Genomic DNA, 71,610 nt, shown 5'->3' with positions numbered 1-71,610 from the left:
GGGAAATAATTATATTGCTAATTTGACTAGTTAGATTTTTGTTTGATTAGTTGTTTATAACCAAATAATATACAAGTTTGAGTTTAATAACTAAACAAATTTTTGTTTAGATTTCTAGTGGGTTTTTTAGTCTGGACAATAGTGATTCCATTGGAAAATGATAACAAGGAGTCATCTCCAATACAAAAGAAATTATTCCAAATTTGTGTATTATTTTGTTTCATTTTTATCTTGCAGCTGCTTTGGATCCTAGGTAGAGAGGGTCTACAAGGCTTGGGCTCACTTTTTTTTTTTTGATATAAAATGTGCTCTAGGAGAAAGTTTGGTAGTCTTAGAATGAAAGCCAGTTTGAAGCCCACTTCCCATTATTACTCCACTCCTTGTCCCAAAATTTATTAGGGTTAGTTTCAACTTTCAAATTACCATCAAATGGGAAGAGAGAAAATTGACCCAATGACCGACAAGTAACCAACCATATCAATCTAATCATTCAAGTAAAGTCATTCAGGCTTTATAGAGTATATAAACATATTGCTAAATGAAAAACTGAGACCTTCAAAAAAAAAAAAAAAATGAAAGACTCGGACTTGTAATCACTATATAGATTTGACAATACTACTTGTCCCGGTAAATATGTTCTGAAAGGACTCGATAAAACAAAATTTGTACGTGGTGTCAGCATGGTGTCAACAATTTCTACGTAGTAATACCATTTCTATCAGGCGAAGTAACATTTTCATTATACCTACACCACCACCGTACCTCCACCGCCACAATGCCTACATCACATTATCTCCAAGACTCCAACAATACTACCATGACCACCATCACGACTACTACCACTTTTGCCAAGTCACTCATCATTAAAATTATAATGAAAAAAATCAAGCATCTCTATAGGAAAATAAAAATAAAAATATGAAAGTAAATTAATTATGAAAAAAGTACACTCAGCCCGCCTCTTGGGACTCTCAATTGAACCGCTTCTCTCCTGTCACATGTTGAGTCACGTGGAGAGAGAATCCCTTATTTATCTCACAGGTGGTTTAAGTGGGAGTCCCAAAAGGCGGGTTGTGTAGTCTTGTTGTTAATTATGTAATCAAACTACCTTTTTGATTGTTTTTATTTATAAACGACAATTTTGTCAATTATAATTCATAGTTTATTTTATTAAATCAAAAGTACTTCTACTACAACAGTACTTAACCAACTAGTACATTTGACTACAACGTTTTATACACCCTAATACCATACAGCTTCCAAAACGGACAGCTCTGACACACGAATGTAAACTCATGATTATTACAAATAACACCGTCATAGTGTGATTTATGATGATCCCATTAGTTTATTGTTTGAGTTCAGTTTAAAATAAGATTAGTAGAGATTGATTTTGTCCTTTTAATTATCTGATAGACAACAACAAGAAAAAGATATCACAAAATCACCCATCTCCTAACTTCGATATTCTTCCCTATGAGAAAATTATATCATATTGGACCTAATACGTTACTGCGTAGACAATATCGTTACAAAATACGATTTCTAATAATCTAATTCTATTCATGCACACCAACTTGGCCTACAAGTACTGTAATAGTTGAATGAGTGGACAGTGTACTAAATGAAACAGTGGTGAGAGAATTTTGCATACATAGTGGTGGGTGTGTAGAGAGAGAGAGAGAGGTACACATATAATATTTGGGCTTGCCTGTTTAAGGGAGAAATTAGCAGAGAAAGATTGTCCTTTCTATTTTATCATCATCATCAGATGATCCTTGCGGTTTGTAAAGATTCCCCGTCTCTCACGGTGTCGACGTGTCACTGGACCCCATTAACAGAAATGTGGGTCCCACTAAAAACTCAAACTCGTGAGAGGAATCCTTGCCGGCTAATTAGAACAAAGAACACCACCCCATGCCATCATCCTCTTATCCTTTCTTTTTCTCAAGAATAAATTTATTATTATTTTATTACCCAAAAATTAATTATCTCCTCTCTATTTTATTCTTTTATTCTCTTTCATTAATTTTATGTTTTTCATATTTTTCAAAATAATATCACTTTGGTGTACCTAACACATTTCTAAAATAATTTTTCTTTAAATTATTTGCATCGCACTTTTCCGAAAAGAAACTATAGAATTTTGTAAACACAACATATACTATCTGTATAACTTCTTAGGGGCGTATACAACATCTCTTCTAACTAAAGACTTCTAAATACATGTATGCCTTAGATGAACTCGAAGTAATTGGAATACGGAATAGGTGTTAGTTCCAACTATTCCTATAATATGACCAACTAAAACATTTAACTTTTACCTTTTTTTGTCCTTTTAGAAAATTGGCCTCCAAAATCACCTTTTTGATCACAATTTGGCCACAAAATATAATTTCCAACTTCTTATTCCCTTTTCTTACAAAAATATTTTTCTCTCACCAATCAAAATTTCATGTCTTCTTTGGGCTTTATCACAGAACCCATCTTTTCTCTCTCCGGTAAATCCTGATTTCATCAAACCCTCCCTCTTAATTTCATCGAATCAATAGCGATTAGCACCTAAACTTATAGGATTTTCTTTACACAAACCTTCATCCTGAATTTCATATAAAAATGGGGTTAGATGATTAACATGAATGCATGTGGTTGCCTGTATATTGCATGTGAGAGATGGCGACCGGAGACCAAATACATTTAGCTTAGGGCATTCATTGGTGGGAGCCACCATTGATACTTTTCTTGGAAGGATGCCTAGAGACTGTCTCTCTTTGATAGAGAAGTTTATAGTAAAACAGGTCATGAGTAACAGAAAAACCTTCTTTTCCATGCTTCAATTTCTATAAAAGGGAGGTAATTCATGTAGAGTAGTTAATTGGTGTTGGATTTATAAAAGCAGAAAAACCCTCATGGAGTTCACGGGCTAAACTATTTACTCATATCATTACAACCAAAAAAAAGATTCCTTTTTCGAACTCTTTCAAATAGAAAATATTAAGGAAAATGTTATCCGGTCTGATTTTCGTGTGAAAGATATAGCCTCAAAATGACGTGGTATGTCATATCATTACACACTACTTTATTGTATTTGGGAATGAAATTTAATTGTATTATTTATCAAGACATAACTACTTTATTGTATTTGGGAATGAAATTAACTTGTATGGTAAGAGGTTTACAAGGGTCAAGGGTCTAAGGCCTACTAGCAATTCTAAAAAGAAAGAAATTGTTTGTACTATTATCCTTGTACCGATTATCAACAAAGTTTCTTATTTTGAGATGAAGGACTTGTAAAAGTCGTTAGTAATGGTTAGGGAGCTCATCTAGTACATAGCATGCACCACCACAATCTAAACAGTTGGATTGAAATAGTTCTTTGTATTTCTTAAATGTTGGATTTTGATAAAATTGAAATCGCTATAAATGTTAGAGTCCAACAATTTTTTTTTTTTTTGTTGAACTAGTTAGAGTCGAACAACTAGTATTCAAATCTTTATAGGCAGAGATATTGATGAGAATAGGATTCTTTGTTATTTTTAAATGTATAATGTTGTATAGGACGGAAAATGAGATGGAGAGAAAAAAGCCTGCTAGAAGGTCTAGATATATGTTGATGTACCTCTTATGAGTCATGTCATCTCTCCTCTATAAAGGGTTGATGTAACAAATATCAATCATTCACCAACATGAATGACACACTAACTGTTAGCTTTCAAACGCACTCTTTTGTCCTTTCAACATGACATATATCTCAAAACTTTCTCATTAACATCTAGTAAGTCTTTAAGTTTTACATATCTTTTGAGTTATTTTACATAAGAGGGGTTGGGCAAAAGGCCCAAAATCAGCCCAACAATATGTATCAGGCCTACTGCAGATAAAGAATGAGGGGCAGGTCCAAAAAAGTCAGGCTAGGAGTGGAATTTCCGAAACACCTTTCTTCTTTTTGAAATTTACGAAACGACCATCGAAAAATTCCCGGGAAACTCGAAAATTTCTGACAAATAATCTGACACGCCTCCCATCAGACTGTGTACTTTCCATAAATTCACAAAATTGCCACCAAAAAATTCCCGGGAAATGCGAATTTTTTTGAAAAATAGTCTGACGCACCTGACATTAAACCTTGTACTTTCCACGAATTTACAGAATTGCCATTACAAAATTTACCAACTTGCCATTTTCGTTCTTTTTTCCAGATTTATTTCTTATTTCTTTTTTATTTTCTCCCACACATATTTCTCTCTCCAATCTCAACAAATTTCGTTATTTGTTTCCAGATTTATTTTTGATCTCTTTCCAATGTCAACAAATTTCTTCATTTTTGGTAGTATTTCATTGATTTGTATAAAGAAATTTTCTTGTGTACCGGGAACTATTTAGTGTAATGGTCATTTTTTAGATATGTACTACACATTTTTGTACTGGGAATTTTCTTGTGTACCGGGAATTGTTATGTGTACAAGCCATTTGGTTATGTACTAGAAATTTTTGTAGTGAGAATTTTCTTGTGTACCGGGAATTGTTCTGTGTACTCGCCAATTAGTTATGTACTAGACATTTTTGTACTGGGGATTTTTCTTGTGCACCGGGAATTGTTCTATGTACTGGCCATTTGGTTTAGTACTGGACACTTTTGAACTGGGAATTTTCTCCTGTACCGGAAATGGTTCTGTGCACTGGACATTTGGTTATGTACGTTGATGTTTTTAGAGATGAAGAAGATAAAATATGAAACAAATAAGAGTGATGAAGAAGAAAAATAAGAACATAAAACTTTTAGAGAGAGAAAGACAGAAAATTTTAATGTTTTTAGAGATGGAAAGAGATGAAGAAGATAAAATGTGAAACAAAATAAGAATGATGAACACCAAAAAATGAGAACATAAAACTTTTAGAGAGAGTAAGAACAGAAAATTGATGTTTTTAGAGATTGAAAGAGCTGAAGAAAATAAAATGTGAAACAAAAAAGAATGATGAACATCCAAAAATAAGAAAATAAAACTTTTAGAGAGAGAAAGAAAAGAAAATTATGTTTTTAGAGATTGAAAGAGATGAAGAAGATAAAATGTGAAAAACAAAATAAGAATGATGAAGAAGATTTTTGGATGTATAAATAAGAAGAAAGAAGGAGTTGAAACAAAATATAATGGGAGGGATCCAAAAAAATTGGCTGAAATTTCGTCAAAAAATGGCGCCATTTTTGAATTTTCGGAAAATCTGAATGTTTCTCTGACATGACGTCATGTACGGGGAATTAATTGCTTCGCTGTCGTCCGTCAGATTGTTAGAAAACACAGAACTTTCCCGATGAGGGGTAAAAGAGGGATAAATAAAATAAAAACCAGAAAACTGTGAGCTGTCCTGACAATTTGGACTGGGTTCTAATTTTTTTTTTTGGGCTGGGGATAATGCTTATTTACCCTCCATTTTTTGGGCCTCTCACTCAAAAATCCTTTACATAACCCAAACAAGAGCAAGGTTTAGGACCTATTTGGATGAGGAGTGACCCAAACAATAGGTCGAGTGATTATTTTATTTTGACAAATTCGTGATAAATTGGAATTTGGAGGACTAACCCAAACAAGAGGTTTCAGTGCTGCCGTATAAGAAGCTATATATGGATCGAAAAAGTTATTCCCGGAAAGGTTTTCCTTTTTTGTAAGGTATGCAGTTTCATCACAAAACTCCGGCCATAGACACTTTTAGTGGAGGGTCGTCTACGTGCATTCTTTTAACTCGTGGGCCTCCCTTTCCCTTAGCACCCCAAGGATTGGGGATGTCCGGGGCCCGAGGGTATTCAGACTGTGCATGATCTATGATGGGCTTGAACAATACGTATATGGTTCAGTCCGGGTGCCCTCGTACTGCCCCATTTTGTGGGCCTCAAACTACTCTGTATGAGGCCCGTGGAGAGTGTCAAGAGAGAAATGGGCTGCGAGCAAAAGGACAAGGTGCCTTCAGAGGCACCCTTTAGCGGAACGTGGTCTCTTGTTAGTCAATAAGTGCAACATTTGCAAGAGAGTGGACGAAATGACAGAGAATTCACTTGTTCAATGTTCAGTTGTGACCGCTTTTTGGAGTTATTTGTCCCACTTTTTGCTGGGGATTGAGAATCATTTCAGTTATTCAACTTTTATGTTCGATCAAGATTAATCAGTCGGAGTTTATGAGAGAATTTCGCTCAATGACTTTGCCTTTCGCAATTTAGTGGACAAATAAAAGGAAGTGAAATAGCTTTACATTCGGAGTGGTGGAACTTAACCAGTTTGAGACAACGTATCACTTGGGTCAAATTCTTTTTTTATATGTACCGGGTGCTTCGTTGTCTTATTTTATAGGGGCTAGGTGAGAGTCGTAAGGTTTCACTTGAGAAACTATAGTCTAAAATATACAATTTGAGTCATTTCTGCACTTCCTGTTTAATAAAGTTGGTCATCTGTTGGTAGAAATGATACAATAGGATCAATGCAATGATAGGACATTTTAGATTTGCTGTTAATAAAGGCTGTTGCATTGGATACCACATCCATGGAAGAAAGAGAGATTTTCTGTATTCTGTCTTTTGGAAATCAGCTTTTCTTTCCATGTTTTATTGCATGTGACTTAGGGATGTGTTTGGAGACACAAAATCATCCCACACGATTTGAAGTTTCATATCAATCTCTCTCCTGTCAGCAGGTCCACTACTAAAAAAACTCCCAAAAATGTGACTTTAAATAAGGTATGTTCAACCTTTTACATGCTTTAACCATAAATCAAACCCGAACTCCGACCCAACAATCCTTAGTTGAAGTGATAAGAGGTTCAATCTTCTACTATAGAAGTCAAGGATTCGAAACATGCTGACAGTTCAAAAAAAAAAATATCCGAACTGAAATACGTGTCAATTGTCTTGACGTCGTCCTTGCTTTTCTCAGACTTATCATCAGCAGTCTGTTCAGAGTTCCAAACTCAATTGAAATAAGTTCCTTTATTGAACGAAAAGATACTCGTCATTAGAAATGGAAAGAATAAGAAATGGAGGAAGGGAAAGAAGAATGAATCGGCCACCATCAAAATGAGAAGACAAACTAATCTAGGTTGATATGTAGAGGGTATTTTTTGAACAAAAACAAATTCAAAATGACCTGAATGATAATTAAAGACAACTCTTTACATAAGTCAAAACTATACATGATTTGTTTTCCAAAGAGACACCAGCCTTTGTGCGTCATGTGTCTAATATTTTGATGAATAATATATTTATGGTGTGTTTGGTTGCAGGATTCTTAAGTAGGATTCTTAAGTAGGATTCTTATCAAAAGTGAAATTTGGTATGAATTATGAATCCTTGGTCTGTTTGGCTACCAAGAATCCTAGGACTCTTGAATCGTAAGGATTCCTAATTCCAAAACTTGTATTGGATCAAAATTCCACCCTACCTCCTAGGATTTGCAAGGATTTTGGATTAATGAACCTAAATTTCAAACTTAAAATCAACAAAAAATTATTTCCTTCTACAAAATCATTATTTTTTTTCAAAATTATTGTTTTTTTTCAAAAATCATATTTTTTCTAAAGACGTTTAAAAATACTCAAATAATAATAAATCATAGGATTCTTAGTTGCCAAACAAGCCAAAAAATATTACTTGGATTCATGAATCCAAATGACTCATGAATTCGCGGATTCATAATTCCGCCATCCAAACACACCATTAGTTAGCTTATAAACGATTCCACCTCGACGTATTTATTAGTCTATTTTGCTAACTCATGTTTCAACAATCAGCTAGTTTACCATCTTCGGCCAAGGAAGTATTCGAAACATTGTATTACCTACGGGATTTAATCTTATATGGTCCATACGGCAAGCCCAAATGCTCCAAGGTGTAACAAAATGGGAAATCTATACACACCTCCAACTTGGCTACGCGCCCTAGAGTCGGCCATCTCTGAAGTAACTGGGTGAAATGGTCTCGGCAACCAAGGCTTTAGGGTGCCAATGGTACCCTTTTGCATTAAAGGTAGACGAACGCTTATAAAAATGCCTCCTAATACATAAAACGGTTCAGATATGTTCTACAATCACCCATGAATTCATCTTTATATTCAGAATAAATTTGCATCTGAAAGAATGCCATTTTCAGGTGTAAATCAAAATAGTCACCAGAAACTAGAAGAAACAACTAGTCAGAATTTAATAACCATTCCTCAATTTTGATTAGAAGTGCCTTACTAGAATTGATCAAATACAAATATTTCATTCATACAGAACAATTTAACCCCTTTGAGGTACCAATATTGTACTATAAACTAAAATCTATTGACGAAAACACAAGTCCCTACTGCTACTCCTAATAGTTTATCGCATCGACTAATCCAATGATACGAATTCAGACTCCAGTATAATAGTAAAACAATGTGAGAATTACAGCAACAATTGCACATGCTAGGAGCCTAAGATTACTTTGGTATCTCTACCTGTCTATCTTTAACATACCACTGTCTTTCCTTCCTGCTTTCACTTGATCTTTCTACCATCTTAGAAATCAGTTCTTTGAAAATTCATATTTTAAAAAATTTGAACCACGAATGAGTATTATGTATGGTCAAATATACTTATCGATCTTTCGAAGCATAAAGTATCTTTACCGTAGCAAGATCGCTGAAAGTATCTCTCCCATAGTCTTCTCAGGCATGTCTATTTCATTATCCATTTCCACGCCAGACTCAAGGACTGCAGCATCAAGAACCAGTTTTCTCTTTGCTATCTCATAAATGTTCTCATCTACGGTTTCCTTCGTCACAAGTCTGAAAATTACATTTACACGATAAAACTTGAGTTCTAAATGGCTTATGAGAATAAGTAATATGGATATTGTAAGTGCCGTTTCGGAATTACGACTGTGATTGGTATTTACATGCAAGGCTAGTATATTTGATTTTATTTTGGAAGGTCAAAGAATATTCTTATGTTTACAGTAGCTAACAATTTCTATGTCTAAATCGAATACCGACTTCGAAACTTACAAATACAAGTCCAGCGTGAATAAAAGTAGGACCTAAGATGTAGACATTCTGCAACTATGAAAGCAATATCTGTTTTGGAGAGGAAGAGTTTATATACCTGTATATGGTGACAGGTTTCGTTTGCCCAATACGATGGCAACGATCTTCGGCCTGTCGATCCATTTGTGGGTTGAAGTCCATGTCATGTATAACCACAGTATCTGCTCCTGTTAAATTCAATCCTTGACCACCAGCCCTTGTTGATAACAAGCATGCAAATATAGAAGTGTCATTGTTGAAATCGTCCACTATATTTTGCCTTTCTGAAACCTGAGTACTGCCATAAGAGAGTGATTTAGAGATATTCCCGAGAAACAACATATGTAGTATAGAAAAATGAAACCCTGAATATTCCCCGTAAATCAGTCAATATGACGTGGCTGTAGAATGTTTTGTTTGGGAACTTATACGCCACTTGTTCTGACACCCGGTCAACATGTACCTTAGAACCACTCATCGGTATTCATGGAGATAATGATAATCCACATGGCTGATTCTTATCTGACTATAACAACTCAAAATACAGAGTTCTGATAAAAAATAAATCACAATCATTTAAGACTTCGGACCATAAAGCTGACTTAGTTGGACCACTTCTTATTTGCTGTTACCTTTAACATACTTCAAATGAGGTTAAAAGTTTTAGAACAATTTAACATGGTTTGAGAATGACCTACATGGCATCGATATCATCATTACAAATATCGACCTTGGACTATTCTAACACAGTCACATAACATAAGAATAAATGGTAATAGCGCTGCCGAAGATAGATATGTTGTTAGAAAGGTTCTCCCTCTTTTACTCAAAACAACACATTAAGAAAGTGAGAAAAGCTTAGAATCAGAAATACAAGAGATCATGGAAAACTTATCTAAGAAATTTTTGAGAAAAATAATTGGTTTCATTATCCTGTTGGGTAGTGTATGAACTAAAGGGAAAGCCAAAATCGTAGCAGAAGAGGAGCAGACCAGTCAATGTCTGATATAACTTCATATATGTTATACTAATAAGAAATGAAGAGTAAAACATGAAGAAAGGAAACACATTCAAACTTTCATCAGTTTTTAAAGAAAGTTTAAAGTTCCACTTAGCACTCAAAACAAGCTCAAGGTTCCAACAGTTTCACCAACCCTTGGAAAGAGAACGATACAAAACCATGCAAGTTGGAAGTCATGTTTCAAGATCTATACAGTTCTGAAATCATATATACGATAATGAAGACACCTGAATCGTAAATAACAAAATAATTGGTCCTAGTTCCAACAAATTTTAAAATATGAAGAAATTAAAAAAACAAAGCTAATTTGTATTTTATGTCAAGCAGCAGAAGTTCAGTAGTACCTTCCATCAAGGCGTCTATATGTCACACCAATGACATCTAAAGCCCACTCTAAGATATCAAGCATAGAGGTCCATTGGCTGAAAATCAAAACTCTGTGCCCATCTTTCTTCAGTGACGGAAGAAGTTTAGCTAATGTCTGCAGAATGAACATAGGAAAGCAGCTTCAAAGTAAGAAAGAGATTCCAGGTTACACACCTTTTTTAATTGTTAATCGAAGTGGTATAAATCTTGAAACATTGTTTTTTTTTTTTTTTTTTTTACGTACCAGGCATTTTGCTGAAAGGAGTACATGTTCATCTTCAAGAGTTCCTTTCGCTCCAACACCAAAATACGACACCAGAAGCTGCAATATGTTAATTGGAAAAGAAAATACAGTTTTCATCAGGTAAATGATTAGAATGCATTCATAAATTAGATAACTTCAGTCTGCTCTTTTTCTTTCTTCCTTTCTCTTCCCATTTTTTTGTTTCTCTTTTAATACTTCTTTCATACAGTTCGCAGGTTCTCAGATTTTGGCTAATTGAGTTTGTGAATGTAATATTCCTGCCATTTCCAAGAGTATCCGAGGATTATATTGTATTTTATTTATCATTTTAAGCTTTATTTTTATTTTTCCAAGAAAGCAAATTATTATCAATCATGTCAAACCATAACAAAAGATTTTTTTCCCTCTCAAAAATTGGGATATGATTCCTAGTCTGATCACGTGTGATGCCCTTCGAATTTTAAGGCCAGCATGTTCAATTTCCGATGATGAGATGCATCTAGCAGATCATATATGATCATAAACAACTACGGCAAACAAAGGTCAAGGCAAGCCAGATCTCGCTTTCCTATAAAATGGACAAAGTCAACTATTATACTAAGAAATGAGAAAGTAGTTGATCAGTAAACGAAAATTACCCTGTGAATGGAGAAGTCATTATAACTCTTAAGTTCCTCAATTACCCTTTCTACGGTACATTCAAAGCCAAATGCACCTTTTGGGTGCAGTACTCTAGCATAACGAACAACATCTTTGTCACTGTAAATGCGTCTCACTAGTAAAGGATGATTTGCTATCTGAGATAAGAACATACAAAATTAATAACAAACAAAGAAACAAATAAGATCTTTAGGAAAGAGAATGATATGAATAGTTCACAATACTCTTTCTTATATGTAAGACAGATAAATCCAAACCAGCACCTTGCGGAGTTGAACAAAATAGTTAGAAATTTGACGCTGTGGAAGAACTCCAACAATACTATTTGGGACGGTAAGCTGAGAAGCCTTCGCCAGTCGAGCTTGAGAAGCTGCACGATACTCTTCAATAGCTTCTCTATAGGCATCATCTTGCTTCGGTTTCATGAATACATATTCAACCTAAAGTACTTATTCTATCAGAACTGACATATAACAATCTGAAGAGAACTTAAGGGTGCAGATAGGCATCTCAAAGACCTAACAAATTAACAGTCGATGACATCTATAAAACAGTAATTTACATACCCGCTGATTTTTTGGGACGAGTTGTTGCATCACATCAGACTTTAGGCGTCTCAAAATAAACGGTCCTAAAATGGACTTTATACGAGCAATCAACACTCGGTCTTCGGCATTTAATAGTTTTTTCAGGTCCACATCTCCAGTTGCAAAGAGATCAGGCATCATGAACTCCAACAATGACCACAGTTCCTGCACATTACTCTGTTAATTTTACATGTGCTAGCTATTAAACTTAGTGTGCTGGTAAAGGATTTCACCCAATAGCCACATGCAGGGAAAGAATGGTATTATACAAAATATTAGCAACATTTAGTCCATTGGAGCTGGATAGGGGTGGGAATTGGGCGGGTATGGGCGTCCATGGGCACTTGAAGCATCGGGCTGGGCGGGTCGGGCACAAATTTTCAATGGCTATTAGGGTAAGCGGGTTAAGTGGGCGGGCAATTTTGAAATTCGCCTTGCTCATTACCCGCCCAAGCCCATTAAGAAGTTCGGGTAATTCGGGTATGGGCGGGCGGTAGCGGGTAATCTCATGACTTGAAAAAAAAATCACTTTTTCCTCTTTTTTTTATAGAATCTGGAAACACCATTCCTGATTCTAAAGAGACAATGTGAGATTAAAACTAAACATTATTTGTGTTGTTCCTTTTGGGAATTTAATCTCACATCGAAAACTAATGAAGAATTCTCATGAGATATAATATAAACTTACCCCACTCTTTGTTCCCTCAAAGCCAAAGACTACTTCAGTATTCTACTAAGAATTCTCTTGGGCCATTGCAAAGCAATATATTGGGTTCGTGTGATTTCCCTTAAGCATATTGTTTACCATCTCAACTAAGCCTAGCAACATAGACAGCTGGGGCTTCATCAACCCATAAAGTTGATGTAATTTGGTTGGTTATCATTGGGTGAGGTTAAGTGGGTGCGGGCATGGGCGGGTGCGCGGGTAGAGGTTTTAACCCATGCCCGTCCACTAAAATTTGGCGGGCTGGGCGGGTTGTGCCCGAGACGGGCGCGGGCGTCCATGGTCATCGTTGGGCTCGGGTGCCCGTGGGCGGGTTCGGGCTCATGGGCAAAATTCCCACCCCTAGAGCTGGATAGCATGCAGTAAGAACTGACATACTCAGTTTGTAATGGAAGTAAAACAGGCAAAACTCGTATCATGAGAGGCTTGATGGTTAACATCTTGAAAATGAGGAGATTCAAAAACTCTTCGTCTTGGTTGATTTCACATTTTTATTGGAACTAAAGGTTCATGATTTCTAACCATAACTTTTCAATTTTTGCAGCAAACTTAAAAGAGGGAGTTTCTCAACAATTTACATGTAGATCATTTTGGAGTGGTGTCCCTGTCAGCATAAGACGCTGTTTTGCATTATGCGCAACAGCCTTTAGGTTTTTCCACCTATAACTGTTTTTATCCTTCAAAGCATGAGCTTCATCCATCAGCACACAACTCCATCGCCAACGCTTCAGCACTTTGCGGTCATCCTTCTGTTGGGCACTGTAAAACAAGTGTTTGCACTCCAAAGAATTACACTCACTGACTCACACCAAAGATACAATCAAGGTTTTTGTTGTAGACTTCATTTCCATGAAAATGGGCAAGCTTTAGAGAAATTAGCAGTTCCCATTGTTTTGGTTGCCATATTTTTTACGTAGAAGTGTAATTTGTAAAACCATTAACTTAATAGTGTGACGAGAAGTGTGATGTTAATAAATTTATTTGCTGCCTGGAAGAAATTGTTCCTACGGAACTAGTAGGTATGAGCATATTTCCATGGAAATGACTTCCTTGCTATCAAACACAAGTTAAGGTAATGCAAGAGAAGTAAAACAGTTGAGAAAAACCTGTGTCGCTCAAAGAGTGAGTAACAAACTAAAAGCACATTAAATGGAGGAGGCAAACCAGCCTTGGCAATAACGCTCAACTCCTTTGAATGTGCCGCTCTTCCAGCCCCATGGTATTGCAATACAGAAAAAGATGGGCACCATTTATTCAACTCTCTTTCCCAATTTTCCAAAAGAGAAGCAGGGCAGACAATTAAATGGGGTCCATAATCATTGCCTAGATGTTTCAACAGAGTTAAGTATGTGATAGCCTGCCAGAAAATGACATTATTACACAACAACTTAATCAAAATTCGTGAATCCATAATTTATTAATTTACGAATCAGATAGGAAAGTATATGAAGGCCCAGCATACCTGGATGGTTTTACCAAGCCCCATCTCATCGGCCAAGATGGCTGCACAAGAAAAGATATAAGTGAACTCGTAGATTCCACCTAAGCTACTCTAATAGAACTTTTACAACTCTCATTAAATTTAGAAAAGAAGAGCTAAGAAATGACACGTGTTCCTTCTCAAAAAGAGTTTGGAATGTGCTAGAACGTAGAGGAGGTACTTGGATGCCATTATGTTTCAGTTAAAGCAAGATACAACCTTATCATTCATAAATGACAATAGATTGACTGATCCACAGTCCCCAGTTGACCAATATAACTAGCTATTTTATGCTCTGAAACAAATTTAATCCCTGACTAAGTATCTTAGGTGTTATAGCTATAAACAACATTTCTTCTTTTACTCTTTACACAATAAACAAATAAAATGCTTCTCTTACAATGATTCTACATGAATAGAAACATGACTAAGCAAACCAATAAGTTGTCTTTTAAAGCTTCTCACTATGCAACACTTTTTAGAATTTTGAGATGGTTGTTGAACTTTGGTAGAGATGTAAACCAACAAGGAGGCTCACGGCCAAACATGGGCTCAGATGTGTCGCATCAGTACAGCATTATAGAAAACGTAGGAAAAGAGGTTCTATATTCTTAGATTCCTAGTAACCAAGTATCTCCTATGTGCTTTTTTTCTATTACAGTTCCCGCTGCTAGATTTAATTTATGTAACTACAAACATAATTATTAAGTTTTAATATGTATATAATATTATTACAATGAGATTATTTCTTTTTTGTAGTAAGTCATAAGGTAAAGATGGCCAATGCCTCGTAAGTCCTAAGGTAAAACAACACCAACAAGAGTGGGAGTAAAACATGAACAGTAAGAATTAGAAACTCAGTAGCCTAGCAGCCCTGACGCATATAACGACTATAGACCAGCCAAAACTTAGTAAATCGTTGGTCACTAACTCAGGTACATGTCTAACTCCCCTCAACTCGCCGAATCTCGGTTCTGGCTACCTAATCGGTTAACTTCATGATCACCTCTAGGTACCCCCAAGGCCAAACTGAGTCCAAAAACTTGCTAATTGCACTACACTGCCTACGTATCTTTTTTCCATCTACATGTTTTCTTTCGTTCCTCTTTACTCTTTAGATCCCGCTCCAGACTTCCTGCATTATTTCCCTCCCCATGTGATCTTTCATTCCTCTTTACTTTTCTCTCTAGTGTTATTTCCATCTCCTTTCTTTTTCATCCTCCATAAACTAATTAAGAATGAGTAATATATGTGAATTCTAATAAACTGAGAGTACAGTTATGGAAAAACTTTATCCCAAATGAACAGCCAAAGTTCATTAGATGATCTTACTTCTCTACCCATATGTAAGTGAACTATTCATATAAAATTTCTGCTAGCTATAATGAGGGTTAGCATCCATAAACTTAACTTTACTTCTATACTGAGGACCAAAAATGTAGTCTTTCACATGAAGGAACAATATGTAAGTGGTACTAAATAAACAAAATACCTCCACCAATGTTTTTCTTGTTTAAAAGAAGGAGAAAATTGACACCAACAAGTTGGTATGGTTTAAGTATTGGTTGAAAATCCGAATCTTTCGATGCACAAGCAGCATTAATATCATCCTGAACAAATACAAACCAGATTAATAACCTAACCCCATGAAAAGAAATGAACTTGAATGCAAAATTATAACTTTACCTGAGTAACAATCCTCACAGAAGAAGATTCAGCTTCGGAATATCTATCACACGACGCCATTGATGAACCATAAAGCTCTTTCCTCAACTCCACCGATATTTTTGCACATTTCTGCAAAGCTTTGCCAACGACATCATCTTCGTCTTCTTCATTTGCCGGAATTTCAAACACTTCCGCAAAATCATCGTCGCTATCTTCGTCAACAACAAATCTCCGACCTCTATTTGTCGGAACACGAGTTTCCGTTATATCAACATCATCATCTTCTAAATTTTCAGCAATTACAACTTCATCTTCTAAATCTTCAGAAATTCCTAAATCATCATCAGTATCTTGAGCAATTTGAACATCATCATCACTACTTACAATAACCTCAGGAATTTCACTTTTCTTCGAGCCATAAGAAAACGATTCTATTTGAGGAGGAGATTTTACTTTATTGAGAATCCTCTCCGGCTTAAAATCCGAGTGTTTCTCCCACTCGTCGTCGGAGATTTCATCAAAAACGCGCTTCATTTCATCTTCAGCTGAAACCTTGACTAATATTACTTCCAATTTATCAAAACCATATAAAATCTTGTATGATAACTAAACCCTAAATTTCTAGGGTTTAAGTGGAGAAGGAAATCGGAATGAATGTGAATGAAGAAAGGATCTTTTGTTGGGAAATTGAAGAACCGCCAGTTTTCTTTCCGCGAATTCAGACCCTTTGGTAGCAGTCACTAGTCGTAATAAAAGGCCCTTTGACGATGGAGACCGTAGAGAGGCGCAAATGGTAAATTAGATCCGTGGTGGTGTTCAAGGGAAGTACAGATTTGGTCCGGTCTGATTGCTTTCGGACTGCCCAAATCTGTGGAACGAGAAGAGTAAAATGACGAGTTGTCTATCGAAGCACCCATATTTGGGGGTCATTTGAAAACACAAACTCACCAAAGGTACTTTGACATGTCTAGATTGTCCGATGTATGGGTTATAAGTGCGTACTCAAAACTTTGAAATTGTTGAACTATTTTAAGAAGGCTCGTGGAACTTTCGCTTGGAACACAATTATGTAATCATTGGGTTTGATTTCGGTGGTGGGACAGTACTAGTAACAGTCGAGGTTTCTAGTATAATAGACGACATCAAAAATGAGGATGATTCGTCGCTAAGTAGAGAGGGATGTAATAGTTTCATATTGTTTGGGATAACGATCAGAGTCTTGATTATCGTGAGTGTGTGCCTGAACTTAGTAAATGTCACAGGCTTTTGATTGGGCTCTTGGAGTTTTCATTAAGAATAAAATCCTGTATACTTGATCATGGGAATAAAAAACGAAAAAAATATCGATAACTAACTTACTTGAGTGTTAATTTCCTTTATTCTTTTTATATACATTCACATATTTGTTCCTAGTTAATATAATAATTTTGTGTTCGATATCAGTTCACTATGAATTTATTTGATATTATCTCTAAACTTAGGTGAATCCAAAACACACACACATTTAAAGTCTATATCAGGTACAACATCAATCCATTCTATGGGTCCTCTACACAACACCGCTTTCTTGTGAGCTGGGTACGGTCGCCCATTCTCTATTTAGGCTCCTAGGTTGTAACACTATTTTGGAGAGGAACGCCATTCTAAGATAGTTCTTACAAAAATGTTGTGAATGCAAAATCTAGAAAGAATAGTGCAGTGACAAATGACATCGATTAGCTTTCTTAGTGTCGGAAAGTACTTTACCGAGAACTTAAATGTTAGAAATAGTTAGAATACGATATTTGTAGTTGAACTCATATTGTCTTACAATATCTTTCAACAAAAAAAAAATCTTACAGTACCACGCTAGATTTATGTGCGCCGTTGTGTCAACAGGGCGTGGGGTGTTGAATTGAGCAATGGAAGCCTCTATAATAGTTGTTTTGGTTATTAACAATAACAAACTCCAACTATTTAGACAACCCAAATTCTCAAGTTGTTACCTATTTATAGTATCTTGTTAGATTTACAGAAAAACTATTAGTTACCCCAATGCCTATTTAAACACCACCTAAATCAACCACCACTCATCACCACTCCCTCCACCACCACCACCATGGCCAATACTAAAACATGGCAGAGAAACATTGGTATGATCATCAAGATAGCAGTTTTCATGGCATTATTTTCAGAGGTATCTTCACTTAAAAATTCAACAAGTTCTTCACTTAAAAATTCAACAAGTTCTTCACTTAAAAATTCAACAAGTTCTCCACGTTTACAAAGATTTACATTTAAACGAACGATAATGTTAAAAAATCAGTTAGAGGAAGGAAAAGAAGCGAATGTTTTGTGCAAAACAGGAGAGATGATAGTTGTCGACAAAGTTCTGGAAAATGGTGATACAACAACATGGAAATTTATACCGAGTATTTTCGGTACATATTATGATTGCTTAGTGAGTTGGGGAAATAAGAAAAGAGATTTTAGTATTTATAATGGAAAAGGTGCTCCACAAATCCCATGTCCAATAGGTTATTGGAGTATTAGAAATGATGGTATTTATTATTATCCTGATTGTTTTCAAAATGGAAAAATTAAAAATTGGATTATGTGGTACCCTTATGAATAATTAGTGTTTTAATTTCATTGTATATATTGGTCAAAGACCCAATTATGTGTATTCATCAGATGTTAATTTAAATTAAATTAAATGGCAAATAAGCTAGATTGTTTAATTAGGAATATTATTGTTATTGTGTTTGCATTTTGCATTCTTGTTTAGTTCTTGGATAATTATGCAAGTTGTCAAATCCAGTTGAATTTTGTTTATTAGGTTTTCCTTGAGCCAAAATTGAAAATGAAATAAATTCCGAGAGGAAGAAAAATGAGAAAGTTAATCACAATTACCAGAACCCAAAACCCCATCCACATGGGGCTCCAATAACAGGGATTGTATCATGGCCTGAGCTCTATCAAATGGAGTCGAGCTCTATCAAATGGAGTCGAGCTCCATCATGATGCGAGCAGAGAAGAAATAACTAGGCATAAACACAAGTTTTTTTTAATGCATTCTAGTGCTCCCAACATGTCATGGGCCGAGACTAGGTATGAGCACAAGAAGAAAGACTCGATTAGTCAATATTTCCAGACAAATTTGGGTCGTGGTTTTGGGACATCCTAAACAGTGTCCGAGCTAATAAAGACTTCGCTCATCTAGATTTGACCTAGGAAAAAAACCTTGTTTTAAGTCTAATAAAATCGACTTGCTTGTATTTTACCTCCTAATCTCCATCTCTCATCCGATCACCGCCCACCACCTCCGAATAAGAAGAATAACAGAAAAAAGGGTTGGTCGAGGGTGGTGCTGGTTGGAGTTGTTGGTGGTCGGTGGTGGTAGTCAGAAGTGTTGGCGGGTAAGGTGAGGTGAAAATGAAGATCAATGTGTGAAATTCAATCAAATCAGTTTTTAGAATAAAAATCATAATGCCCGTTTAGTCAATTTGAATTGCGTGAGTCTACTTTCTTCTGAGGCTATTTATGTTGGGATTTTTGAGTGAAAGGTCCAATTTTTGGGGGGTAAAACCAAAATAAATCCAATCTTGTCAAAAAATGAGTTCCCAGTCCAAATGTCAGGACAACTCATTGTTTCCTGATTTTTTTTTATCCCCCTCTTGCCCTTGGACGGGACATGCTGACGTTTCCTGAAAAAAAAAACTGTATGGTAAATAAAATAATTTCCCGTACACAAAAAAATTCAAATTTTCAAATTTTCTTGAAAATTCAAACGAAATTTCAAATTCCCGCCCAGCAAACCATCTCTTCCTGGTAAACAAAATAATTTCCCGTACACGAGAAAATTCAAATTTTGAAATTTTCAAACGAAATTTCAAATTCCCGCTTAGCAAACCATCTCTTCCTGGTAAATAAAATAATTTCCCGTACACAAGAAAATTCAAATTTTTAAATTTTTTTGAAAATTTGAAATTTCCAAACGAAATTTCAAATTCCCAATACAAAAGTGTCTAGTACAGAAGAAAATTTTCGGTAAATAAAATAATTTCCCGGTCAGAAGAAAATTCCCGGTACAAAAGTGTCTAGTACAGAAGAAAATTTCCAGTAAATAAAATAATTTCTCGGTGCGTCAGACAATTTTTCAAAAAAATTTCGTTTCCCGAGAATTTTTCGGTGGCAATTCCGTAAATATTTGAACAGTACAGATTCTGATGGACGGGTTGTCAGATTCTTTTTCAGAAAAAAAATCGTTTCCCGAGAAAATTTCGATGGCAATTTTGTAATTTCCGATGGCATGAACCGTAAATACTTTGTTTTCCAAAGGCTATTTCGTCATTTTTTTTCCCAACCTGACTCTTTGGACCTGCCTTTCATTTTTTGGCTACCTAGGATGGGAAACCTATTTCCTCCCTCATTTTGGATGGTTCACCCAATCCCCCTTTATGTTGCCCCATAATCTTGTGTAATTCTGATTTTCTTATAAAAATATACAACATAGGATAATAAAATATTTAAATATATTAATTAATACAAATCTCACAGACTGGAAAGTTAATTTAGATTTATCAAAATTAATAAATTAAAATAATTAAATAAAAGGGTATCTTTTTTGTTGTTGAAAATTTGTTTTCTTTTTAGTTGAAAGAATTGTTGAAATGAGAAAGGGGTATCTTAGCACGTACACTTTTAACCTAGGCCATCGCTTTGGGGAAAGCTAAATAGTTTCCGGGTTGTGAAGACTTGGTCAAAATTTGGTCAATTTTGTTTGACAATTTTATTTAGGGGGAAAGCAAAATAGCTTCTCCACCTCAACTCTCTCTCTCTCTCCACCTCACTTCTCTCTCTCCACCTCATCTTCTCTCTCCCTACCATTCTTTCTCTCTCTTCTCCGATTAGGTCGCCGGCCGGAAAAATTTCCGACCGGCGACTATGAAAAAAAAAAAATCACTCACTCTCTCTTTCTAGAAACTCCGGCGAAGGGGTTTCCCTTCGCCGGAGTTCCGGTCTGTTGAAGAACAGACCGGAACTGGTCTGTCCTTCAACATACCGATCTAGCCTGTTGAAGAACATACCAGATCTGGTCTGTTCTTCAACAGACCGGAACTCCGGCGAAGGGAAACCCCTTCGCCGGAGTTTCTAGAGGTGAGGTGGAGAGAGAGTGAGGTGAGGTGGAGTGTTTTTTTTTTATGTCCCCTTAAAATTTATTTCCCCGGAAAATTTCTAAAATTCTACATATTCCCTTTAAAATTTCACACCCCGGAAACTATTTAGCTTTCCCCAAAGCGCTGGCCTTTACCTAAATTTAGATCTTTTTAGTAAGGTTAAATTCAATTTGTGGTCACTCAAAAACTTGGTCCTCATATTTTGTCCATTTTCCCATTTGATCCTCAAGATACAATCTCGTTAGTCAAATTTAATACTTCATATTTTTTTGCCCTGACTTTAGGGAATAAAGAAAATTCTCCGGGGAATAAAGAATTAGTCAATAAAAATTGATTTAGATGGCATATTCTTCTTTTAATCCAAAAATTGACTTCATCAAACATTGTCCCCTAATCTTCATCTCATCCCTCACGTCATCTCTCTCTCTCTCTCACCATCTCTTTCACTCTCACTGACTATCTCTTTGGCGTTCTCACTCTAGGTCTCTTTCTTTCATTGTACATCACTCTCATATCTCTCGCTGTAGATATATCTCTCTGTAGATTAGTTTTTTTGTCTCTCACAGCCTTTATCTCTCTTTCTTGTAGCCTCTATCTCGTCCTCTCTCTCTTGCAGTATATATAGATCTCTCTGTGGAGATCAAAGAAGTCGTGGCCAGGAAACATTTTGCAACCACGAAACGTTTTGTGGCCACGAAATGGTCAGGGTCACAAAATGTTTTGTGTCCACAAAATATTTCGTGGCCACAAAATACTCGAAGGGTTTCGCCAAAAACCATCCTGGAGGTCTGGTTCTGGAGAAGGGAACACTTCCCTTCGCCGGAACAATGTATGTGGGTGAGAGAGAGAGAGAAACAAAAATGAACGATCGAACAAGATTCAGTAAAAGATTGAGAGAAAAACAGCGTGAGATCGAGAGACATAGATAGGGAGAGCAATATAAAGAAATAGTGAGAGAGAAAGAGGGCAAAACCGAGAGAGAGGGTAACAATAAGTGAGAGAGAAGGAGAAATGAGAGAGAAGAGGAGGCAATGGTAGTCAAAATGGTGGTAGTGGGAGATGATGATAGAGAAGATGAAGATTAAGGGGCAATGTTTGATCAAGTTAATTTTTGAGTTAAAAATTGATATTCTCCCGAGAATATACAAAAAAACATGAATTTCTTAGAGAATTTATTCTCCGGAGATTATTCTTTATGCCTCAAAGCTGCGGCCATATATTTTTTTCTAATCTTCATTTTACGCAATTGTCCTTTGAACGTAAAAGAAGTTGTCTTCATTCATATTTACGTTAAAGAGGATTTTAAAGTCTACTTTTGTGCACTGTATGAGTATCTTCTTATCTCCCTGGCAAGCGTCTGGATTGGATATATAGCACGGTTAAAATTAGATTATCTTACTATTCCGGCATCCCCTGCATTTTTCATAGGCCAACGTTTTAGGGAAAGCAGAAAAGTTTTCGGGGAAGACGGTGGAAACCCTAAAAAAATCAAACCAAACACTCCTCTATCTGCCTCTCTCTCTCTCTCTCTCTTTCTCTCTTCTTCCCCTTCCCCCTTTTTTTTTACATTTCCGGCAAGGGGTTTTCCCTTTGCCGGAACCCTTCGTCTGGTTTCCAGACGAAGACGGGGTTTGATGCACCCGAAAAGGTTGCACACCCAAGCGGAGGTATCAAGTAGTAATCCGGCAAAGCCGGGATCGATCCAAGGATAGGAAGGTAGCTTGGATATCGAAGGGTCTTATCCCTCGGTCTAGATATTAAAGCTAACTTAGACTAAATAGGAAATGAAACAAAGATAAATGGGGGGTTTTGATTGTGAGAGTAACAAAAAGAATAAAGCAAGCAGAAAACTAACTAAATAATAAAAGTAAACGGGCGAGAGAGATTTGAGAGAAGTATCGGAGGAACAAGAGTCGGGAGACGGTAAGACTCGATTCGGGCAACAAATAAGTGAGAGAGGTGTCGAAGTCCGGGAATCCATAATGATAAACCTACGACTATGTTTAGTCCGATTTAATGTGTCAAGGTAAAATCGGTATTCGACTTCTAAAGTAGATGTCTCTAGGTACTACGTATATCCGGAGATCATACTTAGTCAAACAAACGTCTAAATCGGTTAATCCCGAGTCATCGAAAGTGTCGTCTAGTCGCCTAACTATGTGAAGTGCATGACAAGACACATGAAATTATGACTTAGACTACGATCGATATCGAATACTTCGTTTCGTCTATTAACTATGCGAAGTGCTTGATAAGACACATGAAAATACGATCAAAACGATAATCGAAATAAATGAACATCAATTATAATCAAAACGTCAAATCATATTAAACATAATCACGAATTCATCACATTTCATCTCATATAATCGACACACTAAAGTTAGCTAAATATGGTGATTGAATAAGAAATGGAAAGGAAATGGTGAGAGAATCCCCCTTTTTCGATGATGGTTCGAGGCTAAGATCGTCGGAAAATATGAGTTTTTAGTTGCAGCCGATCTCCCCTTAGCAATTTTCTGGGTTCCCCATAGCGACCGCAATCATCTTCTCCATTTAGAACACAACCTCCATTAAAGCTAACCCTAGCTTTCTCTCTCTAGAAATTTCTTGTCCAAAATCAAATCAAACTACATGGGAAGCTAGCCAAGGATGAGGGGAGTAAAAACCCTAAGTTTTCCGGCCAAGAAAGTGGCCGGAATACTTAGAAAATTTCGGCCAAAGATGAAGAAATTCCGGCCAAGACAAGATCCGGCTAGTTCTAAGCATCAATGGGGCTGCGGCTGCTGTCCCGAGCCTAGTGCGCGCCTGCAGATGCGTCTCGGAGCATGTGAAGCTTCTCGTGGATGCGTCCTTGCTGCTGTGGAAGCTGCTGCAGACGCTGCTGTTCGTGCCCGGCTACTGGTGCACGCTTCCCTGTTGCTGCTGCGTGCTAGACCGTGCTGCTCCTTGCACATCCGAGCTGCAGGTCCGAGCCGTTGTTGCTGCCTGAGCTGCTGTTCGTACTCGCAGCAGCTGCTGTTCCCGAGCTGCTATGCTCCCGACTTGGCCAGCCAAAGCTTGGCCGGCCTTGGTGATGGCCGGCCTAGCTTGGCCGGCTCCTTCCCTCTCTTTCCCTCTTTTCCTTCAAACCCTAAAGCTCTCTAACTCCAAGAACAAGAACCCTAGCCTCTTGCCTCTTTCCCCCCTTTTCCAAGGTTGAAGATGATTCAAGAAGAAGATGAATAGTGACCTTGACCCCCCAACTTGTGTTTCCTACTCAAACCCTAGGGTCCCTTGACTTAGTCAAACCCATAAGGCTATTTTGACTTGGACCATAAAGAAGGGTGCCCATAAAATTTCTACATCTTTCTTCTTCTTTTTCTTTGTGGGCTTTTGGCTTGTCTTTGGGCTTGACTTCACTTCAAATTAGAAACAAAGGAGAGTGCCTTCAAATAAAGACCTTGGCTTCTTTCTTCCGTATCTTTTCCGTCCGAACTCGGAATTGACTTCTGTTTTCACCGTCGGACTCGTCATTGCCTCCACTTGTAATTTGATTTGCTTGAAGTCATTTTATCTCGTTTTCGGCACATGAAATGATAGTGACAATTCGTTCCCTTTATTCCGATTTTCATGTCTAACTCCAAAATAGGTACCTAACATGAAAAACACATAAAATATTATTGATAACACTCGAAAAGGAATAATTAGTCTAAGTTAGGCTCTCCAAATGTGACATTTTAGTGTCACATCAGGGTTCCTTCTCCATCATCAGGTCTCCATCTCCATTTCAGATATTCATCGTCAGGTTTACCATTTCCTTGACAGTTAAAAGCTTCATCAACATAAGGACAAGAACCAGGTTGATAGATCAGATACTCTTCATCCCTTACCCATTTCCCTTTAAAAAAAATCACATTTATTCAACATACTCATTTCCCCATAAACCCCCATTAAGAAACCATTCTTATGTTGTGTCTCAATATCAGAAATCAAATTAATTGATGTTGTTCCAAAATCAGAAAAGAAAGTGGGGGTTTGTTTCTGTTGTTGTAGTTAGAGGTGGTGGTGGTGGTGATGAAGGTGGGTTTGGAGATTGGTTAGATGGGATTAGGTTATCTTCATAGAGTATAAGAGAGGGTTGATAAGTTTTTTTGCTGAAGAAGAAGATACAAATGAGTAAAAATAAAAGTAGTGATGATAAGAAAAGGGTTAATGCTAATGAGTCTCTATTGATGTTGAGAGAGGGAGAGGAAGAGGGAGAGTGGATAAGAGGGGAGAGGAGAGAGAGAAGAAAGGAGATAAAAGAGAGAGGAAAGAATAATGTTGATGGTGATTGCCGGTATTAGTGGTTGAAGTCGCCGGAATCCGGTAGAGGTCGCCGGAGTTCTAGTTGAGATGACAGGAGAAGAAGAAAGAATAAAAAATTAAAAGGGTAATGTTTGGAAGTAACAAAAAAATTTTGTTTCCACCCAAAACATATTGCCCCGGAAACTTTGCTTATTTCCCCAAAACACTGGCCTTTTCATAAGTGATATGTTACATTTGTTGGGGGTTTTATAGATCTCTATCTTGCTATACATTAGAATTTCATAGTGCAAACTCATCCTCAAGTTTAGCCATTACATTGTTTTTGTTGTTCTTAATTTAAATTCCTAATCTTGGTAGTTTACTATTATCTACCTAAATTCTAAATTACTACTTTGTAAAAGTAAACAACAATACAACCACATATGTTATATTTGACAAAAATGTTAGCATAGAAGTGTACAACAACAACATACTTTTAGGTTTGGTTAGGCCACAAATTTATCTTTTTAATGATTAAATTATTTCAAACTTTGTGTATTATTTTACTGCGAGTACTTCCGCTAGGTCTCATATATTTTTGTACAAAAAGAGGGTGATTAAAGCTTGACATTGGCTCCCTCGACTCTCAACCACGGTCCTGGTAATTTATTTCTTAGTAATAAGGTTTTCTACATTTGCCTCTACAACATATTACGCGGCGACCTTTTATTATGAAGATAAAATAATTTTGTTCAAACTAGAAATCTTAAAACTGATCCGTTAGAAAATTTGAAATATGATTTCATTGAAAATATAAACATATTTTAATACTGTTAAAAACATAAATTATTTAAAGCATACCATCTGTGTTTGATATATATCAGAAAGATATTGGATCGTTAATTCTTACTAATTTTAACAAGTAAATCTTAACTATTAAGATTCTGCCAAATCTAAAAAAGTGAAAACAATTTATGTATTTAATATGTGACTAGAGGCGGTGGTTTGAATTTGGTGGTCTAATTCCGTAGTTTGGTGGTTTTCTAGTGGTTTTTCGATGGGGTGGTGGTGGTCTGTTTTGTGGTCTGAGATGGTGGTGGTTTTGTAGTTTGGTCATGGTGGTTTCCTGGTAGTGACGGTGGTCTCTTCGTAGTGACCGTGGTCTCTTCGTAGTGACCGTGGTCTCTTCGTAGTGGCGGCAGTCTTTCAGTGGTGGCGGCGATATTTCGATGATGACGACAGTGGTTCTCTTGTTGGAGGCAACTTATATTCTTGTACAATAAATTTTATGATCTTTAGGGTCTTTTTATTCTCGATCTTGATGATCTTTTCATTTACAACCTTTAGGGTCTTTTCATTTAATCTTTGTCTTGTTATTCCTTTCCCTTCATGAGGCATTTTACGGTCGAAAGTTCTGTATAGAATTTTACTTATGTATCTCTCATGTAGTTCTCAGAGGAATTAAAAATGGCCGCGGCTTTGGGGAATAAAGAAAATTCTCGGAGAATAAAGATTAGTCAATAAAAATTGATTTAGAGGTCATATTCTTCTTTTAATCCAAAAATTGACTTGATCAAACAACGCCCCCTAATCTTCATCTTCTCTCTCTCTCCCTCTCTCTCTCTCACTCTCACTTTTTTTTTTCTCTCTCTCTCTCTCTCTCACCATTTCTCTCACACTCTCTCACCGTTTTTTCACTCTCATTGACTATCTCTTTGTCGTTCTCACTTTAGATCTCCCTCTTTCATTGTAGATCACTCTCATCTCTCTCTTTCATTGTGGGTCACTCTCATCTCTCTTGTTGTATACATATCTCTCTGTAGATTAGTTTTTCTTTTCTTTTTTCTCGCAGTCTTTATCTCTCTTTCTCGCAGCCTCTATCTTGTCCTCTCTCTCTTGTGGTATGTATAGATCTTTCTATGGAGATTACAGACTTCGTGCCCACGAAATGTTTTGTGGCCACGTTTGCAGCCACGAAACTTTTTGCAACCACGAAATGGTCAGGGTCACAAAACGTTTTGTGTCCACGAAATGTTTTGTGGCCACGAAATACTCGAAGAGTTTCGCCAAAAACCCTCCTCGAGGTCTGGTTCCGGCGAAGGGAACACTTCCTTCGTCGGAACAGTGTCTGTGTGTGAGAGGGAGAGAAAAACAATGAGAGATCAAGCAAGAAACAATGAAAGATTGAGAAAGAAACATCGAGAGACATAGATAGGGAGAGCAATAGAGAGAGATAGTGAGAGAGGGGGTAAGAGTAAGTGAGAAAGGAGAAGAAAGAAAAGAGAAGAGGAGGAAATGGTAGTCAAAATGGTGGTAGTGGAAAGTTGTGGTTGTGATGGTGATAAAGAAGATGAAGATTAGGGGGTAATGTTTGATCAAGTAAATTTTTGGGTTAAAAATAATATTCCCCCGAGAATGTACAGAAAAACATGGATTCCCTAGAGAATTTATTCCCCGGAGATTATTCTTTATGTCCCAAAGCCGCGGTCTTAAAAAATCTCAAACCATGTAATGTTGTGGATTGATTTATACTTATGAATGAAATTTTGGTTTTACTCAAAAAAAAAAAAAAAAAAAAAAAAAAATGACTGAAGGCGCCTATAGAATTTCCAAACATTCGTGTAAAACGAGGAACGACGAGAAGCGGACACTACTAAGATATTCATCTGCCCAGCTGTATAAATCAACTCCCCCTCTCCTCTCCTCTCCTCTCCTCTCTTCTTCTAATTTCTGAACTCCTTCCCCAAACCCTAGATTTTATTTATCGCAAATTTAATCTGAATTCCGATCTCTGAACTTGAGATCTTTGATTTTCGTAGTTGGAGTTGAATTCTGATCGAATAATGGCGGAAAGCGGTTTATCTGCGAATGAGAAACAAAGTATGGTATCGTCTTTTCTTGAAATTGCTGTTGGTCAGTCAGCAGAGATCGCTACTCAATTTCTACAGGTAATCAATTTTTTTTTTGTTTTTTCAAGTCAAACCCTAGTAATCTATGAACTCTTTTGATTTTTTAACTACTGATTTTGATCATCTAATCATGTCTTCTGGTTTTATAAAATCTTTGATTTTGAAACTATTTATCAGTCATCAGAGTCTTGTAGATATTGGTTGAGTTTAGGAGTTGGAATTGAACAAGAGTTTAAAGATTGTCTTGCTAATTAAAGAAGCTGTTCTTTATAATTGTTTCCCCTTTTTCATGTTCTATTCAATCAACCAAACTTCAATTTTCATAGTTGAAGTCGAATTTTGATTAGGGATACTCTAAAACACCTTTTGAAGAGAGCAACTTGTGGAGACTTCCATGCATTATGCTCATTCATTCAACTACTTAGACACAAACTTGTCCTTGAGGTTCCACACTTGGAGTTTTCTTTATGACAATTTGATGTTTGGTTTCATGATCCACTCAGTTACATAATGAGATTCCAAATCGTACGTCATATTTGTTAGGGCAATAGTTTTTTTTGAAGGAACACTTCCAAATTATCGTTGCTCCCCTATATCTTGACTAAGTTCACATCCCAAAATTTTTGAAAACCGTTCACATCCCAAATTAGTAATTGAATTTGTAGAAGAGTACCCAAGGAAAAGAATGTAGCTGGAAGACATTCATGATCACCCCCAAATTAGAAGATACTCTAATACAGTTTGGGTTCCCTTTTCATAAACCCCAAGTAACTTTAATTCAAAGTTTCAAAAAAGAAGAAAAAACATCAAGTAACTTCAAACACGTAAAGTATCCCTAATAGTAGAGGCACGGAGTTACTAACTTCTCATGTAATGCGAATAGAAACTTGCACATTTATAACAACTTAATGCGGCAAAACATCAAGTACGTTAAGCAACATTTAATAATCCAAGTAAGGAATTTTTGGGGACATTCATGCAGGTAGAACACACGTACGACACATATGCGGACTGGTACAACTATGTCATGTTCTGACATAACCAGGGTATACTTATAATAGGGTACAATTAACTGATTCAGTACACTTTCTTCACAAGTTAAAAGGTGCTATTGATATTCCTCAATATGCGGACTGCCTATGTAGCGTCCTCGAAGACGTTGCTTTGTCTCACCTAGCATATAAATATATATTATGCTTTCTGATTTTCCACAAAATCTCCTGATTCTCTGATAATAATTCAAAATAACTCTAACTATTCCAAGTTAAAAGATAACAACAATGCCTTCGACCCGAGTCGCTCCTCTTGGGTGATTGAGCAGTCCCAACTGCATTATTGTTGTGTCTTAGATGTATATGATTTGGTACTGCATATCAGCATATGCTTGCATATAAAACACTCCCATGCCTGCACACATATCCGTTAGTTAGCCTCGTTAGAAGTACAATACAAAATAATTGTAGCTCTCCATTTGATTACAACTTATTGATCGTGAAATTCGTTACTTCTGTTTTTAGTTTAACATGATTTTTGTCAGTCTTTTTGATGTTAAATTGTGAGTGGGCGCTTCTGCAAAGGTTTCAAATAAGTTAAGAAAATAATTATTTCCACATTGTAGTCTTCATTTACTATTAGCTCTTTGTTAAGATATGACACTAAATTCTCAAATTAGGTTCCTACAGCGAGCAACCCCTCAATATATATAAGAAGACCACACCCTTCTCAAACTGTTTTTCTAACCAAAACAAGAAAGGCAGTCCAAATTATAATACATTATAGTAGTAAAATGAAACTTGTTTACCAAGTATCCATAAATAGAATTTTCTAAAACTAAAATAACAGAAACCTAAAAAAAGCAAAATTGTGCAATCAAGTTGAAGGAACACGATGACAGTGATGGTCGCTTAACCGTGGTTGTACAACTTTACACCCAAATTATGTACAGTCCACAGAGATCACTTCCTCCTGAAGGAATTTTCTGCTTCTCAAGTTTTCGATCTTGAAGTTGAAAGAATGATAGTTGTAAGTGGATTTTCATATAATTTCTTACTACTGTTTAACATAATATCACATAGAAAACCCACTAGAGTAAAATTTAGACATAGCAGAAATGGAATAAGTACTTCTGGTTGGTGTTTTAGGTTCTTGTCGATACAATTAATGGAATTACTTCTCCTAAAGGCAACTGAGATATGTCGTCAAACTTTTAAAGAGGTCCACTTACTCTACCGCCAGAATCCTTCCTGTTTATGGGTACCATGTCGTCTATCTTATCGAGATTCAGGCACAACACTAATGTCAATTATATTTTCTAGCCTTCAAAGCAAAATTTGAGCGATTGTCCTATATGTTTTATATCTTTGACCGTATAAGTTTTAACCAATTGACTTATCTTCTACAACTCGTGCAAAAATCTACGGTTTCAGGCCACAAGCTGGAAGCTTGAAGAAGCTATTCAGCTGTACTATGTTGGGAACGAGAATGGTGGTTTGGCATCATCATCTTTTTCTGCACCAGTAGACAATGTTCCACCATTGCCTAATCAAACTTCAGGGTAGATTGAAGATTCATTGTCATTTTGAACATTAATGCATTAATCTATTATCTTTGTATTTATTTCCCAACCCCATTTTATTTGCAGAAGAGAAAAAGAAACTGGACATGCAGTGCAAGATGCTGGAAGTGAAGAAGTGCGCCCTCCATTACCTGTGAAAAGAGATATATTGTATGACGACGCCATGTATCGGTACATTCCTCACCTATTGTTTTTCTTTATTTCCCCACACAGCTTCTTGTTACAAATATGGGGAATATGTTAAGCCTTTTAAGCTTCTAACAATGCTGCCAGTTAATATTTTTTTGCCTTTATGGTTGAAGTAATTCCTTATAATCAAGTCTAATACCTTTCTTCTGTTCTTTTGTATTGCTTATGGAAGTTGTTTTTTTTCTCAAGCATGAATGCTTAATTAAGGTTCAACAATGAGAACAGTCGTAAGTTGGTAACTAAGAAACCAAGGTTCATAAATTTCAAAGGTTGAAGTAGTTTAATAGGAATAAGGAAACAAAATATTTGTTCAACCTAAGCTTTTAATCTCAAAGAAAGAAGCTAATCGGCCATGTAAGAACTAGAAGTAGGCTTTGTTAGTCAAGGCCTAGTCAGAAATTGTGGGCGATGTTTACGTAATTAGCAATAATTCTATACCATATATATGCCCTTGTAAGAAATAACACCATAAAATGACAAGATACAACTGGATTCTGGTATGTAAGTAAAACTAGAACGCTACCTTATAAGTTTAGAAAAGATCTAGTCTTAGTACTACGCCATCAATTTGTCAACCCTCAAATGATTTTACACGGTGCTCCACTACTAAAAATAAAATAAAATTCATTGTGTTTTGGAAAACGTTTACTTTTACTTATTTAAAGTAACTCTCCCTAATAAGACAACTTTTTTACTGACTTGACATAATAAAAGAGGAAATTAAGTTTAATAACATGTACTCGCTGATTAAATTAGACAACTGCGTTGGATACTTAGTTGATGATTAAATCCGTTTGAGAACTTAGGCTGTGGCTAGCAAAACTATTCGAGTCAGGCAAATGGAGACTTGGACGAATAGAGACTGCTAGTTCGAAACTTCAATAACGTATACCATATGGAAATTATACAGTATCAATGCTAAAAAGATCCTTTGTACTTTTTGAGTTGATGTGGTTTATGTTCTCTCATTTTGTGGGCCTTATGCATTATATCTTGAAAACGTTCTCTTGTGTAACAGAGCTTCAAGAATGGCACCCTCCCCGCATGAAATGGGTTCAGTAGTTGCTTTCCGCAACTTTAACGAGGAGATGAAACGCCCAGGAGTTTGGGGGTCTGAGCAAGGTGCCACCTCAGCAGCCGATAGTTCCCGAGATAATCTTGCTTCCCTTTATCGCCCTCCTTTCCATTTGATGTACCAAGGATCCTTTGAAAAGGTAACATGGTTAACTTCAAGAAATTGACTTTTGTTTTAAATATTTAGCTTATGCGGAGTTTATGTTTCTATTGTTAAACAAAAATTGAACTGTAGCTTTAGTTATTTAATTGGTCTAGAACTGGTTTATTTGTTGCATGTTGCAATTTGTACAGTTTTTTCCTGGTTTGTTTGTCATTAAGAATACTGGCTTGAAGATTTCCATATATTTTCGTAAGCATTAAACTGATTCGTAAGAAGTGCTGAATGCATGTCTTAAAGCATATTTTTCTGAACGGTATAAACCTTCTTTTCTTAGATACTAAAGAATAATATTCCCTCTCTCAATACAGAAATTTTGACTTGGCATAAATTTTCATTTATTTCCTTAGATGTTTCTGTGTTATTTCAACTGTCCGAAAATCATATATGGCAGGCAGTTGTTGCCATTTCTCTGTTCCCTGTGTTAATGTGTTATCTTACTACGTCGTCTTTCACCTATATGTCTTTATCTGTCTGTGGTACTGATTTTTCCTACAAATGAAGGCAAAGCAATTGGCTGCAGAGCAGGATAAGTGGCTGATAGTGAATTTGCAATCCCCGAAGGAGTTTTGCTCTCACATGGTAGTATCTTCTATATACTCCTACCAGTTTGTGCATTCTCTTCTTGTTGCTGGCACCGCTGATATTTGAAATTATTTTTCTCTGTAGCTGAACCGTGATACTTGGGCAAATGAAGCTGTGTCTCAGACTATCAGCACTAACTTCATCTTTTGGCAGGTATATATGTTTCTAAGTTTCTTATTGTATTTACAAGTTATAGCTTCAAATTTTTTCTTCGTGAGACCTCTTCTACCTGTTTTTGAATTTTTGAGTCGGGATTATTATCTGTCTAAATTCGGTTTCCGGTCTAATGACACGTTTCATTACTTATGCCAGAATATTGAGCGCTTTACTGCTTTGATTTATGCAATTTGCTGACCTTTTATGCTGTCGTGTTGCTTAGATAGAGTTTAATGCATGTAGCTGCGGTAAAGTAGACAAATAGGTTATACAATTAAGCTTATAGAGAATTACTAATGTAAATTTGTTGGCGGAAGCTTCAGTGGAGGTTCATTGTCGTTAAATTTTGAAAACTAACTATCAGTAACTAGAATCCAAAAGTCGTTCTAAAAACAATGATTGAAACTGAATTATACTCTTAATTAATGCTGAAAAATGAATAACTTGTACTTCCTCTCTCTAGAGCGGAGAATATAAAATAAACCCAAAGATAATCTAATCCCTGATCTTTATAAATTAATACCATTGCTGAAAACTAATGAAGAACCATAAATAAATTGAAAACTTAATCATATTCCATTCCGTCGGCTACACATGTCTTATTCATAGGATAGGGATTCACTTTCCTAATCACGGATGGAGTGCCTCTCCTATCAGTAAACATGTATAGCCAGTTTTCCAGGGAGCCAGATGATTGAAGTTCAATTATGATTCTTCATTAGTTTTCAACAATGTTACAAGTTTATGGAGGTTAGGGTTTAGATTGATGTAAGTTTATTTTACATTTTCAGTTCTCTCGAATACATTATGTATTTCAGCATTATCTAAAAGTTTATTTCAGTTTTAGTTACTTGTTTAAGGAATCCTATAGAATTTTAGTTATTCTCAAATGATTGTAAACTTCTGTTGAAGGTTTCTCAATGAGTGTACATAAAAAAAAGTATTTCTATTTCTGAATTAGCACCCCAGTTAATGTAGGAAACTATCCCAAGTATTATCTAAATTACTAACTAAAAGAATAGATAACTATTTTAGCCAACTGATGATGGCCGACCCTTGGGGGTGTGCTCCTAAGGAATCCTTGGTTCACATCAATTACACTATCTTGGCGGTAAGAAATTTCTTACCTCTTAAGCCAACCTTTTTACTGCTATCCTTTTTTTTCACACATATGGTTCATAGTTGTGTAGACTCGCAAGAGGAAGGGAGACTTCCATAACAATACTGTCTGGAGTTTTTGTGTCACTTCCATAATAGATAAAATTTTGCTTCATGATCACGAGTATTTATCCTTTTATCCCCAGGAATCAGGACTTGTGTCATCTACATTTGCATTGGATAGGCTTTTAGGTTTGAGCATCTCATTTGAATGTTCATTGAATTGCTTTCTCCTGGGTTTTATTAGCTTGTAGATTATTCCTACTTAGGGAGCTGAGTAGAGCTCCAGATTGAAAATTACATGGTCTTACTATTTTTTAAAAATAATATGCGAATGATGTGCCAAAAAGAGAGTGTTTTGCCTCAACTGTGGTTGCGCCTTCTTATTTATGGCTGCTAAAACCACTGACCTAGCTCTCGCAAATTAGTAGTAGTTTGCTTCCATTTCTTTGATGAGACGAAGCGTAGCATCAAGGTCTAACCTCGATTTCAAAGATTCTAGATAACACACTATGTGCAAGGAAAATTAACAACACTTAGTTACATAAGCAAGTCAAGTAGTTAACAAATACAATTACAAGTTTTAGGTGACGAGTAATATAAAATACAGTGGATACCTACTTTTAAAACCTTATAGTCTACTCCCTAGGTACGCCAACCATCCTCCAAGGCGTTCTTTATGAAGTGTACGATGATGATGATAAAGAGTTTTCACTTTCTTAACCCCTAGGGGTTTGTAAATTCGTTTTCCTTTTCTTAATTCAATCAAACTATTAAAAAAAAAAAATGATGATAAAGAGTTGTGCACCTTTTTTTGGTCAAGGAGGCATATCGTCCAAGGGATTGAAACATTGAAGAAGTCTCACTAACCATTTCTGATCTATTTATATAAATTTTTTAACTTGGTAGTATTTTTCTTGCCTAGCGAGCTGTTGATCTTTGAATTTTTGGCGTAACTTATTATGATTCTCACAGTTCATCTGAATTTTTATCCTAAATATTCCAGGTATATGATGATACCACTGAAGGAAGAAAAGTTTGCACCTACTATAACTTGGTTTCTTTTCCCGTAGTTCTTGTATTGGACCCCATCACGGGGCTAAAGATGCGTGCATGGAGTGGAATGATTCTACCAGAGAGATTATTGGAGGTGTTGCTTCTAGCATATATCACATTCTTCATTGATATCTTTTATAAAATGCTTAACCATAAATAAGGGTTTTATTGACAATTTACTAATGTTGTCCTGGCAAAAATTGAATAATTATTATATCTCGTTTAGGATCTATTACCATTCATGGATGAGGGCCCCAGGAATAATCATGTCACTGTTCCTCATAAACGTCCAAGAGAAGCTAATCAGACATCTGTTCATAAAGCATCACAAGGTATGTCAATTTCTATGCTTTTTCACTGTTTTGTTTTACATCCTGATAGGTGTTTCTGCCGATTTTGCTTTGAAGAGGAGGGTTGGTAAAATTGGACTTGGGGAGTCAGGGCAGATGAACATTTAAATCTTGTTTCACTTGTGTTGTCTGTTCACGTATGTCATTTAATTAATTTCCTCTTTTATTTATCTTCTTTATTTTCAACGAAGCAGGTTTATCTGGAAAAGAAGAAATCACTGAAGAGGATGAGGAGATATTACGAGCATTGGCAGCTTCTATGGAGAACTTGAAAGACCGTGTTGATCCGGTTTCGACAAATGAAAATGAAACCAAGATTGAGGAGCCAGAAACCACCTTCACTAAGCCCGCATATCCTGAACTCCCTGAAGAACCAAAGGGCGACAGGAAACTTCTATGCAGGGTTGGGGTTCGCCTTCCTGACGGGCGTAGGCTTCAACGGAATTTTCTGCGAACAGATCCAATACAGGTATGATTTGAATTTCTTTGCGTACCATGTGGTGACAGATCTGTAACTTGACCAATAAAGTCTGTTAGGATAAGACTAAATTGCAATGACAAGCCTTTGAGCCATGAATTTGGGGTTTCAAAAGGTACAAAACTACAAATATACCACAGTTTGTAGTATCTCATTGTAACCTAAATTCCCTGTCAGGTATCACGAGCTTCAAAACCCGAACCACAAGAACGGATTCAGAACCAGAACTTACTTCGTAGTGATTCCGGTTCGGGTTGTTGAGTGTTCAGTAACCTGACCAAGTCTCACCCAATAACACCCCTATATCCAGAACCTTATTCTAACTCCCTAGTGGATTGTTGACAGCTTAATCCCCAAAGCAAGTTTACAAATTAAATCGTTCATTTTCCGCAAGTACTCAACCTTTTCTGAATAGTCTCACTGGGCTTGTGTTTCTCCTGGATTGTTTGTCTGATTATTTGGTGGTTTTGCAGCTACTGTGGTCTTTTTGCAGCTCTCAGATTGATGAAACAGAGGTCCGGCCGTTTAACTTGACACAAGCCATCCCAGGTGCATCAAAGACTCTTGATTATGAAAGCAAGCTAACTTTTGAGGAGTCTGGGTTATCAAACTCAATGATCTCAGTTACTTGGGATTAAAAAGAAACAAGAAAAGTATGGTTTCTCGATCTTCCATCTCCGAGCAGAAAGAGAAGAATTTCGGACACCATTCTTCTGTGTCTGTTGTGGTATTTTAAGCAACAACAACCTATTATACCGGATCTGCTCCAAAGTTTTTGTGCAGGTAGAACCTGTGTCTAATCTGTTTTATATCTTCATATAGTTGGATCGCTGTAAATTATCTTGGTATTTTGGGGGTTGGTGTTGAATCAGTAAAACTTCAATTAAACTTTTTAATCCTTGGAGGTGGTAATTTTGAAAGACAGAAGAGACCACCAGCTGGTTCTCCAGGCTATTGTAGTAAGATGGCTCAAGGAGAACCCATAAAGAACTTCAAAGTTTTTATGAAAATTAAGACATTTAGGTTATCATGGTCTCAAGTGGCCAAACCCATCTTTACAGATTTTACTCCCCTTTCTATGATTTTAGAGGAATAGCTTCAGTTTTTCTGTTCGATCGTAAATTTCATTTGTGGAATTCTCGTATAGATGATACAGTTCTATGGAACACAGTTTCTTCAGTGGAGGTGCGACCTTAATAATATGCCCTTTAGGTGTCAAATGTGTATATTACCTTTGTATAGTTTTCAACTTAGTTTTTCTGAAATTTTGAATGTCCATATGACAAAAATAAGCATGCATACGGGAGCTAGCATTTGCTAAAGTTTTTCTTGCTTAATAGTTGATCCCCCATCCCCTTTCATACATCTCAGTCTAATATTGCAAGTGTAAGAGCAACCCCAATGGGAGCTCAGTCCCTCACGGGTCCGTCCTAACCGGGGAGCCCAGGGGCGGGCTACCTACAGGGCTAGGAACCCATCTCCAAATATAGCCATTGCCTCGCCCCCACCCCCTCCGATGGCTATATTTGGGTGGATTCCTGAAGGAGATCCACTTTATTTTGTTTCATTTTTGTTTTTTTGCTTAAAATTTTAATTTCAACTTCTTTTTCTAATTTATTTTTTGAAATCTTTTTTTGTTTATCTTTTTAAAATTCTCTCTAGAATTATATTAGATATTATATTTAAAATTAATAATTCTTAGTTGAAAATTGAAATCAAAATTTCACACACATATCTATCTGATTTGGGATGAGACTATGGGAGTCTTTCATTTGAGAACCTGACATTGAAACTGAAAAGTTCATGGACTCGGGAGCCCGATCTCTTCACATTGGTGTGGCTCTAATGAAGATGGGGGAAGAATCCTCTACCCCGGCTCTCTCTCAACTAAACTTAAACTGGCATTGTTTCATACGGAGTATTATTTTGTAAAAGAGAATAACATGATTAGCTAAATGACTAACGTGTCTTTTAACAAAAAAAAAAAGACTAACCTGTCTTGGCTAAGTTGATACCTCTAGGTTATTTTGTAAATGGCTCTCTTGTAAGCAGTTTTCCACCTAGTCCCCTACGTTATGTTAAACACTTTTTTGGCTCTCTTGTAAGCAGTTTTCCACCTAGTCCCCTACGTTATGTTGAACACTTTTTTTTTGATGAAGGTTATGTTGAACACTTTTTTTTGTCATTTTAATACATTGACTAGAAAATCAACTTATCACTTTCTCAAAACACTTCTCTTTAATTCTTTTCTTTTACTTTTTATTTTCTTTCTTTCTAGCACCTTTTCGTCTTCTTTCTCCTCCTTATACAACCACCGCCCGTTGATTATGTTTTTCTTTTCATTTTCTCTATCGCTATGTTTTCTCCTCTATCTCTTCTCTTTTTCTCTCCTATCACTTTTTTCTCTTTCCTCTTTCTTTGTCTTTTTTTCATGTCTGCTCTCTTTAAGCCCTCTCTTGTTTCTCTCCTATTCTCTCTCTTGTTTTTCTGTTCGGCAAAAAGAGGAAGAGAATTTCTCGCCGAAGTCTTCATCTATTAAATCTAAACAAACTTATATTCATCTGATTTTACTAGACAAGGTCTGGTAACTAGATAAAACATCGTCTGGATCAGGACCTCTAGATCTAGACGAGAAGTCCAACGAAGGGGTTACATTCCCTTTCGCTGGACAGAGTGACAAGTGAGGTAGAAGGAAAGAGAGTGATGAAATAAAAGAGATGAAATGGAGGGAAAACATGAGAGGAAGGACCCGTTAGGAAGGTCAATACAGATGACAAAAAGAAGACCATTTGGGTATTTTAGCATAAAGTAAGAAGTTAGGCGGGAAACTGACCACAAATTAGAGGGAATAAGCCTAATTAATGTGTACCGAATGAATTGAATAGTTAATTTATTACGACCCTAATTTTGAGTATGTTTACTCGAGATGGTTCCAACACTGCTCATTTTTTCTCTTAATTTGTCACATATTTAACAATTATTTTGTGGGAGGTCTTGGAGAATCAAATTACTGTCGATCTGGGACAGATCCAAAGTTTCAACTTACAGGGTGTGAAATTATATAAACTGTATTTTCTTACAAACGCAGAAATTAACAAAATAATTATATTGATTAATTAATTATATTAATACATCAAAGATTTTCAATTGACTCCTACGAGATTTTCACGTTTTCAAATGTTCACATAATCGACTAACTTTATAGCTAAAAAAGTTCTTTCAATGGAGACAATTGCAACCAACAAAGTTGTTTATGTAACATAGTTATTTTGATAAATTTAAGAGTCCATGGGTATATAGACCAAAAAAAATATTTGAAACAAAAATATAATCCAATCTTCTCAAATCCTAGATATTTAGTCCTTTTGATAAAACGACCAAAGTATCCATACTTTAAAATAGTTATACCCTACATGTCCTTTGTAGAAAAAACAACATATTTAATACGTGAGGGCTAAATGGGGAATTTGTGAAATGATTGGGAGTGATTTAAGGGATTCAATGAAGCAACGTTCGGGAAAGAAAATCAATTTACAGATTCACTTCGTTTCTCTCTCTACTCGACCGTTACGGGATTCCATGATTTAAGGGATTCAATGATTATGGAGTTTTTTCGTTTTTTTTGAAAATATTGATTTTGTTTATGGATTTATGTAATAATAAACCTATTTTATTGATTGTTTTGTTCTTGTGTATGATATTGAAACAGATCTTACACATAAATTTCTCGTACTTTACCTAATATATAAAAACACAAATATTGTGATTTGGGTATTTATAATTTTTCATTAGACTTGGGAATGCTTATAATGGGTAAAGAACAAAATCGTTTCCCTTAAAATCTATCATTTGTATGATACATTGGAGTATTTGATTAATAAAAAACGCATACTTTATTCGAAGTAAGTAATACTTTGGGGTTTATGGTTTTATATTTTTTTGTTTCGATTGAGTTGATATGAAGTAAATTGCAATGTCCCTTTTGTGCAGGTTAACAGTAAAAAAAATGGCACCAAAGTCTAAAACTACAGCATCTTTATCTAAGGAAATTTCGAATGTTAGAAAGAGTCCTTCGAAAAGGAAGGTTGTTGTTGAAGAAAATCAAACCAAAAAAAATCAAAGACAAAAGAAACAACATTAACTGAGGTATATATAGTGGATGTCGTGTACCATAAAGTATTTAAAGATAATAATGTATGTTACAATTTTTAGAATGGAACATTATAATGTCTGATAAAGTATATATACTTTATGGTAAAGTCATTAAATTGTAACTTGATGTATTTTTTTTTATGTTGTTCAGTTTGGAGGGAGTTCAAAAACAGTTAAAGGTAAGAAGAAAGATAATCAGCAACAAATTGTTAATTTGGTAGGAGAGCAGAAAGTAATAGCAACAGTGAAGACATCTCTATTATTCAGATATTCTCTGAGTAAACCCATAACCCTGATTAATAGATTGCGTAGTTATATGACAGAAGAGATGAAAGAAGAAATAAGCAACACTCCTTTCAGCAAGCTGTTTGATTGTATGGCTTTGTTTTTTTTATTTGATTTGATGATTCTGCTTGGAAATCTATCTGTGATATCAAAATAAACCATTTTGATCAAAAAAACATAAAAAAATTGAAATAAATGTAATATAAAGTACTGACATATTATGGTAAAGTATATTAAATTAATTACAATTAATATAAAGTTTGAAAAAAAGATTGACATCTATATTAAAGTACTGGAAATTTATCATATGTAAAAACGAAATGTATGGATTATTTAGATATAATTTCAGTACTTTATGAATGTAAAAAGTTTAGAATACCTTGTTTAAAAAAAAATGTACTATAAAGTACGGTAATGTATCATAAAGTACACATACTTTATAATAAAGGTCAGAATAAACAGAGGACAAACTTTTCCATTTATTGTAGAAATTGTATTATAAAATACGCAAAGTTATCGTAAAGTACATGTACTTTATATCCAGAGAAAACAATGAATCTGAATATACCGCAAATCTGAGTCCGTCAGTGAAGATGAATCTGATCTGAAAAAAACTTCAGTAATGATTAAACGAAAATCTTAAGATACATACCACGAAAATTGGAAGATATAGAACATACCTAGATTGAATAAAACATTAAATATGATATAAAGATCAAAGATTTCATTATTGATATTAAAATTTTAGAGAGAGAGAGAGAGAAGTTTAGACTTCCATTTCAGATCTATCAAAGATGGAAATATATATTATTAGAAAGATCTACAATTGAATCGTTTTTTCAGAAATAATACATAACAATTTGATACAGTTTAAAAAATTAATTATTAGATCTTAAAAATGAATCTAAATACAAAACAGTAATATCAAATACATGAAAACAAAAACGAAATCTTACAAATGAATGTTCTCATTATGATTTTAGCAAAAATAATTACCTTCAAGAATTGATCTTCGATAAGTTTAATGGAGATGAATGTAGAGTTCTGATGTTAATAGTGGTTAAACAACTAGGTTAATGTTCTTGAAAATGAGATATACTATATTACGGTTACATATTAGATTTGTTAATATTTCTTTCATTATAATTCTGATTGGAGAGAGAAAGATGGAGACAATTAAGGAAATGATATATACATGATTATTTTGGCAAAAACGGTTACAAAATATATGGAAAGGTTATAATAGGTATTAATAAGGATTAAATATTATAGAGATTTGATATTTCTCTCGAGATGAATACAAATGGACTAGATCTCTTTTATGATGATTAATTTGGTTTTTAAATCCTTTTTAGGATTATAGAGGATTAAATCTCCTATTAGGACCCTATTTTTGGTCTATAGACTCAAAAATTATAAATTTAATGAAGTGCATACATCATTCATTATATGAATATATGACCTTTTGCTACGACCAAACACATAATCAAAGAGTATATTTTCCAGTTACGGGATACCTCGTAGCCAGAAATTTATGGCTAAGCCATTTGCGGCATCACTATTGGTTATATACTATTTGTCATAGCTAAAGCTCATTTGCTACATATTTGTTCATTTACTACGAATGTGAGCCATAACAAAAGTCCTTCAATTTGTGCATACTGGTAAATTTTTTTGAGATGGTTCAAGGGGTGCGTCCGCTGTTGGAATACGTGTGTATCTAATACAACTATCTAGTGTTCTAAGCGGAATCTCAAACATCTACTATATGTTAACACTAGATATTTATGTGACTTAATGTAATTTGTATTTTGAGAATTCCTATATACTGAACTAATCACGATAAACCAAATACGGGGTAAAAATTTTTACTTTAAAAACCCCATAAAAAATTTCGACCTAAATGTACTAGTTTTGTTCTCTAACACTTAACAAAAATGTAAACAAGACGGTGACATATAGTCCATTTGAGAGGGGCGGTTGGATCTTTTGACTTTCTGAAAAGCAAATACTATTAGGAACACAATATGACCGTCTCGTCTCGTCTCGTCTCGTGCGTCCTCTTCAAGGAAAAAAACTCACAGTTGAGAACTTGAGATACCATTACAACAAATTATTGACTACATATTTTACTCGGAAATTCTCTCTCTCTCTCTCTCTAGACTCATACATCTCAACTAAATTTCATCAACTAAACACAAATCGAAGCAATTTTTTTGACTTTGATTTTCTATGGCTACCGTAGGAAACAACAATCTCAATGCGAAACTTGTAAGTCAAACCATCAAATTAGGGTTTCAATTTTAATCATCCAAACTCTAATCTCTCTCTCTCTCTCTAAACAAATAATTTATTGTAATTCTATAGGTTTTGCTCGGAGATATGGGAGCAGGAAAATCTAGTCTTGTTTTGAGATTCGTAAAGGGCCAATTCCTTGAATTTCAGGTACTTTTCACAAAATTCACTACGGATTGATTCAGATTCTGTTTACTTTTTGTTCAAGAGATGATCGATTTGTTTCTCTGGTCGAATTGATTCGATTCAATTCGTGTTGTGAAATATTGATAGGAATCGACAATTGGAGCAGCGTTTTTCTCACAGACTTTGGCTGTGGATGATGCAACGATCAAATTTGAGATTTGGGATACGGCTGGACAAGAGAGATATCATAGTTTGGCTCCTATGTACTATAGAGGAGCTGCTGCTGCTATTATTGTTTACGACATAACTAACACGGTTTGATTTATTCAATCTGATCTCTCTTCTATTTTCAATTATCATGATTTTCATAGTTATCATCCTTTACCTGTAAAAAGTTGTAGCCTTTTTTGTTTGATCAGTAATTGAAGATCAAATTTAGGGGTTTATATTAGAATTGGAAGTAGCAAGTAGGTGGGTTTTAATGGATTGTTTGTGTTCTTTTTATAAATTTTAGGAGTCGTTTGCTCGAGCTAAGAAGTGGGTGCAAGAGCTTCAAAAACAAGGTGTGTTTATAAATTTATTGTTTGATTTCAATACATAATGAGATGAGGGATTGAGGGTAGAAGCAACTTAGCTTTTTAACTTATGGAGTCGATTGTGTTGTTTCTTTTCTCACTATTACTTCTTGTATGCTTGGATGGTTAGGTAATCCTAACATGGTTACTGCACTTGCTGGAAATAAAGCCGACTTGGAAGATAAAAGGAACGTGACAACAGAGGTGAGTGTCGTTTCTTTTTAGTTCATTTGGATTCTATCCTGTTTTCTCTCCATAAAGATGTATAGATGACTCTTTTACTAAATCTGCTAATACAAAAGGGTAGATGTGATTTTCCTATTAAGTTCATTACCTATTGAATAATGAGAACGCCATTACTTTAATCAATTAACTAGTTCACCGAAACACAAATACCAATGATGATCATTACCCAAATAAATTGATCGACTATTAGCATATAACGATAGTAGATGCTCTCTTTATTAACAAAGTCATGTGTCTAGACCTCGTAGACAATGTATACATCCTTTTTGAATGTATAGACGAACTATGTATTCAGAGTTCTTGATGGTGGCCACCGTGCCATATATATTGCTTTGCAGTTTGCAGTACAGTTGTAAGATAAATGACTGTTGCATTCGAAGTCTGTTCCCATTGGTTAGAATCTACGGCTAATGTTACCTTGAATGCAAATTTCGTTATTTTGGGCCGTGATAGGTTTTGGACTACTATCCAATACAATTAATATTTCTTTGATGCATGCATAAATGCGGCGCTCAAATATTTCATTTCTTACAAACTTAAAATAAACTGTAGTTAACTAGTTAATCATACAGCTTTTCAAATAAAAGATTTGGTTAATAAATATTGAGGAGAGTGCAATGTTGAAAATCTGACTCACTTCATCTTTCTCAACTTTTAAATATAATTTATTCCTGCTGTCATTCTTTGGTTGGGAATGGTTTACAGTTCCTCTTGTTTTCGTATGATCTATTTGCTACTGAACTTGTTGAAACTTAATGCTCTTGCAGGAGGCACGCTTATATGCGGAGGAGAATGGTCTTTTCTTCATGGAGACCTCTGCAAAGAATGCTACCAACGTTAATGATATATTCTACGAAATAGGTAAATATTTATTTTGAGGTTTAGTCCTATTGACAGTAACTAAAGGAATTTCATTGGAAATTATTTTTTTCGATAGCTATGGTTAACTTTGATATTTGGGGCATAGCTGCTAATAGTCCATTACCATTCTCTTGAAATATAATGAGTTTAAGGGAAGTATTGTTACCATAGCATCTGCGGTATCAAGGTCGCCAATTTTTTTTTAATAATGTGATGACGACTGAAGGTGGTTATTTTTAGTATTGCTCAATGCTCATACTAGTATTATCATCATTAGTTTTGAGAGTGCATAAGCCATGAAAGCATCGTTAACCTTTCGACCCCACCCTAGATTCTGCTGGATTCCTCAAATATCACAGTTAGAAGAGACATACAAAAACATTGTGATTAGATCTCATGCTTACTCATCTTCTTAGTCAGTTGCACGGAACTATTGATTAGAAGGGCATCTGGAAGGATAGAAACAACATCTTCAAGGACTCTAATCCTTATAGTGTTTTAGAAGTAGAAGATATTCTCAGATTGTTGTTCCATTGGAGTAGATATACAGATTGGGCGAAGGAAAAATCATACTATGATTTTGGCAATAGTTGAGAGTATCTGATGATGTAACATAACCAACTACTATTTCTGTATATTCTTTTTCATTAATATTAGTTCAAAATTTCAAAAAAAAAGGTTACTGATCAGAAGAATCAGCTAAGTTCCTGCACAAATAGTGATGTTTCTGGAGACAAATTTATGCTCTAAACACATCATCTTTTTTCAGTATAATATTATGATATAGCAGTAAAAATGGGGTTTTTATGCTATATATTAGCAGTTTGATTGTGCTTTGGACATATATGGAAGTATGTTGATATGAATTTTGCTTTGATATCTTTTAGCTTCATGAATTACATCTGGTGATACTACTAGTTGTCATTTTGTAGTCTGACTTGGTTGTTCTGTGGTTTGGTGCATCCAGCAAGGAAGTTGCCTCGTGCTCAGCCTGCTCAAAATCCAAAGGGGATGGTTCTTGTTGACAGACCAGCAGACAGAACCCAAGCTGCATCGTGCTGCTCTTAAAGTATATTCTTGCTACCCTTTCCATGTTTGTTCTTAAAATGAAACTTTCCTTTTATTTACTTATACTGTTCTTTTTTGCTTAGGTTTAACTAGTCGCGATAAATTGTTTGAATAACAAATTCAAACATTTAGCAGTCCATAAGTCATAAGTGTCTAAAAACCAAGACAGTGGAATGCTGACAGAATTTTGTTGATCCACCAGTTTCTCATTTACCTTTGAAGTTTGAACTATTCTTACTGAATACTAGTTTATTTCCTCCAAATATGTTTGTAGGAACATACTTTTAGAACATATTATGAGAAGATCTATTTGGTACTGTTGTTAGTATTAAACAAAAACAAAAAATGTGTCTGTTTTTATTTCAGATCGTCGTAAGTTTACTGGGACTCTTATTCGGAACTGATGTGAAAAAAAAAAGTTTCTTATATAACAGACTTCGTACCACATTGTTTAGGAAGACATTGTGGACTTGGGTTGTACTGTTACACCTTGTCTTACATATTAGTTGGGCCTTTTAGGTGGGTTTGGAACCTGATTTGGTCAGTTCGAGAAGTCTGGGGTGCTCTAGGGCCAATTTTGGTTCCTAAATCAAGAACATGGGGCTAGGGCGTAGTATTGATATGGTTGCTATAGCGGTAATATTGTCAGTATATCATAGCCAACGCCCCAATCTATGTTTTCATTGCTGATAAAAAAAAAAATTAGAACTGATTGGAAGGCCATGTTTGTTTTCGTTCTTGTGTATTATGTTAATGTGATGATATATTGCTTTCCTTCACCAGGTGTGTAATTACTGTGATATGACGCTTCAAATGATTTAGAGAAGGGGTGGGACTCAGAAATGATAAACGAGCTCATTGGACTGGTGATCTCTCTCTCTCTCTGTCTTCCGAATTTCCCTAGCCTCTAAGGTTTATTAAGCGTGGCTCGAATATGTGTTACTGAATCCTGTAAATGTGTTAGTATAGACTACAGCGTGTACTTGAGACTGAAAATGCTGCATTGACATGATATTCAATTGATTGTCTTAAACCCATTCTTGATTTCATGTACAACTTCAGTTCTCTCTCTCTCTCTCTCTCTCTCTCTCATATATATATATAACCTGAAATGAAGGGTCACTAAAAAAATTAAGAACCCTTGTATTTGAAAGTAATGAAGTGAATCCTATTTGGTTAATCAAAATAAGTTCATGAACGTTGGATTTACTTGTTGCATATACATATCTAGTTCAATTTGCCCAATACCCTAATCTTGAAAACACATAGTTATGTGTAAATCAGTTTCGAAGATAGACTTTGAGAGGCAATGAAATGCAATTAGGTACTACGAATAACATTTGATGAAATAGGTCAAGAACAGTCGCACCGACTTGTGAGGCAAACTTGAGTAGCATTGGCTGTAACAGTAAAATGAATGTGTAGGTATGTGTAAGAATAAGTTTGTTTTGTATGCAACACAAATCAAATTGTGTGAAGTTCACAGTAAAACGTATATAGGGTTATTTACGGTTTGTTTAATGCAATAAGGTAACAATGTAATGGAAAGACGATTTTTTTGGGTGAATCACAAAAAATGGTATATGCTAAAATAATATGTTTGGTACATTTCAAAATTTGTATTCTTTTAGACTTTTGATTTATTTTGTGTTGATAGTAGACATATTGTGTTATTAGAGTTCATATTTTAAACCTTCCACCCATATTGAACTGATCTCTCTACATATCTCCATTTTTTGGATACAAGTCCTCTAACAATTTTTTTTGGTGATTATAGCATAAGAAAAAGATGAGGTAAAAAGGAAATGCAATCCATGAAAAAGACTTGTCCATGACAATATCTTGAAAAGTTCAAAACTTAGATTTTCCATTGGCTTAATAATGGTGAAAAGAAAACAATAATTTTGGATGGGGCCTATTACTTAACGACAACTTCCACAGTCGATCATAAAAGGCTAAACAAGTACTCTATAGCTAGTCCCATCCCTGCCCTATCTGTTTTCACCCACAATTACTAATCAGACCTCGTGATTGTACTTACTTTGCAGAGAGCTCTTCTCTGTGACCACATGATTTAGAAGATGAAATAAAATGAAGATAAACCAAACAAAATGACCTATCTCATCAAATAAAATGGGGAGCCAAGTTGTTGTCTGCTATTTGCCGAAGTTAAACCAATATGATTTGGTTAAACCATGAAGGTGAGTCAATTAAACAGTCAATAAATAGACTTCGTTTAGTTTAGTTTAATTTGATTCGACTGAGTTCGATTCGACCAAACTCAATTAATCAAATTAACCATTAGAATAGAGTGAAATTACAAAAAAAAAAAAAAAATCGATGTTAGGAAATTTAAAATCAATCATTAAACCATTGTAGGTTTGAATCCTTAACAAATTTTATTTATTAGTTTACAACATGAATTAAGTATTAGTTATTGATTATAGTTTTATATAAACTATTTCGGTCGGTTCGAATTAGATAGTTATCAGAAACCCTGGACGAAGCTAAATTACATCGAGATCAGTTTAACAGGTATTCAGCCGAATCAAACCAAACATTATTCAGTTTCCGTTGGCCTCAGACTCTACGTGGGCTTTAGACAGGCCCAAAAATAAAATGAAGGGGTCGTCTTTTCCAACTAGAAAAAAGTGATCTAGTAACCACCAATATAATGGTTAGACCATCTCCACTCATAACCATTAGTTTTGGTTAGATGACCTCAAACTTAACAATAATGCAAATGAAGAGCAACTAGGTGTTTAGTCAAACTATATGCATCCTAATTTACGTAGTTGAGGTCTTAAGTTTGAGTCTTGGTAGTAGTAGCTTATTTTCACATTTTCTCATATATAATTACTAGCCATAATCCGTGCCTGCTACGGCACGATGTGTTCGTTGAACACTTTACACATTGAAAGACAATATGTTCGTAATGCTAGGATTGCAATTTGTGGTCTTACACAGTGAAATAGAGGTAAAAATATGACTATGAAAAAAACATAAAATTGAAATAGTATATTATTTTTTTTTTGTTGAAATAGAAATAATATATTATGAATGTACATTAACAATGAAGATATAATAAAATATAATGGTCCATGAAATAAACATTTATAACTAATATATAATATCATACGAATGAATGTAGTAGTTTTTCACATAAAAAAGATGTGACTTCTAATAAGATATTGATAAATAGAGAGTCTTTTACTAAAATTCAATTTTTACTTTGTTTTTTTTTTCTATTTTATTCCTTTGTCTAATTTCTTCTTCATCGTTTCAAATACACCAATGACACGAAAGATCATTTACATAGCCGTTAAGAGTTTAAGTGCCGCATTTAGGTTGGCTAATGTGCTTATTTGTCAATCTTGCATGTGTATACAATATTTTTTTTATCAATATTCTTTCCATCTTTCTTAATTTTTTTTTTATAATATTTTCATGATGTATCTTGTAAATATGTAATGCCTTTTTGAGGCTTTACTGTGAAAAAAAAAAGGGAATGAAGAGACATCAATTAAAACCCTAAAATAATTTAGTTGAAAATTAAATTATTTAATTAATTAAATAATCTTTGAGTACTAATAATGTTCAATTTCAAAAAATACTTTACTATTACAGAAAACTTAGGTTGGCGAGGTGAAATCGTGGTTGGTAGATAAGGCGCAGGGAAAGGGGTGGGTACGCTGTTATAATCCCGGAAGACTCCTGTTCATTTTACATACTCTTTTACAATTTTTGGATTATCGTAGTCCAAAAATCTACAATTAAACGCACATTTAGTCCACCCTAATATTAATACAGAACTTTAAGCTTAAATAATAATTATAATGGATATTTAGTCCAGATTGACCCATCCGGGGGTGGGAATCGGTCCGGACCGGTCGGTATCGGACTCTAACTTCATCGAACCGGTCGACTCGGACATAAACTGTTGGCGACCACCTATTTACTCGGGCGGACTCGGACGGTCACTCTCAAGAATTCTTTGTCCATTGACCGTCCAAGACCGTTTATTTTACCGGTCCAGTCGGACACCGGACGGTCTCGGTCCGGACTTTCCAACAAATTTACTTAATTTAGAACTTTATTCTTATTACCACAAACAAAATTACTTACAAATGAAGATGTTTAGCCCAAGAAATCAAAAGTAAATATAAAAAAGAAAAAACACAGTTGATCATCATTTGACAAGATATAATTAAGCCATGCACTAATGTTTGGTCTTCCAGAGGACTATATGACTATAGCCAACGATCATCATATATTCATATGTCTATAAAATTCAACGGTCAACTTCTAAAAATGAGACAGTTTAGTCGGTCAATCTATTCGGTCACTCGTACCGGTCGGTCAGCGGTCGGTCCTTCGACATAGAATTTTGACCGTGACCGTCCGCCAATTCTTTCGGGCCGGTCGGACATTGACCGTTATGACCATCGGGTGTCCATGGACACTTTTTATCTCAGTTGAACGGATCGGATAACGGTCTTCCGGATCTTTTTCCCACCCCTACCCATCCCTATAGAAAAAACAGATCTTTATCATTTCTATTTAATCATAATACCCATTTTAACCTTTTATATAAGAAAAAACCTACTTTTGAAAATCAATCCTCAAAATTTTCTTTCTTTTTTTTTTCTCAGATTTTTTCGATTGATTTCAAACTTACTATCTGTTTCGCAATATACACGTTATTTACTATCAATTACGTATATTTCTACAACAAAACACATTTAGTATAGTTAAAATATGTCTAGATGTCAAAGTTACAGTTTTTTTTTCTGTTTATTAATTCTTGTTTTGTTTCATAAATAACGTGTTATTTATTGTTAGAGTTACTTTATTTCATTTTTTTTATACGTGTCATACATAACATATTATGTATCAACAATGTTTCTTCTAAAAAGAAAAATGACTAAAATCCTATTTTCTGGGAAGATTGGACCCTAATTCCTTTTTGAATTTTATTTTGGACCTAAACCTGTGGACTCTTTTTTTTATAGGTAAGTTCCTATATGCCCCTACTTTTTAATTAGCTATTCTATTAGCCTTTTATTATTTTATTTTGACCTCTATTAACAGATTAGTTCAACTTTTAATTTTTTCCTTGTAAATTCATCGTTGACTCTCATAAAGATTTTTAGACGGTATACAACTTATTATAATTGAAAGTGCCCCTACAAAGGCATTTTTCGAGGTCCGTCACTGTTTTCAACCCAAGTAAATCACTATAATATTAAATTAAGGCTGTTAGGATTATTATTACCCGGTTACGAAGATAAAAATATCTGATCGTTTCATGTCATTGGCATATTTAAAAACGAGTGAAGAAGAAACTAGACAAAGAAAGAAAACATAAAGTAGAAAAAAGAAGAAGAAAAAGAAAATGGACAAAGCAAGGAAAACGACAAGACAAAGGAGAATTTGTTGTGGATTATACCAAGTGCCTCCCGACCACAGAAAAAGTTGACCCCCACTTATACTTTTATGTGCACATGGTGTATTAGATTGGCTTTGTATTTCTTTTTTTTTTGTTAAGAGGTTCAAATCACATTAAGAAATTAAAGTGTTGTTACAATACAAAGGAACTAAAAAGTAAGGAATTCTACTCTAAGATTCAGATTTGTTCTTCTTCCTAGCCCGCTTCGCGAGCTTGTCCGCTGGCGTATTAAATTTCCTGCTAATGTAGTTAAATTTCACTCTATTTATCTGGTTTTTGATTTCATAAATTTTCTTGATGTGAACTCGCGATTGCCATTGAACCTCATGCTTGGAATTCTGGATATTTTGGATGATATTAATGTTATCACTTTCTATGATGATATCTTTATAGTTATGTTCAGCCGTCCAGAGAAGGCCATTTAGAATAGCGACAGCCTCGCCTTCTTCACTATTTCTGTTCCTGGATATAGACGTATGAGCTTCTATGAAATTTGCTCCAGCGTCATGAATAATTAGACTAGTACCTGTTATTTCATTCACATTAATAAACGATGCATCTACATTGATTTTCAACCAAGAATATTCTGGAGGATTCCATTTAGTTTGTATGGGTTTGTTTTTGTTATTATTTAAAAGCACCTTTTTTGGAAAGTTCTTAATCATTCTGATAATATGGGAGAGGTCATTAATTTCATATTGAAAACAATGATCGCATCTAGTTTTCCATATTATCCACAAAATAGTGGATAAAAGGTTCTGATAAGCCGCGTCGCTAAATTGAGGGGTGTGTTCCCATGAAAAGATCCATTCTGTCAAATTCACAATATTTTCTGAGATAATATTAAAATAGAACTAAATATTCTTTGTTAGAGGACAATGTAAGAGTGCGTGCTCTATAGATTCAATCTCATTACAATTTGGGCAAAGTAGATTATTATTAATAAATTTCCTGATTCTCTTCCTAACTGGGAGGGCTTTAGTACAGATCTTCCATATAAAGATTTGAATTCTAGGAACATTGGGGAGATTCCAAATAAATTTCCAATTTGGATTAAGAATTGTGGGGGAATTCATACTAGTGCAAAGGTAATTATACATCGATTTAACTGTGAATTTACCCGATTTTGTCAGCTTCCACATCCGCTGGTCTTCTCCTACCGTACAAATAGGGATTGATTTGATTAGGTTTTGTGTCTGGTGATCAAAGATATTATTAAGGGTCTCGTCATCCCATCTATTGTTATTAATTAACTGTGCCACCTTCGTTATATGAACTTCGCTATTGGTATTCTGCGGAAGATTACTATCTGGGATCCAATTATCCGACCAAATATTAATCTTATTACCGTTATGGACCTCCCAAGTCGTTAAATCTTCAATCTGATATAGCTGTTTACTAATTGTCTTCCATAGCCAAAAGTGATGGGGTTTTACAGGGCCTGGGGACTCTGTACGAGGAAAATACTTAGCTTTCAGAAACCGAACCCACATAGCATTAGGTTCCGCCTTAAGCCTCCAGGCTAATTTACTGAGCATAGCTGAGTTGTCTAGCTCAGTACGATGTATACCCAGCCCTCCCAAGGCTTTAGGAAGACAAATGAACGACCACGATTTCGTACAAATGCTCTTAGACTTACCCCACCAGAACGACTTTTGAATAGTCGTAATGCTTTGTAGGTCGAATTAGTTTGGCTAACCGCCTAACCCAAAGACAATAGTTTAGTAAGGGGATTGGAGTAGGCTACCGTGAGACAAAAATTTTTCTTTCTAAAGGATCGATACAGAACTATCATATGTCGAAGATCAATATTGAAATCATTTCAGAAAGTTTTTCTTTTACTTTATCCGTGTCAACAACATTTCGACATACCTCACTTTTTTAGAGCGTTATCTCATTTTTAATCAAATTAATTTTTTTCCTCTTATATTTTCATCCGATGGAAATACACAACCATTAATAAAACTTGTTTATTAAAGAACGTGTTTTACACATTGTTGTCCTATTTTACGAAATTTATGCTGACTGACTATAAATTAGTTAAAGTGGTACTACCGATTAGAGTCTATACTTAAATAAAATCTAAAGACGCAGAAAGGCAGAGAACCAAACTACAAAAACATAAAAGTGTTGATAACAATCTCATATAGGTTAATGTTAATCTCACATAGATTAATGTTAATTAGACTGAGAACTGAAGTGATAAGATTTAAAGGCTCTTGTGGTTAATGTACTCACAACCAACTAGTCGTGGTTAGGTAACATCTATAAATTTAATAAGTTTTTTTTAAGGCAATGGGCAAAGCATAGGAGATTATTTTCATAGCATCTAGCGTACAGATTATTCAGGGGTGCAACCTATAATACGTGCGGAGTGTAAAAACTATCTGCAGACAAATTTGTAGTATAGACAAGGACACCCACATCCCAATCGGTTACAAGAAAGGGACCAACCCCTAACAATATCTAGGGGTCACAAAAATTTTACATCCGATGACCATCATGTAATTAGGTTTAGTATTTATATCTGTAACTATATATAGTTTTTTTTGAATTGGTAAGTGTGTGCCTCGAATCCTTGACCTTTAAGTTGGAAGACTTACCTCTTACCACTTGAGCCAAGGATTGTTGGCTCTCTATATAGTTGTATTAGTCCTTAATAAAATACTACTTTTGTTCAGATTATAGTTGAATAGCCCTTGCATAAGCTATCCATCCTAATACTATAATACGATTGAAGAATGGATATGATTACAAAGAGATATATGAATTAATCTGGCCCCTCCAATTGGAGGATAAGGATATGCTAGCTAGGACATCAAGTGGGAGAAAATCCACCAAGTAAGAAGTACTACCAATCACGTGTTGCAGAATCATCATGTACAAATAGTAATTGGGTGGGTTATCCAATCAAACATCACCTTTATTATCTACTAATAATCAAAGTTTAAGTTAATTAATTTTTCCCAAGTGCTTATAAAAACAGCTTATAAGTTGTTCACTTTCAGACATCAATTCTTCTCAACATCTCTCTCAAGAATATTTCATTTCTCTCTTCTCTCTAATTAGGTTTTAACTCAATGGGTCGACGTAACATCTCAGGATTTTCAGTCTACACTCTTCTTGTTCTCACTTTGCTTCTCCTTACCACTACTGGTGGGTTGGTTCTTCAATTCTCTCTAGCTAGTCCATTCAAACAACTAAATTAATTATCTATTAAGTTAACTTGACTAACCAAAATAATTACATTCTTCGTTTATTTATACGTCACTGTAATTAAGTGGTAACATATATATCTCTCTACTGGTTAGAACGGAGCTCCAAGCTTTTCGTTTTCAAAGAATTTTATACATCTAATTTTTGATTAATTGGAGTATGTTTTATATTTGATATAATAATACTAATAAATCTGTTGGTTACTAATTTTAGAAGAGATGGGGGCAGAAGCGAGGACATGTGAGACACCGAGCAACAGATTCAAGGGGATATGCGTTAGTAATAAGAACTGTGCAGCTATTTGCAACACCGAAGGGTTCCCTGAAGGAGATTGCAAGGGCTTTCGTCGACGTTGCTTTTGCACTAGACCTTGCCTTGAAGGAGATGTCAAGAACTAAGATGTCATATGGATATGATCATGAATAATGTGTCTTGCCTAACTAGCTAGTACTACTAGCTAGTGAGGGTTTAGTTAGTACGTTTGGATTAGTAAATGAAGATGTTAAGGGCAATTAGGTGTTTGCATGACATCTTCTAGTCTGTTTAGTTTAATTATTAGATTTCGTAATCCAATTTATCTGCAAGATTTTGTGTTATGGCATGACCTCTTCAGTTTAATTGTTGTGTTTGTCCCCCTTAATTTGTCTAATGTTGAAGCCATTGGATTTGAACAAATGAGAAGATAATGAAAAAGAACACAAAAAAGATATCTTGTCCAAAGTGTGAGAGAAATTTTGTTAAACAAAAAATAATTAACTTGGGGTTTGGATTTCCGAAGAAAGTTGGTGTGAATATGAAACTCAAAAAGTTGGATAGAGTTTAAGAAATTAGATTTCAATCAATATTTTATTTTTAGGATAAATTGGAGCAACTCTTTCTAAAGGGGTATATGCAGAACTATTTTACATCCAAGATCAGTACTGAAATCATTCTAGAGGATTTTTTTGACTTTGTCCGTGTCAACAACATTTGGACATAGCTCACTTTTTTTAGAGCAGTTATCTCATTTTTAACCTCCAAATTGGAGCTCAATCAAAATACATTTTGTTTTTTCTTTTATATGTTCATCAAATGGAAATACACATACATTAATAAAACTAGTTTATTAAAGAACTTGTTTTACACATTGTTGATATATTTTACGAAATTTATGTCGGCTGACTATAATTTAGTTAAAGTGGTACTACCTATTACAGTCTATACTTAACTAAAATCTAAAGACACCGAAAGGCAAGAAGCATACTTAAGGAAAGCTACTACAAAACAACATTGGAGGATAACACATTGGCCAAACTACAAAAAAATAAAAGTGTTGATCACAATCTCATATAGATTAATGTTAATCTTAAAACAAAATAGAAAAATCTGGAACAAAGAGAAGTAAGACTTAAGCAAATAGGCAAACAGTGGATACTTGAGAATTCTTTATTTCTGCTTGAAGAAATCTGAGAAAACTAACTAGATACATATCATATTTATAGTCATAAAACTAACAATAAACTCCTAAAAAGCTGCAACTACTTAGACTACCTTCCTAATAATTCTGTAACCAATACTTCATGACTTGACTGCTACTAAAAACTAGGAACCAGTTATTTGACTAAGTAAACAGAAACTTTAGTACGTAGATGCACTAATTTTTAACACTCCCCCTTAGTGCATCCTCCCGATCAAGAACTCCAAGAGCTGCTCTGAGATGTTCAAACTTAAGATTTACCAAAACCTTTGTAATTATATCTGCAACTTGATCATTTGTAGAGACTCCTATTAGCTTAATTTCTTGGTCCAATACTTTCTCTCGGATGTAGTGGTGACGAACTTCAATATGCTTTGTCCGAGCATGAAAAACCGGATTGGAGGCAAGCTTAACAACACTTTCATTATCACACATGATTTCGACCACATAATCAAGTTTGCAGAACATGTCTTGTATTAATATCTTCAACCACACACACTCTTGTGCAGCCATAGTTGCTGCCACATATTCAACTTGTGTGCTGGATAATGCAACCACCGATTGTTTCTTGTTGCACCAAGACACCATAGCTGAACCGATACTAAAGCAATAACCTGAAGTTGAGTGTCTATCATTTTTGTCTCCAGCCCAATCTGCATCAGTGAAGCCTTTTAGACAAAACTTTTGAGTCCTCTTGTACATAAGACCATACTCAAGTGAACCCTTCACGTAACGAAGAATTCCTTTTGCTGCCTCCAAGTGACTAAACCTTGGGCACTGCATGAATTGGGAAATTACACCAACAGAGTAAGCAATTTCAGGCCTTGTGATAGTCAAATAAATCAAACTGCCAACCAATTGCTGAAATTTCCTGACATCCTTTAGAGATTCTCCTTCATCTTTCATCAATTTGAGATGTGGCTCCATTGGAGTAGTTTTTCTTTTGACTCCCCCATGCCAAAAAGATGTAACAACTTCCTTGCATAGCCCGTTTGAGAAACAAAATACCCTTGACCTAATTTTTCAATTTCTAGACCAAGAAAACAACTAGTCTCTCCTAGGTTCTTCATCTCAATTCGAACAGAAAGTTCATTTTTCAGCATTGAAATTTCAACATCATTATCTCCAGTGATGATCATATCATCTACATATAATAAAACCATCAAATGCAAATTTGAATCTGATTCAATAAATAAACTAGAGTCTGCATCTGAAACTTTAAAGCCGCAAAAGATAAAGTATTGAGCAACTTTACCATACCAAGCACGTGGTGCTTGTTTAAGGCCGTATAACGCCTTCCTTATTCTACACACATGGTTAGGATATTGCTCCGCAACATATCCTTTAGGCTGCTCCATGAATACTTCACGATCCAACTCTCCATAAAGAAAAGCATTTTTTACGTCAAGTTGCCATAACTTCCAATTTTGGAAACTGCGAGAGAAATAATGGTTCTTATTGTTACCATCTTTGCCACGGGACTAAATGTTTCTTCGTAGTCCAATCCGTAACTTTGAGAAAAGCCACGTGCAACGAGTCGAGCTTTGTATTTTTGAACATCTCAATTTGAATTTTTCTTTAAACGGTAAACCCATTTGCAAGTGATAGGCTTGTAGTTTTCTGGTTTCATCACCAACTCCCATGTCTGATTCTTGTTCAATGCTTCAATTTCTTCTTGCATCGCAGCTTCCCATTCTGGACGGTCTTTGGCTTCTTCGAAACTTGTTGGTTCTTCATCTACTTCTTCTATAAAGAAGCATGAAGTGATTGCACACAACTGAACCTCGTAGTCTTTGAGGTAATTTGGTTGTCTTTTCTGCCTTATAGGTCTTCTTTCAACTTGTTGAACGTTGCCATTTGAGTGGCAATCAGCTGGAGATTCATTTGTATCTGAATCTGGTAAATTATTTTCAAAAACAGGCTGCTCTTGATCATCACTAAGAATTACTTCCTGCACATAATTTTTCTGGGCTGAATAACAGGTGGAAATCTCATCAAATACAACGCCTCTAGAAGTGACGAACTTTTTGGTTTCTGGATTCATACACCACATCCTTTCCTGCTGGAATCATATCCCACAAAAACACACTTTTTTGCTTTCGGATCAAGTTTGGTTCGATTTGATTTTGGAATGTGAACATAGCAAACAGAACCAAACACACGAAAGTAATTTACATTAGGTTTTAGTCCATACAAAAATTCGAAGGGAGTTTTTTCTTTACTTGGCCAAGGTAGTAATCTATTTATCACATGACACACACATTGAATTGCTTCATCCCAAAGTTCTCGTGGAAGACTATTGTCGTGTATCCATGAGAGACTTGTTGAAGCGAGATGTGTCAACTTCCTTTCTGCTACCCCGTTTTGTTGAGGAGTATTAAGACATGTCATTTGTCTTTGAATACCATTTTTCTCACAATACTGAAAGAAATCATCAGACATAAACTCTCCACCATTGTCACTTCTTAGAAATTTTATTTTCTGCCCGAACTCTTTCTCTATGGTGTTTTTGAACTCTTCGATTTCAAGAACTTTACCCATGTATATCTTGAAAAGTCATCTACCAACACCATAACATAGGAATATCCACTATAACTTGGTGTTTTGGTTGGTCCCATCAAGTTTGTATGCACTAATTCAAAAGGAGATGATCTACGATTGGATGAGCTTTTAAACGGGAGGCGATGTGATTTGCCAAATTGACATCCTTGACAAATCACATCTTCATGTACGTCCTTCAATGTTGGCAGTCCATCTATTAATTTGTTAGAAGAGATTTGCTGCAGCATTTGATAGCCCAAATGACCCAACCGAGCATGCCAAATTGCTGAGTTGTCCGTTTGGCTTGTTTTCTTCACATAGGCTTCCCCTGCTGCCAAGACAAACAGAGACCCTTTCTTCTTACCAGTCAAAACAACATTACCATCTATTGTCTTCACATTATCAAGAACTTTTACATCGTCTGGCCTAAACAAGACATAATTTCCAGAGTTAGTAATTTGAGAAACTGAAATTAAATTTCTCTTCAAACCTGGAACATGAAAGACGTTGTCGAAATTGACGACTCCTTCATTTTCTACTGGGTATATGGAATTATCAGCGGTAATAATAACCCATTCTTCATTATGTTGTCGCAATTCTGAAAATAATGAATCATCTTCTGTTACATGATAATGTAACAGAATCAACAATCCACTCTTCATTGCCCCTTTCATGGTTGAAAAGAACTTCACCAGGGACTGTTTTTTCAGCAACATGGTTCCTTCTTTCAGCTACTTTTACGGTGAAACACTGCTTCCAGTTGAGTGATTCATTACTTTCTTTTTCACTTGCAGCATTTACCGTGGAGAGCTTCACTCTACAATTTTTTTTCACGTGTCCAATCTTACCACATCTATAGCACTTGAAAGACTTGTTGTTTTGTGAGCTTCCTTTAATTATTTTTGTGTTTGACCATTTTTCATGGTTCTTTTTTCCACCCACTAGTTTCTTATGGTGTTTCCCCTTGGAGAAGAGTGCAACATCTGAATCAAAAGTCTTCTCCATTTGCTTTGCCAATGCCTCTTGATTGGAAAGCATATTTTCTAACTCTTCGACTGAAGGTTGCTTTGCCCATCCTTGAATAGAGGTAACAAAAGGAGTGTACTCCTTCTTCAATCCACGAATGAGAAATCTCGGTAATCTGCCTTCACTGATCTTCTCATCCGGATCCAATTTTGAAATTTCAGCACAAATACTCTTAATTCGTAAGAAATATTCAGAAATAGACATACCTCCTTGTTTAACATTGCTAATTCGTTCTCTAATTATTGCAACCTGGCTCTATTCTTTTGAGAGAACAACCTCTCTAGTATCTCCCAAACTTCCTTTGGTGAGCTAATATCACATACATGATCAATGAATTCTTTTCCAATTGAAGTCCTTAAGGCAAAAAGGGCTTTACCACATTCCTCCATTTCCTTCGTGGTTCAACATTCTCTGTATTATCAACTGAAATTTCTGCTTCACCAATGACGAGTTCCCACAAGTCTTGACCTTGAAGATAAGCCTCCATGCACATTCTCCAATACTTGTAATTTGTCCCTACAAGTTTCTCAACACCGAAGTGTTGATTCGAGCTACTTCCCCCATTTGCAAACTCCATAATGCAATAAGAAACTTTCCCTCTTCAACTTTCAATCCTCTCCAACAAGAGAAACCAGCTTGATAGACAAGAAGAGAGAAAGTAATTTCAAAGTTCCAGAACCTGGCTCTGGTACCATAAAACAAAATAGAAAAATCTGGAACAAATAAAAGTAAGACTTAAGCAAATAGGCAAACAGTGGATACTTGAGAATTCTTTATTTCTGCTTGAAGAAATCTGAGAAAACTAACTAGATACATATCATATTTATAGTCATAAAACTAACAATAAACTCCTAAAAAGTTGCAACTACTTAGACTGCTTTCCTAATAATTCTGTAACCAATACTTCATGACTTGACTGCTACTAAAAACTAAGAATCAGTTATTTGACTAAGCAGAAGCTTTAGTACGTAGATGCACTAATTTTTAACAAATCTCACATAGATTATAGACTGAGAATTGAAGTGAGATTTTTTTTTGTTGTTGAGATAAGTGACATTTAAAGGCTCTTGTGGTTAATGTACTCACAACCAATTAGTGGTGAGGTAACATCTATAAATTTTATTTCAACAAAAAAAAAACATGTATAAATTTAATAAAGTTTTTAACGCAATGTGCAAAGCATATGAGATTATTTTCATAACATCTCTTGGGCAGATTGTTCAAGAGTGCAACCTATAATATGTAAGCGTAGAAGCTATTTGCAGACATATTTATAGTACAGACAAGGACCCCCACATCCCAATGGTTACACGAAAGGGACCATCCCCTTACAAGATCCAACGGTCACAAGAGATTTACATCCTATGATCATCATGTAATTAGGTTTAGTATTTATATCTCTTAACTATTTTCTCTCCATTTGGATCTTCACAAATTTCTTTAAATGGTGAAGTTATTGCAGTTTATTGTGGAATGCCTACTTTCCCCTTTACCATTCATGAAACTTACAAGAACAGCCTTATGCCCTTGAATGAGCTATTCCATCCTACATTCCTACTACTAATAGGATTGAAGAATGGATATGATTACAAAGAGATATGTGAATTCATCTGGCCCCTCCAATTGAGGATAAGGATATGCTAGCTAGGGCATCAAGTGGGAGAAAATCCACCAAGTAAGAAGTACTGCCAATCACGTGTTGCAAAATCATCATGTACAAATAGTAATAAGGGTGGGTATCCAATCAAACATCACCTTTATTATCTACTAATAATCAAAGTTTAAGTTAATTAATTTTTCCCAAGTGCTTATAAAAACAGCTTATAAGTTGTTCACTTTCAGACATCAATTCTTCTCAACATCTCTCTCAAGAATATTTCATTTCTCTCTTCTCTCTAATTAGGTTTTAACTCAATGGGTCGACGTAACATCTCAGGATTTTCAGTCTACACTCTTCTTGTTCTCACTTTGCTTCTCCTTACCACTACTGGTGGGTTAATTGGTTCTTCTCTCTAGTCTCTAGTCCATTCAAACAACTAAAATTAATTATCTATTAACTTAACTAAGTAACCAAAATAATTACTATATTCTTCCTTCATTTATAAGTCATTTTTTGTTAACGTTCACTGTAATTAAGTGGTAACATATATATCTCTCCACTCCACTGGTTAGGAAAAAGTTTGGATCTTATCGTTTTGAAAGAATTTTATACATTTGATTTTTTTTATTAACTATGTTTTAAAATTGACATAATAATACTAATAAATGTGTTGGGTACTAATTTTAGAAGAGATGGGGGCAGAAGCGAGGACATGTGAGACAGCGAGCAACAGATTCAAGGGGATATGCGTTAGTAGTAGGAATTGTGCAGCTGTTTGCAACACCGAAGGGTTCCCTGAAGGAGATTGCAAGGGCTTTCGTCGACGTTGCTTTTGCACTAGACCTTGCCTTGAAGGAGAGGTCAAGAACTAAGATGTGATCATGAATATTGTGTATTGCCTAACTAGCTAGTATTACTAGTTAGGTTTAATTTGTACTTTTGGATTAATAAATGAAGATGTTAAATGCAATTAGGTTTTTGCATGACATTTATGGTATCTAGTAGTCTGTTTAGTTTAATGTTTAGATTGTGTAATCCACTTTATCTGCAAGTTCAGATTTTGTGTTATGGCATCTCATTAGTTTAGTTTTGTTTGTTGATTCCTAAAATTAAGCTCTTGGCTGTTAATATCTCTCTCTGTCCCCCTTAATTTGTCTAATGTTGAAATAATTTATTTGAACTCTAGGCCATTGGATTTGAACAAATGATAAGAAAATGAAAAAGAATAACACAAGAAATTGTCTTGTACTCCAAAGTGTGAGAGAAATTTTGTAGACAAAACATAATCAACTTGGGATTTGGATTTCCAAAGAAAGTTGGTGTGAATATGAAACTCAAAAAGTTGGATAGAGTTTAGGAAATCAGATTTCAATAATATTTTATTTTTAGTATCTGGAGCAACACCTTTCAACCATCATGTTGTTTTCGATTGGTGTCTCCGGTGGCATTGAGTTAAGCCGCCTAGGCTTGAACCCCAAATGCCTCATTTATGTTATTTTCTAGATGTTTTGTTGCACATCTTTTAAATTCATCGTGTTAGATATCACAGTCTATGGGTCTTAGTGTTAAGTTTGTGGTCATCCCTCACACGTCCCCTCATGTCTGACGCATTTCAGTCTAACATGTGTTTTTTTTGTGATGTAGAGCACGTGTGGCATAACTCTGATTCCATGCTAAAATTGTGATCATCTAACTTAAAACCAATTGACAATGAGTGAGAAGACTTAGACATTATATGTATGGTTGCTAATTAAATACCCCTTCTCCATGTGGGACTATTCAGACACCTAGGTTATTCTAGTGATGGAGCCTCGTCCCAAAGTTACATTTTACAGGATCACATTGGAGAAGTCTATTACCTACCATTGCTCGGCCTGATATAAAATTTACCTTTAATTACGTTTTCTAGACATCTAGTTCATAGGGAGCCCTAGCATCAGCTAGGTTGCATTCATAAATGTAGATTAGGCCATGATCATGGAAGGTCCAGATTATTACTATTTTGCTTATCTCTGTTTCGTCCTCAAATATGGAATATTCATCGATGTAGCCTATTATTCGAAGAAGAATATAGAGCAATATGTCTCGATGTACAATCAAATTTATTTGATAATATTAGTGCTCTTCTGCTAAAAATCTTATAATTGACAAAAATGTCTAGCATAACGATATATTCACCATCATTTCCCACGTCAATGGTGCCTTGACATATGCTGGTACTTAGAATACACTATCAAGACATATGGTTCAATTACGTGGGAAAATATCTCATTGCCATCTAATTAAATGCGAGGAGAACTAACTAAGAACAACATAATTCTACAATATTAAATGACAAAATCGTTTCAACAAAAAAATGTTAGAGTATAAAGATCGAGATGAATCGAGATCCGTATCAACCGTCCAAGATATATGAAGATATTATTTATACTTATCCTAGATAGAGTCCTAGAGAAATAAGATACCCAAATCACTCTATAAATAGAAGTGACCTCTATGTATTTTACATTGAGTTGAGTTGCATTGAGTCTTCGAGTCTGTAATCAACCAGTCCCACGATTGTGGAGATAATATAATTCAGCCATCAATGGCTTTCTCCGTGGAAGTAGGTCGTGATCCTCCGACTGAACCACGTAAATTATTGTGTTATTTACTTTATGTTTACCTCTCTCTATTACTCGATCTCAATCTCCCTTTCTCCTTCTCGGCTTCTATCCGAGCTCACATCACCATCCCACTCGGCTTCACCGAGTTCACCTCTCTCTCTCTCGACTTCATCCGAGACGAACTTCTATAGAGGTTCATACCTCTTCACAAAAAGTGTGCCACAAACACCATAAAATAAAACATAAATATTCTACGCGTTCTTAAACATTTCATTTAAGAATAATATATTCATCGCCCACGTGTTGAGTAACTCCTGAAATATCTTCTACGTCTACTTTTTTCTTCATCATTTTATCTTTTTTAATAAAAAATTTCCACCCAATTCTATTCCTTTTCAACCCATACCGACATATTTGTGGGGAGATGACATAAAATTAATACACGTACCACTACGACAAAAGTGATCATGATATTTCTAGGGAAAAGAAGTCAAGGATAACCACATAAACTAAAGGAGTGTGATCTGAATTATTGTAGTGGTCTGCCATTTTTAATTACTTTATTTTAAAGTGACTTTCTTTTATATCAACTTTAACAAGCCTATATAAGGGACATCTAATGAAACTGATTTCTTACCACATTCTCTTACTCTTTCCTTAGGTTTTTCCAATAACGTAGTAGTTTCATTTCTTCATTCTTGCTATCAAATGGCGCATAGTAACCGTGTGTTTTCTGCCACTACTATTCTCGTACTTATGTTGCTTCTAATTGCAACAGGTTCGTTCTTCTGTAATTTTTAATACGTAGATGTTTTTTTTTTTTGTAAAATATCGACTTATTACGTGTTATATTTCCGATATTGTTGGTACGTCATTTTCTTGTGAAACAATGGAATAATAATGTCCTATGTTTGTAAATCTATGGTAAAATTAGGTAGTGGTTAAATTTTAGGTTAATATGGTATTTATGATAGTTATCATGCATCTCACTAATTAGTAATTTAATATAGTAAAATTTGTTTGTTGATGATTAAATTTTGATGGTAATAATGAGCAGAGATGGGAGCAAAAGTGGCAGAAGCAAGGACATGCGAGTCCGCAAGTCAGAGGTTTAGAGGAATATGTGTGAGTAAAAGAAACTGTGGTGCAGTTTGCAACACTGAAGGGTTTCCTTCAGGCCAATGCCGAGGCTTTCGTCGTCGCTGCTTTTGCAATAGGCCTTGTCGCGAAGAAGAAATCGAGACCTAGACCCCTAGTTACATGATATTTAGAGTGGTGTGCCGTGTGACAATGATGTAAGAATAAAGAAATAAAATGTTTGGAGTGTACCATTATTGTGTGTCTCCCTTACTATTGTCTAGGTCATCTTTCGTTGATCCTTCTCAAGAAAAAGAAGAAAGTCATCTTTTGTTGTTGAGTCTACTTTGTTACATTGTTCTTAAGTTGGGTACCTACCCTTGTGTCGTATTTTGAGTGTTAAATAAAACCACTACCTTCTATACTGATATGGCCTATGCCATGATTTCATTCTAGCTAGAGCTGAGTCAAGTACATTTTTTATATGAAAAGTTTATCTAAAAGGTTTTATTGTTTGTAGAAGATGATGATATTTTTTGTTCGAAAACAGTTGCTTTATATTTTTATCAATTTATAATAAAACAATTTCTTTCGACTATTGACATGCATAAAATTTGAGAAGACAAATTTCGTATTTAGGTTTGTGACAATTCAAAAAAATTGTGGACATGAATCTTTTTGTTGTACCAAGTAATTGAAATAAAATATGGTAGACATATCACGCTAAGTTCGCTAAGAAGAGATAGGTAAGATGCCTCGTGGTGGTTGAAGTGGTAATAGCAAAAGAAAGAAAATAAAAAACAAGAAGAAAAAGGAGAGAAAAAAAGTTGAGAGTTTAAGACCGGTCGACAACCTTTTTTAATGATTGGCTCTAGATAAGCAAAAAATAACGAGTCATGAAGTGGAAGAAAGAGAAATAAACAGGAGAAATAAGAATAAAAAGAATATTATTTCTAACACAAATAATTGAAATACAACATAAGAAGGGTTCAATTGAAAAAACAAAACAAAACAAACTTTGACTATTGAAAAAAATCTCAGACAGAACCTGGGTGAGTAATGGTTACAGATTGAAGGCCCAAAAAGAATTAACCATTGCCCAAATTTGCCCTGAAAGTGGCGCCTCTTACAATTAAAGTGGGTGCCTTTAAAAATTTCCTCCTCTAAACGACAAGAACTCTAAAAGAAAAGGTTGATATGAGAGGAGTTGAACTCCACGCTAGACAAACTCAAGATATAGTTTAACCTAACTACGCTAATAGTAATAAGGTAATTGTATTTGTTTGGTGACGGTGAATCTAACATAGGTGATAGCCTGAGTAATAAGATAAATGTATTTGTTTGGTGACTGTGAATCTAACATACGTGATAGCCTGAGTTCTTTTTTTGTTGAAAGACGTGATACCCTGAGTTAGTCTCCACATAATCCCCATTTTATATGGGTTTCTCTATAAAACAAAGAAATTTATTCTTTGTTTGGTGACTTCTGTGGATCTATTGTTGTAACCTCTTGCTTTGAGTTTGGTTTGATGGATGATGGTTGATGGGTGGAACACTAAGTTTTTCTCCTTTGAAGATCTTTGCATTTCGATTTTTCCAGTATCTCCAGAGGAGGTAAGTTATAAACACCACCCATCTCTCTTCAGTTGTATGTTCTATTAGGTATATTACTAACTCAATTGGATTTGTATGAAGGAACATTCTGGAAACTAAAAGCTCTGTCTATCGTTGTTGAAGTAATTTATTTGAACTCTAAGCCATTGGATTTGAACAAATGAGAAGAAAATGAAAAAGAACAACACAGAAAAAAAATCTTGTCCAAAAGTGTGAAAGAAAATTTTCTTAGACAAAAAATAATTAACTTGGGATTTGGATTTCCAAAGAAAGTTGCTATGAATATGAAACTCAAAAAGTTGGATAGTGTTTAGGATAGGGTGCTTCCAAAGGCACCGGGCCAAAAGGTTGTTAGCGGGCAGACTCTATTAGCAGCAGGCCTAATAGCTAATTTCTCTGTTAGCACCGACTCCATCTTTAAGCACCCGACCTTATCTAACCTAAGCCTAATCTCTATCCAAATGTCACAATTTGAAAAATTTGAGAAAAAATCTTCATTTTGTCTCTTTAAAGCTCAAAACCAATCCCCCATCAATCTCCTCACTTAATCTTACTCGATTTTGTCAAATTTCCAAACTGATATTTTCTCTCTAAGCCTTGGGAAGAACCAAACCTCTCCTCGCCAAATTGCTCATAATCTCACGAATCTCTCAGAAATATTGCTCGCAATTAGTTCTTTCACTCTCTAAGTGTTAGACTCAACAATCATTTGGTGAAGATAGATAATGATGAAAGATGAAAATTTTAATTTGTCCTAAAAATCTATCGAACAGACTGGACCAGTCCGGGATCTAAGAGGACCAAACGGATCAGCTGATCCGGGACTTAAGAGGACAAAACGAATCAGCTGATCCAGGACCTAAGAGGACCAAATGGAGCAGCTGATCCGGGACCAAAGAGGACAAAACGGATTAACTGATCCGAGACCAAAGAGTACCAAACAGATCAGCTGATCCGGGACCTAAAAATATCGATGATAGTGGACATTTACTGCTTTTAAAAAGATGGTATAACACAGTTTAAAGATGAATATCTCACCCGGATTCATGGTTCTATTTATTTGAGTGGCCGTCCGTAGGGGTCAATATGGTTGCCAGAGAATGTCAGTAGTGGTGCACAACCTAGAATTTTTTTTGGAACAAAAAAGGAATTTGCTTTGGAAGAAGAAGATAAAAGAGGACAAGGGAGGTGAACTTCACCCAAGTTAGTTGACCGGGTGTTTATAGAGAACTCAAGTCAATGGTTATTGACCCGAGTCAACGAAATGGTCGTTCCCTAACAACCTTTAGGCCCCCGTGCCTTTAGAGCCACCCTTTAGGATATTGGATTTCAATCAATGTTTTATTTATAGGATTTGGAGCAACTCTTTCAACCATCATGTTGTTTTTGTTTGGTGTCTCGGTTGGCCTTGAGTTAAGCCACCTAGGTTTGAACCCCAACTGCCTCATTTATGGTTTGTCAGCGTTAAATTTGTGGTCATCCCTCACACACCCCCCTCATATGTGGAGTATTTCAGTTTAACATGTGCGTTTTTTTGGTAACGTGGAACACGTGTGACTTTTAAGCCAATCACAAGTGAACATAATTCTGATACCGTGCTAAATTTGTGGTCATCTAAATCAAAACCAATTGGCAATGAGTAAGAAGACCGAGATATTATATGTTTGGTTGCTAAATACCACTTCTCCATGTGGGACTATTCTTACAGGATCATACTCGAGCCTCTTCCAAAAGTTACATTTTACTGTATCATAGTGGAGAAGTCCATCATCTCACCATGTCTCGGTCGGATATAAAATTTACTGTTAATTACTGTCTTCTAGACTTCTAGTTTTTAAGGAGTGATTGGAGCCCTAGCATCACCCCGGTGCAATCTGTGTACTGTCTCTCTTATAGTTGCATTCATAAATGTAGATTGAGCCATGATCCTGGAAAGTCCAGATTGATACTATTTTGCGTATCTTTGTTTCTTCCTCATATATGAAATATTCTGAGAACCTATTATTCTAAGTTATTCTTTTGAGGAACAATATAGAGCAATACCCGTATCCACCATCATTTCCCACGTCAATTGTCTTGATGTACAATCGAATTTATTAGATAATATTTTGTGCTCTTCGGCTAAAAATCTTATAATTGACAAGATGTCCAGCGTAACAATATTCACCATCATTTCCCAAATCCCACATCAATCGTGCCTTCACATAAGGTGGTACTTAGAATGTACTATCAAGACATATGGTTGAATTAAGTGCGTACAATATCTCATTGTCATTTGATTAAATGGGAGGAGAACTAATTAAGAACAACGTAAGTCTGTAATATTAAATGACAAAAAAAAATGTACCACAAACACCATAAAATAAAACATAAATATTCTACATGTTCTTAAATATTTCGTTTAAGAAGAATATATTCATCGCCCATGTGTTGTGTAACTCCAGAAATAGCTTCTACTTCTACATTTTTCTTCATTTTATCTTTTTAGTAGTTTTTTTCACCGAATTCTATTCCTTTCCAACCCATACCGGGATATATAGTATGTGGGGAGATCCGGAGATGACATAAAATTAATACAGATATCACTACGACAAAAGTGATCATGATATTTCTAGCAAAATTTGAAAAAAAGAGAGGAAAAAGAGTTAAAGAAGTCAAGGATAACCATATATACCGAAGGAGTGTGATATGAATTATTGTAGTGGTCTGTCATATTTAATTACACATATCACATATCACATATCACTTTATTTTGGCCGCGGCTTTAGGGAATAAAGAAAATTCTCCGGAGAATAAATTCTCGAAGGAATCTAAATTTTTTTGAAAATTCTCCGGGGAAATATTTTTATGGGAAATACAAAATACATGTTTTTGAAAGTTCTCCTCTATCTCATTTGTTCTCTCTGCCACTTCATCTTCTCGCCATCTCATCATCTTCTCCGACGAATTTTCCGGCCGGCGACCTTCAAACATAAAAAAAAAAAAAAAATTCTCTCTTCCTCTCTCTCTCTAACACTCGAAGGGAGACCTTCGCCGGAGGTCTGGTCTGTCCATGAACAATAACTCAACTCTCTCTCCTATTCTCTCTCTCTCCTGTCCCCACTTTTCCCATTATTGCAACCATCGTGTCTCTGACAATAACTTGCAATATCGCCTTTGTTTGTTAGTTTTGGGGCACGTAAATACCATCATCATCATCTGCCCGGCTTGTCCGTGTTCTGTAAATGCCCAACAGTTGAATTGATTCTGGGTTTGATTTTCCAAGGAGTTTTCTGTGACTGTTTTTTTATACTGGGTTTTAATCCTTGTGTAGAATTTGGGTTAAGAAGTTGAGGGATGTGGTTTGTGTTTGGGAGTGCTGATATTTAAGATGACAAATGCTAAACGAAGCTGCATAATTGCTTCATAAAGCTATCTGCTAGACACAACCATTTATTTTTTATTAAATTGCTAAACAATACTAAAGATCGATTTATTGGTTTTATCTAGCAAATAATTTTTTGAATCTTAGATTGCTAAATACAACTATGATTTAACTTCCCAAAATTATTTAATAGACACAATTTTTTCTTTTATTAATTTATCAAATAAAAATAAAATTGGTTGTATTAGTGTTATCTAATATTTTAAAAAAAGATACTTAAACGTGTTATAGGTTTTAAAAATACTTTTTTTGAGTCTATAGACTAAAAATAGGGTCCTAATAGGAGATTTAATCCTCTATAATCCTAAAAAGGATTTAAAAACCAAATTAATCATCATAAAAGAGATCTAGTCCATTTGTATTCATCTCGAGAGAAATATCAAATCTCTATAATATTTAATCCTTATTAATACCTATTATAACCTTTCCATATATTTTGTAACCGTTTTTGCTAAAATAATCATGTATATATCATTTCCTTAATTGTCTCCATCTTTCTCTCTCCAATCAGAATTATAATGAAAGAAATATTAACAAATCTAATATGTAACCGTAATATAGTATATCTCATTTTCAAGAACATTAACCTAGTTGTTTAACCACTATTAACATCAGAACTCTACATTCATCTCCATTAAACTTATCGAAGATCAATTCTTGAAGGTAAGTAATTATTTTTGCTAAAATCATAATGAGAACATTCATTTGTAAGATTTCGTTTTTGTTTTCATGTATTTGATATTACTGTTTTGTATTTAGATTCATTTTTAAGATCTAATAATTAATTTTTTAAACTGTATCAAATTGTTATGTATTATTTCTGAAAAAACGATTCAATTGTAGATCTTTCTCATAATATATATTTCCATCTTTGATAGATCTGAAATTGAAGTCTAAACTTCTCTCTCTCTCTCTAAAATTTTAATATCAATAATGAAATCTTTGATCTTTATATCATATTTAATGTTTTATTGAATCTAGGTATGTTCTATATCTTTCAATTTTCGTGGTATGTATCTTAAGATTTTCGTTTAATCATTACTGAAGTTTTTTTCAGATCAGATTCATCTTCACTGACGGACTCAGATTTGCGGTATATTCAGATTCATTGTTTTCTCTGGATATAAAGTACATGTACTTTACGCGTACTTTTTTCACAAAACAGTTGCCGTTTATAGTACAATAAATGTTCCAAAAATTATATGTAATTTATTGCACATTATACATATTTTTTCACATAACAGTGACCTTGTGATTCGAACTAACGTTATGTTTGTCTTCTAACACATTATGAAGTTTAACAAACAGTATGCATAATTTATTCCATTATACATGTCGTTTCTAGTAAATTGTTTGTTTTGTTAACAAATGTATATGTTTTCTTTTTGCAGTTTTGTTGTTACTTATGGAATTTGCTACTGAAGTTGGTCATTTGTTTCCTGGTGGTGCAAAATCATTTGGATATGCTGTTCGACAATATAGTGTAAATGTTGTTTGTCCTGCTCAAGACTACATATGCTCTTCGACAATATAGTGTAAACGATTTTTTGGTAACAGAATGTAAACGATGTGTAATGTAAAAGAAATTATGTGTTATGTAATAGAAAGTATGTGTAATTTACTGAACAAGACCCAAATACATTTGATAAATTACGTTGTATACTTGACTAATGATGGTTTATTCGTCATAAATAATACATAATTTACATATTTGTTTCATAATTTGTATTCGATTTGTATTTATGTATGAATAAAAAAGAAAACAAATGTTGCTTTAATGTTCCCAGAAAAATATACTAATTCCAAAACTGAAAGTTAAGTGAGAGAAAGTGATATATATGTTTTGTATATTAACCCCCAAATCACGCTAAATTGATCCTAGATTGATTCAGATAATAGGAAAGAGAAAATTTGATTTCCAAATCTGTTTAGAGGAGAGAGAAATTATGATTTGTTTCTATCTTTTTTTTTCTAATATATCTCCATATTTTTGGCTAATAAATCTCCATATTAAATCTGTAAAGAAGAGAGAGAAAATTGATTTGGGAAAGTTTAGATTTTGTTTCTAAACAGATTATAGAAGAGAGAGAAAT

At 35.0% G+C, this 71,610-nt stretch overlaps 5 protein-coding genes and 1 long non-coding RNA gene across 8 annotated transcripts; 5 read left to right on the top strand and 1 right to left on the bottom strand.

Moving 5' to 3' along the window:
- Positions 1–8,180: 8,180 nt before the first annotated feature.
- On the bottom strand, positions 8,181–16,838 carry ETL1 (SNF2 domain-containing protein / helicase domain-containing protein). Of its 2 annotated transcripts, none has more exons than XR_015225897.1 (12): positions 15,801–16,823; positions 15,607–15,724; positions 14,097–14,137; positions 13,741–13,991; positions 13,213–13,393; positions 11,890–12,075; positions 11,587–11,763; positions 11,302–11,460; positions 10,664–10,741; positions 10,398–10,534; positions 9,112–9,323; positions 8,181–8,795 (listed from the first exon to the last, which is right to left on the bottom strand). XR_015225897.1 is itself a non-coding variant. In XM_086643041.1 (12 exons), exons 1-12 carry the CDS (start codon positions 16,314–16,316, stop codon positions 8,633–8,635), a joined length of 2,226 nt encoding a protein of 741 aa, XP_086499167.1. In that variant the 5' UTR covers positions 16,317–16,838; the 3' UTR covers positions 8,181–8,632. The 2 variants fall into 2 exon arrangements, 1 of the variants encoding a protein (XP_086499167.1); XM_086643041.1 differs by having other exon boundaries at positions 9,112–9,330; positions 15,801–16,838.
- Positions 10,430–11,056, top strand: LOC147564071 (uncharacterized). The gene is made up of 3 exons (XR_015225898.1): positions 10,430–10,566; positions 10,667–10,783; positions 10,893–11,056. It is a non-coding gene; the product is annotated as an uncharacterized LOC147564071 (long non-coding RNA).
- Positions 16,839–27,829: 10,991 nt separating the features above from the next.
- On the top strand, positions 27,830–36,796 carry LOC147564069 (UBX domain-containing protein). Its single transcript, XM_086643037.1, has 10 exons — positions 27,830–28,158; positions 30,546–30,673; positions 30,761–30,865; positions 31,902–32,097; positions 32,622–32,699; positions 32,787–32,855; positions 35,023–35,166; positions 35,299–35,404; positions 35,617–35,891; positions 36,374–36,796. Exons 1-10 carry the CDS (start codon positions 28,054–28,056, stop codon positions 36,536–36,538), a joined length of 1,371 nt encoding a protein of 456 aa, XP_086499163.1. The 5' UTR covers positions 27,830–28,053; the 3' UTR covers positions 36,539–36,796.
- Positions 36,797–42,242: 5,446 nt separating this feature from the next.
- On the top strand, positions 42,243–46,545 carry LOC147564068 (ras-related protein Rab5-like). Its single transcript, XM_086643032.1, has 8 exons — positions 42,243–42,608; positions 42,705–42,782; positions 42,906–43,073; positions 43,273–43,321; positions 43,464–43,537; positions 44,347–44,440; positions 45,408–45,509; positions 46,292–46,545. The coding sequence occupies exons 1-7, from the start codon at positions 42,570–42,572 to the stop codon at positions 45,506–45,508; spliced, it is 603 nt and encodes a 200-aa protein (XP_086499158.1). The 5' UTR covers positions 42,243–42,569; the 3' UTR covers position 45,509; positions 46,292–46,545.
- A 14,476-nt stretch (positions 46,546–61,021) lies between these two features.
- Positions 61,022–61,926, top strand: LOC147564067 (defensin-like protein). Of its 2 annotated transcripts, none has more exons than XM_086643025.1 (2): positions 61,022–61,186; positions 61,487–61,926. In XM_086643025.1, the coding sequence occupies exons 1-2, from the start codon at positions 61,111–61,113 to the stop codon at positions 61,666–61,668; spliced, it is 258 nt and encodes an 85-aa protein (XP_086499151.1). In that variant the 5' UTR covers positions 61,022–61,110; the 3' UTR covers positions 61,669–61,926. The 2 variants fall into 2 exon arrangements, with proteins under 2 accessions (XP_086499151.1, XP_086499146.1); XM_086643020.1 differs by having other exon boundaries at positions 61,024–61,186; positions 61,484–61,926.
- A 2,091-nt stretch (positions 61,927–64,017) lies between these two features.
- Positions 64,018–64,903, top strand: LOC147564066 (defensin-like protein). Its single transcript, XM_086643008.1, has 2 exons — positions 64,018–64,180; positions 64,460–64,903. Exons 1-2 carry the CDS (start codon positions 64,111–64,113, stop codon positions 64,648–64,650), a joined length of 261 nt encoding a protein of 86 aa, XP_086499134.1. The 5' UTR covers positions 64,018–64,110; the 3' UTR covers positions 64,651–64,903.
- The last annotated feature ends 6,707 nt before the right edge of the window (positions 64,904–71,610 follow it).

The sequence above is a fragment of the Eschscholzia californica genome, unplaced genomic scaffold (assembly GCF_041429995.1).
Source record: "Eschscholzia californica isolate CP2 unplaced genomic scaffold, dmEscCali1.0.p SCAF_1, whole genome shotgun sequence".
NCBI classification, from domain to species: Eukaryota; Viridiplantae; Streptophyta; class Magnoliopsida; order Ranunculales; family Papaveraceae; genus Eschscholzia; species Eschscholzia californica.
The sequence above is the reverse complement of the archived record's forward strand: the minus strand, read 5'-3'. Positions and strand labels throughout refer to the sequence as shown.

Excerpts from the sequence above, each read along its gene's own strand:
- LOC147564068 (XM_086643032.1), top strand. The coding sequence starts at position 42,570 with ATGGCTACCGTAGGAAACAACAATCTCAATGCGAAACTT. Across the intron at positions 42,609-42,704 it reads ACAATCTCAATGCGAAACTT|GTTTTGCTCGGAGATATGGG; the intron begins GTAAGTCAAACC and ends GTAATTCTATAG. Across the intron at positions 44,441-45,407 it reads TGATATATTCTACGAAATAG|CAAGGAAGTTGCCTCGTGCT; the intron begins GTAAATATTTAT and ends TGGTGCATCCAG.
- LOC147564069 (XM_086643037.1), top strand. The coding sequence starts at position 28,054 with ATGGCGGAAAGCGGTTTATCTGCGAATGAGAAACAAAGTATGGTATCG. Across the intron at positions 32,098-32,621 it reads ACCAAGGATCCTTTGAAAAG|GCAAAGCAATTGGCTGCAGA; the intron begins GTAACATGGTTA and ends CTACAAATGAAG. Across the intron at positions 32,856-35,022 it reads CTAACTTCATCTTTTGGCAG|GTATATGATGATACCACTGA; the intron begins GTATATATGTTT and ends TAAATATTCCAG.
- LOC147564066 (XM_086643008.1), top strand. The coding sequence starts at position 64,111 with ATGGCGCATAGTAACCGTGTGTTTTCTGCCACTACTATTCTCGTACTT. Across the intron at positions 64,181-64,459 it reads GTTGCTTCTAATTGCAACAG|AGATGGGAGCAAAAGTGGCA; the intron begins GTTCGTTCTTCT and ends AATAATGAGCAG.
- ETL1 (XM_086643041.1), bottom strand. The coding sequence starts at position 16,316 with ATGAAGCGCGTTTTTGATGAAATCTCCGACGACGAGTGGGAGAAACAC. Across the intron at positions 13,992-14,096 it reads GGCTTGGTAAAACCATCCAG|GCTATCACATACTTAACTCT; the intron begins GTATGCTGGGCC and ends ATTTTCTGGCAG. Across the intron at positions 11,764-11,889 it reads TCGTCCCAAAAAATCAGCGG|GTTGAATATGTATTCATGAA; the intron begins GTATGTAAATTA and ends TAAGTACTTTAG.
- LOC147564067 (XM_086643020.1), top strand. The coding sequence starts at position 61,111 with ATGGGTCGACGTAACATCTCAGGATTTTCAGTCTACACTCTTCTTGTT. Across the intron at positions 61,187-61,483 it reads GCTTCTCCTTACCACTACTG|AAGAGATGGGGGCAGAAGCG; the intron begins GTGGGTTAATTG and ends TACTAATTTTAG.